This window comes from Aplidium turbinatum, chromosome 12, assembly GCF_918807975.1.
Source record: "Aplidium turbinatum chromosome 12, kaAplTurb1.1, whole genome shotgun sequence".
Taxonomy (NCBI): domain Eukaryota; kingdom Metazoa; phylum Chordata; class Ascidiacea; order Aplousobranchia; family Polyclinidae; genus Aplidium; species Aplidium turbinatum.
In genome coordinates this window covers 8,177,554-8,249,642 of record NC_137483.1, presented here as the reverse complement: position 1 = coordinate 8,249,642, position 72,089 = coordinate 8,177,554, and the positions used below count along the sequence as shown (strand labels likewise).

General features: G+C 37.2%; 3 protein-coding genes across 3 annotated transcripts; 2 read left to right on the top strand and 1 right to left on the bottom strand.

Moving 5' to 3' along the window:
* Positions 1 to 395: 395 nt before the first annotated feature.
* Positions 396 to 14,312, top strand: LOC145780553 (uncharacterized). Its single transcript, XM_082592179.1, has 6 exons — positions 396 to 450; positions 8,003 to 8,038; positions 8,417 to 9,084; positions 9,443 to 9,618; positions 10,267 to 10,447; positions 13,593 to 14,312. The coding sequence occupies exons 1-6, from the start codon at positions 396 to 398 to the stop codon at positions 13,917 to 13,919; spliced, it is 1,443 nt and encodes a 480-aa protein (XP_082448305.1). The 3' UTR covers positions 13,920 to 14,312.
* Positions 14,313 to 16,004: 1,692 nt separating this feature from the next.
* LOC145781153 (uncharacterized) lies at positions 16,005 to 31,298 on the bottom strand. Its single transcript, XM_082592920.1, has 15 exons — positions 31,052 to 31,298; positions 26,207 to 26,358; positions 23,099 to 23,238; positions 22,784 to 22,922; positions 22,262 to 22,415; positions 22,043 to 22,168; positions 21,734 to 21,816; positions 21,339 to 21,414; positions 20,984 to 21,111; positions 20,501 to 20,619; positions 20,079 to 20,156; positions 19,485 to 19,585; positions 18,473 to 18,541; positions 17,288 to 17,435; positions 16,005 to 16,765 (listed from the first exon to the last, which is right to left on the bottom strand). The coding sequence occupies exons 1-15, from the start codon at positions 31,247 to 31,249 to the stop codon at positions 16,689 to 16,691; spliced, it is 1,788 nt and encodes a 595-aa protein (XP_082449046.1). The 5' UTR covers positions 31,250 to 31,298; the 3' UTR covers positions 16,005 to 16,688.
* Positions 31,299 to 37,229: 5,931 nt separating this feature from the next.
* LOC145781279 (uncharacterized) lies at positions 37,230 to 44,557 on the top strand. The gene is made up of 6 exons (XM_082593055.1): positions 37,230 to 37,355; positions 37,559 to 38,333; positions 38,937 to 39,005; positions 41,116 to 41,204; positions 41,372 to 41,495; positions 41,981 to 44,557. The coding sequence occupies exons 2-6, from the start codon at positions 38,307 to 38,309 to the stop codon at positions 42,113 to 42,115; spliced, it is 444 nt and encodes a 147-aa protein (XP_082449181.1). The 5' UTR covers positions 37,230 to 37,355; positions 37,559 to 38,306; the 3' UTR covers positions 42,116 to 44,557.
* Positions 44,558 to 72,089: the final 27,532 nt, after the last annotated feature.

Below are 72,089 nucleotides of genomic sequence, written 5' to 3'. Positions count from 1 at the left end.
TAAAACTAGAAGAATATGACCGTCTATTGCAATTTGGACAGTTTTGAAAATATTTTTTTGGCCGTCGAGCAACAAAAGAAAAGTTACAATAAAAGCAAACAACGCTGCGAGAACCTGTAAGTGGCGCACGTTCATTATCTGATATCATTGGCTGCGGTTGTGACATTGGAGCCAAACTGATGATACGTTTACAATTAACACGTGGGCAAACAATTCGTTGAGATGTGACTTTGCAAATTAGCAAACAGTTGCATGGACAACGAACATATTTTTTCATTGGTGGTGCTGGTCTAATGGGAGTCGCTTCCCCGCAAGCATGACATTTCACCACATGTAAGTGCAACTTTCCTTCAACTTGTAATGACATTTGGCAAACTCTACAATTGATCATAGGAATGTCTGATGAAAGGCTGACAGAACTTCCAGAATACGTTGGTGTACTTGGGGACGGTGTATAAGGTGGAGGTTCCTCATAATTGGAACCATCACCAAAGTATGAAGACTCTGTTGCATTCACCAAAAATGTTGCAGGTTCTTCAGACACCAGTAATGGTTGATTTTCCATGATTCAAATTTCAACAATGTGCATATGATGTCAAGTGATATTTACTGCAACTAAGTAATATGTGAAAATTGCATATACACAGCATATTTTAAACTAAAGATAACTTAACAACATTTCCTAAAACAATAATGGTAACTGCTAAGTATATGTTTGAGCTAGGCCTAAGTGGTTTCTAGACTACAACAACTATGTATTGTAAAGAATAATAAAGAAAATCCATCTGTTGAAAAACAAAATCTGAGGATAATAAAATTACACAGTTTTCATGCTGTTGTTGCTTCAACAAACTTGAAAATATATACTAGTAAGGCTACTGTATTCGGAATGGCCCGTTTTGGTGAGTCCGATCCCTATTCAGTAATTTTTTCAATTGTTTTTTTTAAATTATCGGGTACCGTAGCCTAATTATCATTGCTGTTTTAGGGTTAGGGGTTAGAGGTTAGGAACTCACCGAATAGTAGCAGACCCTACTGTATTATGTTCAATTATTCACAAAGCATCTCACTGGGTCTAAGAAATTGATTTTCAGCAAAACCTAATAACCTTTCACCAGCAAAGAAAACTTCTGCAATAATGATGCAGTTCAGTTCAATTGTTTTTTATTTCTGACCATCACAGTGAAAACAATACACGTCAACATAGCAAAGGTCTACAACAGGGGTGAGGAACCTTTTTGCGGTCGCGGGCCACTTTGTCAATTACACACGAGTTATCGAGCCACACAACTTTTTAATCGTAACCTACTATGAAATCTTTTAGAAGCGACTCAAGATATTATTTATGAAAAGTAACAAACGACAGATGAAAGTAATAAAACCCACACAGTTGAAATTATCTTACGCAGAATCGAAATGTACAACAGTAAAAAATAAAAACAAATCAACTTAAGCAAAAAGAATAGAGCAACAGTACTTGCACTGATAATGAAGACAGTTTAATTTTCGAAGCATTTGCCTTTGTATGAGTATGATTTTTTCTTTTTTTTGGCTCTATCCTTTTTGCTCAAGTTGACTAAATGTTTCGACCATTAGGCTCCGAAACAACAAATCAGTTAATGAAATTTCTTTTTAAACAACTCACAAAAGCCCAAGCGAAATATACAGCTGAAGCTATCTAATGCAGCATTAAAGCATAAAATATTAAAAAATAACATTGAAGCATTGGATTTTATTGCTTAGGCTAACAGATCAGTCAAGGCTAGGTCAAGGCTAACAGATTTTCATCTGTTAGCCTTGACCTGTAACGACTTTTTGTAAAGTGAATTTTAGAAAAGAACTGTTCGCATAGGTATGTGCTGCCGAAAACAGATGACCACTTGAGAGCATGAGCTCTCAAGTTTGGAAACTCTTCCTTTGATAAACAATTAAACATACTCGATAAAATTCAAGCAATGGCTTCTTCACATACATCGCTTTTATCATGTCATCACTCTGTAGTTTTATGAGTTCAAGTCGAAGCTCATAGGGTGCAGAAGCAAGTGTAACATTAAAGGGGATAGAAAAGACATCAAGCTCCAGTTCTTTGCTTTTGATATCCTGAAATCTAACATTACAACTTTCCAAAAGACTTGAACATTCCAAAGCGTATTGAGTAAGCTACATGAAGTTGAATTGTGTTTTTTCAATGTGGGAAAATGCGTGCAATTGTTATCTTTCAACAGATTTCCTCAAAGGCTCATAAAACAACTTTGACATGTTCTTTTTCTTTAATGCATGAGCAATTGTCAAATTGTTTTGCGGCCGCAGGTTCGTCACCTCTGGTCTAGAAAAAGGTAGAAGTAACAAAACGTACTTGAGACCTAAATAAGTAATTAGGTTACAATACTGGCACGGTTGCAACTCTTCAGAAAAACTTAAGATAAAAAAAGGAAATCAAAATTTACAAATAATAAAAACAATAACATATATTCAGGCTATATCTTTATCAGCCTATAGCCCTATATACATATATAATATATATAGCTTTAGGTTGATATTTTCAAAATTTGTATAAATAGACACTTGCTATGAAGATCGACCATGGTGCGTTAACAAGAGTGCTGATCAGGGAAACACTTCTTGATGCGATTAGCTAGAGCTCGACCGACATATCAGTCAGCCAATATTTATCGGCCGATATCAGGAGTAGCCGATATATTGTATCGGCTATTTTTCGCCGATAAATATCAGCCAGCAAAAGCACACTCAAAACCAGTCATACATGCCTTTAGAACAGGGGTTCTTAAACTTTTTTTTACTCATTTATATGAGTAAAAATATCCGCCAAGTAGGCTAAGCTAACCCTTGAATAAACTCTTCACTGTTAAACTGCTTTGAGAGTTCAATATTTTTGTCTCTTAGAAAAAAAAGAAAAAGCGCTTCAAAACTTGTCCCCTTGACAGCCAGCAAACTTCTGTATTATAGAGGAGAACTTTATGTTCCGCTCCCATTTCTTGACATAGGCTAACCTGTTGAATATTCGATGGTTCAAAGCACAAGCTCTGATAAAAAAAACGATTTTCACACTACCAGACAAAATTTGTTGGGAGAGGTTTCGATGCTAATGCATGGCGATGTAAAAAGCAATGAATAACGATGACATGAGGAAAATCATCAGCGTTGTTTGAACTTAATCTCTTTTCTTTTGAAAAATTTATTCCATTTTTGGAATTACACACTAAAATTTCCATTGGCCCTTCATGGACCCCCTAAAACTAGTCTGCGGACCCCTTGGGAGTCCACGGACCCCAGTTTAAGATGTAACACGTAGCCTATATATAATTAGGCTATATCAATATACATGCTTATGTTGGTAGTTATTATGGCATATAACTATATATACAAAAACAAATGGGGTTCCTGTTCCAATAGGGCTATTGTTCGTCCACCAAGGTGCACAGCTGACATGTTCCTATGATTTTCAGCATTGCTTGGATCTATTTCTCCTAATTTTCTGTGCATGATGTAATCTTCTCTGATGAAGAGACTCAAAATATTTCTATATTTTGTAGAAACCATAAAACACAACTTGTGCAGACGAAAATGCTCACAATGTAATTCCAGGTTGACACTACAGACGAAATCGGTTAATAGTATACTGCTTAAACGTATCAATCGTTTATTTGAATCAAAACCTGAAATCCCAAACCAAATCCAATCTAATGTTAAGTAAAAACATCGGTTAAACGTATACCGCTTAAAAGAATAAGTCGGATAAAAGCATCAGGATTTGCTTCACGTTTGCCTACTTCATTCATTTAATCGTATAATTGTACCCGTAAGCAAACAGAGAATGTCTCTTTTTGTCGGCAATTTTCAAAGGCGAAATGAAGCAAAGGTGTGACAGACACAAGCGATCAAAACAAAGACAAGTGTCCGTAATCCCAGGCCATAATCTTATGTGCTAGACATCGCACTGCAAACAACCAATTTTCGCACAGCTGGGTTTCATTAAAACAGAAGAGCAGACAAAAGGAATAATCACACTTCCTAATAAAAAAGTTTAAATGCTTTTGATGTCATCCGTCGGCGACTGGCCTTCCAAGGAATGGACGCCGACGAATTATTTCGGCTTGAGAGGGAAACATGTCCAAAAGTTTAAACCAGAAAACTTTGGAGAATTTTTTAAAATTGCTGAATGAAAGTAGCCTACTGTTGTGAAATGCAGTGCGTAATTTCATTTGTGCAGTTTCGTTCAGTTGAAGAACACTGCAAATTAATTATTTTACCAGACAGCGCAAAAAACTTGAAAAAAAAACCCTTTGTGATTTCAAAACAAACAATAAGTGTGAGCTGTGTTTTTCTACAATACCCCTATTTTTGTAGGCCACATTCCGTTCTCAAAACTGCACAGCTGGTAGGCTAAAAATAGCACGCTTGAATCAAAAATTTCAACGGCCAAAGTTCGCGTTGTGACGTCACAGAGATCGGTGAGATGAAAACAAGTCCGATTGCAGCAGTTTGCAGAAAAATGCTTTGATCGTACAAGCTCTTCCCAGTCAGCAAAGCGGGTCTTTTTTACATTGATTCAACGTCTGCAGACAATAAATCAATGTAAAAAGAACCAGTTTTGCTGGCTGGAACATATCGCATAGTGTTATGTAACAGAAAACTAGTAAACTCTTTAAAGTTTAACCAGAATTGTAAACAGTTGTAAGAAGTATCAGTTTGTAATGTGCGTTGCAGCCTAGTCAGCATAGACGTCTTCTCAACAATTACGCCATTCACCACGAACCTTTTTTTTAGCAAATTGGTTAAACGAATCAATCGCATAATCGTATCAAAACGTCTGGCAAATAGGTGATGCGATTAACCAATTTCATCTGTATTTACCTTTTTAAGAACATATTGCAAAAAAGCATATGCTTTGTTCCACGATTAACAAGTGCATCATAAATCCGGTTTGCACCATCAACCTTGTCCGTCTTACATTGAGACTGAAAGTACAAAACCAGCGCTTCCCACTGCTCTAATAATGCTGCTGATGACCTGTTCTCGAGAAAGCCATCATGTTTGTGCTAGTTTTGGAATTTTATGTTGAGCTGTATTAGCAACTCTTTAAATCAAAGAAAAGTTACAAACCAAAAAACCTAGATTTACCCAAATTTGAAAAAAAAACTTAAAACCCAGATGTGGTCAAAAACCCCCAGATCTAGGTGGAAAAATCTAGCGCTGTCATCCTTGGCTGCAGGGTTGTCAGATTAGTTGTAGCCTTCCCTTCCAGATTGCATGCCAGTTTGATTCTAAATTATTCTAAATTTATTCTAGACATTTCATTTCAAGTCTAAAACAAAATACCATTAAATACGCAGTGTATATTGTAAATATGATATAACTTACAATTAAGTAGTGGTGAGAATCTTCATGTTGAAATAAAAATATCCCTAAGATAAGATGATGCCAGCACATTTTTTATCAAGTTTTGTAGCCTTTGTTCACCCCAATTTTATGTCTGTGCCTGCGTGCTTGTTGAAAAAGTTTGTCAAATGATTGGCAGTGTAAACGATGTATGCTGACAAATGAACACAGCAAGCGAAAGAGCAACTGTTTTTTCTTTATATCATTAGAATTCTTGAAAAATGTACGTAGGGTTGCTTCCTGCTGAGAAGCCTTGCCCAGTTTTTGCCCGTTTGTGTAAGAGCTACCTTTAATAAGTTAATCGCTGTATATCTGCTAAAAAATTTCATACCATACGTACATACAAATATTAGCCTACCCTAAAAGTGTTTCCAGAAAGCACTACATATAATCTATTATTTGAGTGTAATTTTGCAAAATTTTTCCAGGGGGCATGCCCTCGGACCCCCTAGAATACGCGTGCCTTCGGAACGTTCTTACCCCCACGAGTTTCATTGCTTCCCTTCAATCCCTTGCTCAACCCACCAGGATACGCCACTGCGTAGAGCCATATTCTTCCTACAATAAACTTCACATACGCTTGGATTTTTGAACTTCTTATCTAACCGCTTCGATGCAACAAAATATGAAAATCAATAAATATCGTACCGGTACTTAACAATAACTACGGTACTGCATTCTGTAACAACCTAAAAACATAACAGATTAAAAGTAAACTTAACATACATGGAAATACAACCCAGTGTTAGGTGAGCGGAAAGTCCTGTCAGCTAACTAGGTTGCGTCACACTTCTCACAGACAGGCTTTCGTGCCAGAGAGCGTGCAATTCAGCAACACAGTTTCAATCAAAGAGACGGAACTAGGGCAGAAAGTTACGCGCACGTGTTGCAGCTACTAAATGCAATGAAAAAAAGACAATTACCGAAACAATCTAGACTTGTCTATACAATCCCAATTTGCTTCTAAAAATTATTCCAGATTCCAGACATTTTTTTTCCCTACTAGACAGTTCGTTTTGATTCCAGATCTGGAATCAATTATTCCAATCTGACAACCCTGCTTGGCTGTCACATTCACATCACATAAGGAGTTGTTGTGCCTGCCGCACAACAACTCCTTAAGAACGCAGAAGAACTTGGTTTAAGTGCGGCACACTGGACGAACCACATGTGGAACACGGAGTGGCAAAATCACACCTCCACGCTCCGTGACTTCATACCCGACGCCGATCCCCGTCCACCAGGGATGTCCCTCGCAAGGCTTGCGTGGGTCAGGCTTAACCGCCTGCGAACTGGCGTCGGCCGCTTTCGTTCGGACATGCACAAGTGGGGCCTGGCTCCTTCATCAGAATGCGAGTGTGGTGCCACGGAACAGACCGCAGACCATGTCATCCACCACTGCCTAATCCACCGGCCTCCACACGGTGCGCATGGTCTGAGAATCCTGGACGACGAGACTGCTGAGTGGCTGAAGATTTCCTGCCCTCCAATCTAGCCTGGAAACATCGCTCATACGCCATCATCATCATTCACATCAACAGAAATCAGATGACAAAAGTTAGAGTCAGAGTTGCCAGGCATAATCAAACATGTCATTTTTCGATTCAGATTATGACCATCAAAGCAAAAACGATGCATATTACAAATAGCAGTGGTCTGCAAATTGACAAAAGCTACAAAAGGTCAAGCGTGAAGACTAAGAATTTTCAAAGTAAAACGAGATAAATGTAAAAATTTGACGTGTCCACTTCGTTAGCTCAATGGTTAAACGCCGGACTCAAGATCAAGGGGTGTGCACTTGAGCAACGCATTGCAGGATTGCTCTCCATTCAGCGGCACCTAGTAGATGCAATAATTCTCTAGCAACAACAATCGGAAAACTTCACTCTGCCAATGTCGGTAACCGGTCTTGCGTCAAAAGCAAATACAAGTATGCGAAGCTACCAGAAATAAAGATTCAAAACCAACCAACCCAATAATACTTTAGGACATGGTGAAATTTACAAAATACATGAATTTCCTTGCTCAGTAATTTGTTTATGTGTGTTGTATTTAAAATTAAATGCAATAACAGTCAAGAGCAATAATTGAATATTTAGCATAAAATTGCAGGATTTTTTAGAACGTATGGATTGCTGCACAAACTTCTATAAAATTTTCTGAAGTTTTTAAACTATGCAAATGGAAAAACAATATTTTTGATGACACATTGGTCAATAAATGTCAACATTGCCACCAATCTGATACTAAAGCTAAAACATAACCATCACCACCTAATGAACAGTTTATTTGGCAACTTCGAAATACTGTATATTAAAACAATCGAAAAAGCCCGTCACGAAACGTCGATATTTGGTTGCACACTGCATAGTTCTCTTTATCCCAGATGAAAATGAAATCGAAAATAAACAAAGAAAACTGCTTTTTTTTTTTTTTTTTTGAGTAAATTTTATCAATCAATATACTTTACAAATTTTCTTATGGTTCATTGCACATCATGTGATACCGTCATCAAAACACGGGACACCCCATATGATTAATTACGTCACAACAACAACAAGCATGTGATAAAAATGGAAGGCTGTACTTTACCACCAATGAGAATTTTCAACTTATTTAAACAGCCATTGCATTGAAGGTAGGCTACTTGCTTCAAAGTGAATGTATGCAGAAAGATGTATATATCTTTTTGGTGTTTTTTTTACTTGTGCTGGTAGGTCTATATCGACTATTGTAGCCTAGTATCTTTTTCGTCCCGGACGCGTTGATGACGAAAAATAAACTGAATGAATGTTTGTTGCTATAAATTGTGGCAATACATTTTCATTACAGTTTCCAGCTAGTTCACTAAACTTGTGGAAATTCAGTAACTTGACCTATTTTTAGCTTAAAACTTCATAGCTAAATATTAAATTTGTTTTTAATTAATTTTTCTTGTTTCTATCATTGAGATTTTTTAGCCAGTAAAATATGTTCAAAAGTAATACAAAGAGTAAGTCTGTTGTGTTTGTAAAAGGTCAATCAACTGATATTTCTGAACGCGCTGAAATTCAAAATGAACAAAGTGAATCAAGCATTTCAGATTATCAAATAAGCAACAGCGATGATACTCATTCTACAACCGAACAAGCTTTTTGTCCAATTGATTCAGACTCATTAGGGTTATATTTTGATGGAGATGGAAGAGTTATTCATGAAGCTAAACTGCGAGAGGCATTGTATCGTGGTGGATGCACTTCAAGTGTTAGGCACAAAATATGGACTTTCATATTTGGTTTATATCCAATGATGTCAACTCAACGTGAAAGAAATGAACTTGATCTTCAAAACTACTTTAAATACCATTCTTTAAAGAATAGATGCTTCGAATTTTTGAAAACATCAGATTGTGGATTTCACAACAAAGAGAGTGAAAATTTGACTATATGTTCTGATAACTTGATAGACTCTACAATCAGCCAATCTTTTGTTGATACCCATAAAAGCATGGCAGAAATTTATGCTGGAAAACAAAACTTTGATCTTACCTCAGTTAACAGTTGGTATAGCGTAATTGATAAAGACATTCCAAGAACTGATATCGATCATCAATATTTTGAAGAAAACAAGCAAGCAAAGTTAAATGCAATGAGGAATATTTTGGTTACATTTGGATTTTTTCATCCAAAGACTGGATATGTGCAGGTAGCCTACAGTATTATTATTATCAGTAACATATTCTGAATGACTTAATGTTTTCCATGCATTAGATACGGTACCCTGGGGTCTGCTACTATTCGGTGAGTCCGATTCGGTGAGTCTGATTTGGTGAGTTCCTAACCCCTAACCTCTAACCCTAAAACGGCAATGATAATTAGGCTATGGTACTCGATAATTTAAAAAAAAAAATTAAAAAAATCCCCCGTTAAGAGATCAAATTCACCAAAACGGGCCTTTCCGGGTACCTATATACTTTAATTTACAATTTATCTTGTTTTTCTCGGTATCTGCTTTTCAGGTTCATTCTTTTATTGCTTCTTTTCATGTTTACCTTTCTTTTCAGGGAATGAATGATATCTTGGCTCGATTCATGGTAGTTCTTGAGTCAGAAATTGAAGCTTACTGGTGTTTTTCGAATTACATGGAGAGTATGGAAAGTAATTTTGATGAAAATGGAATGGTAGAAAAAATAGAACATGTTCGCAGTTTACTGCAAGAATTAGAGCCAAATTTATTCAGGTAGTTTTTGTATGATTACCGTATGTATTGTAATTATTATAATTAATGCAGAAATGATAAGACACTTAAAGTACCGTATTGTCACTTAACGTATACGTAGTATTTCTTAATTGTAATGTGTTTCACGTTATGAAATGAAGTCATAGTTTCTGTATTTCAACATTATACATGGTTCCTATTAGTATGATATAAAAAAATAGAGCAATATTCTACATTATTTACTACACTATTAAATTAATGTACCGTATTTTACGGACCATAAGGCGCACCGGACTACAAGGCGCACTGTCAATAAATTGCTTTGATTAGTTTTTTGTTCATACATAAGGCGCACCGGACTATAAGGCGCACCGGACCATATATAATAGTATATCGGTACTGGTTTTGAGTGTAGGCAATAAAGCACTACCGCACTTGATCCATACATAAGGCGCATCGGACCATAAGGCGCACGATCAATTTATGAGGAAAAAAAAGAATTTAAAGTGCGCCTTATGGTCCGTAAAATACGGTAATCATGTAAAACTTTATATATATTGTATTAGTTGTCCAATAGTATGTACGTACACTGTACAATTTTATAACTTGTCACTTTTTGTTCACTTTCAAATGTGACCTCTTTAATGTTCAAACATTTTCTTTATTCAGCCACTTTTATGAGTGTTCTGTTTCTGACCTCATGTTTGTGCATCGATGGCTTTTGGTGTCTTTCAAACGAGAATTTGACTATGAAGAATCCATACAGTATTTTGAAATGTTACAATCTGGATACCTCAAATTTGATTCTCATGCTGCATTGGCAACACAGAACGAACAGCATCAATTTGAGGTGAAATGAGAATGTTTATAGTGTTCATGTACAGAGGCGTACGCAGGGGGGGGGGCATTGGGCCATGGCCCCCCCACCCCTTAAAATGTTTTAGTAGTTAACGACGTAGATTAAGGCATTTAATATGTTTTGCATTGCTCTGTCAAAGCAATTACTGTAACAATGTTGTTTTGTAGACTAAGCCAATACGAAATACATGGCCCAATCCACCTACACCACCCCAGGTATGCCAATGTGGCATAGTGTTCTGTAAGCCTATTATAGTGATTAGTGAGAGAGGATTGGATAAAGTCTATAACTAAAACTATACTGGGATATCATGAAGTAGTCTGAGATATCAATGACCAGTGGCGTAGCCAAGGGGGGGAGTGGGGGGTTACAACCTCACTTTGGCACGCGTGTGGCGTCACGATATTGAGAATGATGCTTTCAGTCTCTTTATGCTTGGGAATGATGCTTTCAGTCTAAAAAAACTTGCCTAATTTTAAACGAAACTGCATTACAAGAGCGAGTTTTGCCAATACCAAACATTTAAACATCTCAGTCAGAAATTAACAAGAAAATAGAGATGTACCGATATATCGGTATCGGCATCGGTATCGGTGATATCGGCCATTTTTTGAGTATCGGTATCGGCATCGGTATCGGCAAAATTTGGCCGATACTGTGGCCGATACTAAACATGTAAAAAAAGGCGTTTGCTGCGGATTTTTGCAGAAGCAAAGATATTACATAGATTTTTTAAAGTAGTAACTAACACCACATTGATATAGAAAAATAACAACCTGTTCAAATTTTTGATACCTCACACTCCCATGACTTCATGTGCGTACCTCTTGGCATTGTTTGCTTACAGTGATTCTTTCACTCAAACAAAACGTTTTGTTTCAGCAGTTTTGCGTTGTTCGATTCTTAAGTTGTGAAGGAGACTCAATTTCTCCAATATTTATCATGCTTTTCTTTGTGTTTCTTTTTATTTCTCAGCAGAGGATAAAACCAGGCCAAGACTACCCAGGTAGCAAAAATGTATACTTTTGCATCGTTTTTACGTTGCTAAACGTTTAAAAAACCATGTAACTTGGTTGTTTTTAGTAAGCTGGTTTTATCAGTTTGTGATTTAATATCCACACATTTCGTTGTAATAAACTCACCAAGCTTAAACAATGTCATGGCAGAGTAAGTAGGCTTAAAATGATAGCAATGGGACTACCAATCCTCACTAAACTAATCAATAAATGGTCTTGTTGCGCCTAAGATGACAACCTCATTGTGAAGAAAGGAGCGTTCTTCCCGGCTATCAGCACAAGGCTGAGCACTCACTAGTACAGCGAGCTGTTGCGATTCGCTAACCATAACGGTGTAGCTTCCACGCTAGCCATTTAGACCATTAAATCAACTATATGTTTCTCGGCAGCCGTTTTGTAGCAAGAATTGACATCGACAAGAATTGAAATGGCTAGTGTACGCCCGGACAGCAGAATAACTAAGTGTTATGATTTAATTTAGGGTGCTTTAAACAGAACATTTTTGCACGTAAAGCATTAAATTACCACTTTGGGCCCATAATTTGCTTGCAAAGCACTCGCTTACCTTTCTGGGCCCTTTTGCTAGATTATGGGCCCCCAAGACTAAAGAATAACAACTTTAATGCTTGAAATCAGTCGTTTAGAATGGTTTTAGCCAAACATTTTTGCGCGTAAACTATAAAACCAAAATTTCGGGCCCTCCCAACAAACACAGGCTTGGGCCGTCAAGGGTACGCCGTACCCTCCGTACCCCCTCTCATAAGCCTTGGTCATTTTAGGCGCAACAAGACCATTTTGATTAGTTTAGTGAGGATTCGTAGTTTCATTGCTTTCATTTTGAGCATACTTATTCTGCCATGACATTGTTTAAGCTTGGTGAGTTTATTACAACGAAAGGTGGAAATTTAATCAGAAACTGATAGAACCAGCTTACTAAAAACAACCAAGTTACACGGGTTTTTTAAATGTTTAGCAACGTAAAAACGATGCAAAAGTATACATTTTTGCTACCTGGGTAGTCTTGGCCTGGTAAAAGCTTTTCAACCGAACGACAAGCGCCATTAGGTTGCACATTACTTGTCGAATAGTTTTTGTACGACTACACAAATTACTTGGTTTACATTTTACATCTTATTATCAATTATGATAGCCTATTTGGAGAGTTTGCGCAAACATTTTATTAATTTTTCAGAAACCCCAATTATGATGTAATGTTTCTTCCCTTATACCCCAGTCCTCAATTATGGTGGCCTTTCATTACTAAAACCTACTATTATGACACAACAATGCAGTTGAGATAGGATTCTTGAATCTTTAATAAGTTATGCCAATTGAAAGCTTTTTTCAATAGTTTTATGCAAATAAGGTAAAACTTAGCATTTGATATGATTCCTTGCAAATACCAAAATTGCTTTGTAACATCAAAGTATCGGCCAAAATATCGGTATCAGTATCGGTATCGGCCTAAAAAAGTGATATCGGTATCGGTATCGGCCAAAATATTGGTATCGGTACATCTCTACAAGAAAACATAGAGACTTAGCTTTATTTCCGAAATATGCCCAAGAAAACATGATCTTATCCTTTTGCTATGCCACCTGACAGCACCATTTTACGGGAATATTCATACCCACATTTTTCTTGAAAATGCTCTCAGAATGCACCAAATTCAAAGTAATTTTTCAAATTTTTCTGGGGGAGGCCCTCCAGACCTACCGCCGCTGGGTGGCGTCTTAAGAAAAAACGCCGTCGGGCTTCGCCCGCCGGTCGTCAAAACCCCCCTTTAAAAATTTCTGGCTACGCTACTCTCAATGGCCCCCCCCCTCCTTGAAAAAAATCCTGCGTACGCCACTGTTCATGTATAACCTTTTTTGTTTCAAATTAGCTTGTTTAGAGGTAGCTCCACTGTACACTCAACGCCAATGTGATTAAATTACAATTATAGCTTTCATGGTGCTCTATATCCAATCTAATCCGCAATAGGCTACTCAGAGTATATATTATGCTATTAATGAACCATTATGCAGTAGGATTGCAAGAAATATATTTGTCATGTAGTTTAACTTTAGAATATCTGTGTTTGCATATTCTCAGCTTATCGGTAAGTTTTTATATTTCAGATTATGAAAAACAAAGGAGCAACCGTATCCATTCCAGATTTTTCAAAGGTCAAGTATACCCTGGACATTTTCGTTTGTGTGTCCGTGATTATGTTGAAGCGTCAGGAGTTTCTTGCCTGCAGAGATGTTGCTGATGTGTTTGAAGTGGCATGTAACTTACGTGGAACCATCAATTTAAGGGAAGTTCATGATAAAGCCAACAGTTTGTTTATGAATTATTGTCGCAAATACGTCAAGGATGAATATTCTAAAGGGGAAAAACGAACTGCTTTTCAGTCGATAGTAAAATCCTTCCAGTCAATATCACTCAAATGGTCTCTCTTCTAATCCTGAATATAGACATCGTTCAATTCGCAGCACTGGGATTTTATTGAGAAAGATGCAATGTTATTGAATGCATTCGTGAGGTTATTGAACACAGAATAGTAGTTATTTTGCTGCTAATGACTTTTAGTGGAGTGCTTGGTTTTCCCTTTAATTGTTATCTTGCATCGCGTTCTGTCTTGGAGTTATTAGTTCTTCAGCGCTACAGACAAGAATATAATGCTACGATCCCTTTTTCGAACAAGCTACCGTACTAAATTGCAGTGCAATATTACATCTTCATTAGCTATGATTTGCACATGAAGAATAGATGCTTATTTTATCAGTTTGTACGTAACTTTATCTTTACTAATTTTATTTTCATACTGTATTGATTAAACTTTTTACCTTACGTTATTGCACTTCGAAAAATGTTTTTTTTTTTAATTGTGCCAGTTAAGGTTTAGCCTTGAATAGGCTGTATTGTTATAAAATGGATACTATTTGAATGTTCTCACTGCGTTTTATTACAAGATCATTGATTCCTTTTCATTATAAAAACTTTAAGTGGAGGCATTTTTAAGATATGCTCTTTTACAGTAGGTTACATGGGTTAGATAATTATTGAATATAGTCTAAGCCTTGCATTTTATTCGTGGATGCAGTAGACGTCTCATCTTTGCGAAAGCAGAAACGAAATATAGCTTTCAACTTACCAGTAGGTTACCGTACGCGTATCTGCAGCAGATAAGGTTTATAAACCAATCAGAAGGCAAGGTTTAAATCAGCTGATTTCAGTCATTAGGTTTCAGTTTATATTTTCTGCTGGCAAATAAAAATAGTTCGCACAGCAAGGTCACCAAAGCTGCCTCTCTTAACATATAAGCAAAACACAAGTTGATGTAGCCTATTAGGTAAATTAAGTAGCCTAAACGTTTCGCCGTCGGCAGCGTGGCCTAGCGGTTTGAGGGTTACGGATAATCATTTCGAAGACGTGGGTTCGATTTCCACCCCCTTTTCCGTAATGATCAAACACAGTTCAAAACACAATTCTCTGGCTGAATGCTAGAAGGATCACGATGACTCCAGTCAGCTGGCTTATAAGGAAAGTTGTTTCATGTTAAAGTGTCTACCGGTTACCTACAGATTACAAAAACGCATACCGTAGAGTGTTTCATGTTGATTCGAGACATGCATTCTACAAACTTCAAAAAAAAAATGAAACAATTTATGTTGATTTAAGACACGGTCACGAAATGCAAACAGAAACTTGTAGAAAAGTACGGACCACCCTGTAAAAATATGAGTCTTGGTAAAAAAAATATGTAAGAATAAAAGAAACTGTTCAGAGCTTACATGAGAGTTTGTGTGCTTTCTCTGTTTTTTGTGGCCGTGCTAACTACTGATATATAGCCTACTACATAATTTTTCATTCAGGCACGTTTTAAACCTTTCAAGGTTTTGCCACCTTTTTCCCGTTCGTTAACGTGCTGGTAGGTCTATATCGGTTATTGTAGTTAGTAATAGCTTTTTCGTCCCGGACGCGTTAATGACGAAAAATAAAATGATTGAGTAAGTCATTATTTTTGATGTAACTGACGTTTTTCTGCTTGCCCACCCTACTTGTTTTTCGTCATCGGGGTTGTTACGTCCCGTAGAGAGCCTATGTCGAATCAGTTTGTTAAAGCTAAAAATTCCGATTTTGAGGTTTATCTTTCGACTAATCTACACTTTCAAATCCAACTGCCAATATAGGATATAAACCGCGTCTAAAAAGGTAGCCCCACTATTGATACTTACCGGTAGCCTACTGGACCTTTAAAGCAAGAAAACATGTCTTAAGACATGCTCCTTAGAATCTCCTACCTTTTCTTCTTTGGAAATGAAATTCCATACCGTCTATTCTCTTAAAATTCTTGTTTTGACAAAACAATATCGCCCACACAATTCCTTTTTTAGTTCTGCTACTGTGCCTGCCTGCCAATCTACTTACGACTGCAGACCTTAAATCAACGTTAAAAACGATTTGTTGTCTGGGTCCCTTGTCGGGTTACAGAGCTAACTTTCCATCATTGACAAGGTATTTCGAGCAGAAAACAGAAGTATAGAAAAAAAACATGTTGCTTTTAACAACAGGTGATGAAATATTAAAATTAAGCTACAGTGAATGCACAATCAAAAGGGCAAAGAAAACGTGTATGGGATTGCAAAGTGTACGGTGCAGCATAGATCTATAATGAAAATATTGCAGCAACTGAAAAAACAAATTGAAAAGTTTTCGATGATCAAAAATGACTAAAATACGGTGATTGCATACGTATGTAACATAACTAAAAGCGTCAGCAAAAGCGTGAAGTGAGTAGCCTACATTTCCGTGGCAAATACACAAAGTTATAACAAAAAAAACATAAAAACCAAACTAAGCAATAAAACCAATGGAAGATTACTAAAGCAGAAGCAAATTGCACGGAAAAAATTAACTATCATAGCGAAAATCTTGCCTTCTTATGTCCAATATATAAATCCTGAACAAAACTGGTATATTCGCTGTGCAATCACAACGTATTTTCAGTGACATTAGATGAATACGTTTGGTGACATTGGATGATAGGCTAAGCTTTCGGTAGGCTAGGCTTTGTGCATCAGGTGAGGAAATTACAAAAAATGAACCATTAGCCTATCTGTGAAACACAGCAGCGACCAGGCCAATCTATAGAGTGAAATATTGGCTACAATGGTTGCAGACGATTCGTATAATCTCATAGCAGAAAATGTTGGTCCACGAGTTAGATTTCACTGGATGACACAAGCTTTGGATGTGGAAACGCCACGACCTTCTAACATATCTGATCTGAATATTGCAGCAGTACCTGTAATATAATGACACAAAACATTTAACGATTGCATTGTGTGCTGTGGCTGTGCGACGATGAAGCATTGCAGCTAAATCTTTTCTACTTAGAATATAATTCCTGAGCGAGCATTCTTGATGTACACGTTTTGTCGTTTTTACATGCTTCTAAACCTTTACCCAGCCTTTACCATGCTATTGCAAGCAGGTTATTATCCTTGTTTGAAAGGTCAGAAATAATATTTAACTGCACTGATAAATACCCGTTCGCTTGCAGATACAGTCAAGATGGTTTTGCCAGAAAGATAGAGCTAGTGGACAGATATTAGCTGACAACGCAAGCGGTAAGCCTAAAGGTACCGGTAGGCTAAATTTCAGTCGTAGCTGGTTTTCGAAGTGCTAATTTTGTAACAAGAACTTCTGATTTTATGACAAGAGCTACAGCTTTTCGTCATTAAACTTCACACTTTGTGCAAAACACCCACGATATACGTCCAGGACTCCATACATTGCAACGTGCTGGTTTAATGACGTCACTCACCCTGCTTTTTGATTATCATTTCCGCAATCTTGAGGTATTCGTAGAAATCGATGTTGTTCGACTGGTCTCTGTCGACCTCCATCATGGCTTCTCTCATCTCTCTCACCGTGACCTTTAACCCGCAAACATCCTGAATCACTTCATAGAGCTGAAACGAAGAATTTAAAGATGCTTTGTTTGTAAAATTTTGGCAAACTTACAATCCATGCTTGGACTTGACGTTGCCTCACTTGTACAAAAGGTTCATTTTTCAAAGAATTTTAATTATTTTTGTCAACTTTTTTCGAAGCCCTTTTCATGCAACGTTAGTTCAATGTCGAATCACAGGAAAAATACCATGCTTTGTCCAATTGACAAAAAAATTGCATATTGTGACGTAAAGTAAACGCCTTCAGTACGGTAGTAAACGCCTTCAGTAGAAGTCCAGCAAATATGTGTAGAAACATAATTGACCATTAATAATGCCTGGTTTGGGTTCAGAAAGAAAGATATTACTGGAAATAAATCGCAATATGATCAATTTACTGTATCTCATATTGTCATATACCAGTCCATGCATTTGCTTGTGTAACTATTTAATTAAAATCTCTTTGATGTTGGCGACAGTGTTTGATTAACGGACCCAGTGATTCCTGATCTTGTGTAGTCAGATCCCTGTTGTAAGTCTGACCAACCTCCTGTTGTAAGTCGGACGAACCCTCTGTTTTAAGTCTGACGAACTCCCTTTTATAAGTCTGAAGAACCCCTGTTGTAAGTCGGACAAACCCCTGTTGTAAGTCTAACGGGTCTCTGTCGAAATATGATCAAGTTTGCAAACCCCTAAACTTTTAAGAGTGACCCGAGTAATTTTCTTTGCAAAATTCCTCTTTGAAATAGAAATTTTCTTTTTATAATTAATCAACCCCATCAATGACCCTTAGGGCTTTTTTAACCCAGCCTCAGACAACTGAACTAAAGCGTAAATATTGTGGTTGTCATGGTGCTCATGTGATCAGTGATCACGTTAGAAACAGACCAGAAGTGAAAAATTAACAGCAAAATTACGAGGGAAACGAGGCTTACCGCATCAAAGTGGTAGTGGTGCAACAAAGCATTGTCACGGGCAGATTTGACAAAGTACTGGTAACAATGCACCAGTGCAAACAACCATGGATCCTATTCAAAGTAGACAATGGGATTACCCACCTCTGGCAAGTCAAGACTCAAGTCCTTGTTCTTGTCATATTTGCGAAAGTTGTCCCATTGTTCTGAAATCTAAACATGTCATTATGTAAGAGCGATGATGACATTACAAGGTTAGAGTACTGATTTGACAAATAAAACATACGAATCATCACTGGCTTTGAAACCTTTATTGCTTGAAAGTGGTTTGCTTTTCTGAGATTATTCAACATAAAGTAACGTTGCACTCTATATCATGGTCAGTGAAACAATTCGCCATAAAAAGCAACAAGTTCCGCTCTGCAGTACTCTAGCGCAAAAAAATTATGGTGTTTTGTAGGAACTACAGTATAACTAGACAATAAACATTAAACATTGTATGATGATAATCTTTCAACACATTTGCTCGATCTATTTCGTTTCGAATCAGTTTTCCTTAGACCTCACAAACCACCATAAATAAATTGAAAGTTTGTTTCAAACCTAAGTCATTTTTAACAGTTTTCAATTCTAGAATACAAATCAAGGATTCTGTTCGTCGTGGGCGGAGCTTGATCTATTGAATCTTGAAAAAAATCTTTATTTTAGAGATACTGACAACGTAAGTGTGCGGTCATTACCACAATCAAACCAGGCCCACTAGACAGAAGTTTACAAAAGTAAACAGAGAACCAGAGCAGAAACAATGCGTTGAGAGTGGAGTAAACATGTCGCTTTCTCAAGCATATTGACATAGTGATGCTTGAACACATAGTAATGGTAATAAAAGAGGATGACCTTCATTCGCAAACAACAGGTAACAACTTCAATCAAACTAACGCAGATGGACTGATTTTGATTTAAACCTTGACAGCAAATTCTGTCATTAAAATAAAGATTTTGCTGTCTAGTAAAAAATATCAACGTTAAAGAAAATAATCGTCACTGAAGAGCTGCGCTCGGTTGTTTGTGCAACAACAACTAATAAGTTCGGTTACGTTGATTTACCGTCGTCTGACGTTAGAATGGCATGAGTGAACAGTTTATGCCTGCTTACCTGGTCGGCGGTGAGGTATGGAAAATGGCGCATGATTAGCAATAGGTTGGCTCTACCAGTGGCCGGATTCACCAGCTGTGGGTGGGGAGTCTTGTTTGTATCTGGATGTGCCATGAGATCAAAATTAACCTTTCATGCAATAAACTACTTTCCGCATTCGACGGTTTCTCAACGTTAAAAACACTAACACATAATATTGAAAGACGAAGCGGAGGGGTACCTGCCGACATTTGTCGCGTTAGCCCATGATGCAAGAGGATGATCCAGAAAGGATACAAATTAATTTATAATTAAAAAATCAGCACACACGCAGTGAAAATTGCTTCGCAAGATCTTATTGTTTTAAGAAAATGTCTAAAAGACATTACATTATTGAAGGCATATATCAAAGCAGAAGATTTGCTCCAGTCTAGTTTTTACGACGCAAACTGCGGTATAGAATGCTCAAATTGCTTTCTTGTCGCAAGTACGACAACAACCAAACAACGAGACGACAAGATGGCCATGCTGCGACTCATACCGGTCGCGATCCAAGGATTTCACCTCTGTTACAACATATGCAATTGCTTGACTAGCCTTGTACAAACGCATCACCTGGTCTAGTTTGAACGATGGATGAGGATGTGTTCGTCTTTCGGAAATCAGCTCTAGCACTTGCAGGCCGGATGGCGTCTGCAAGAAAGAAATAATCCTGTTTGCCTCTACCAACCACACTACGTTCAGTAGCTCACAAATATGGTCAGTCGCGTATGCTATGACGCCAAAGGTTCAGACGAGCCAAAGATTGGAAAATCGACCGCAGTCAATTCTGTACCCCAAGCGTGAATGCCAAAGTCACATTTTACAACTCGATTATTTAACTATTTAACGTGATTCTGATCAATTACTCGATTTTGTAGCAATCATCAATTCATGAAGAGCCCTGTTGTTTTGCTTACTTCTGAGACAGTAGTTTCTGAAGTTAAACAAAAACTCAAGAAAAAGCATATTTGGAATGAAGCTCAGTGGCGACTAACCTGTCACAGGCGGCAATGCGCTTTGCATGCTGTGCGAACGGGGAAGGGACCTTGGAAGCGGCAAGTGTGTAGTGGAAACACTTGAAGCTAGTTTTGCAGGCGCAGCATGTGTGTTGTCACTGTAATGTAAAAAGACACTGCGGCTAACTAGAGCTCTAATGTTGCAAAAAGCATTCTCGTTGTGAAATATAGGTTAATGGATGAAAAATAATGCTAAAGACTAAGGTACGAGCGAACATCAAATACTTTAAAAGAGCAAAAAGTTGATTAATTGACTGAACACACAGGCAGCTGACCGTGGTGCAAATGTTTGTGGCGGATATCTGATTTAACCGAACTGGCACTGAGCAATCTTACTGCATAACTACTAACTAGCAATGATCGTCTTGAAATTATTAACAAAGTCCATAAGGACGAGCGGTCAAGCTAAAACCCAAGAAAGCAATGTGACTTGAATGACAAAGCATTTAAAATGTCAGTTACCTCTTGGATTTATTTTCTAACGACGAAACATGCTCAATGTTCGTCTTAGAGTACTGTGGAGGTAGACTTCCTTCTATCTCGGTCAGCTTTCCTTTAACGCAAGCTTCATGAAGAACCCGCAGCATCGCCTGGAGTAAAAAAAAGTATTGATCTAATGCTCAAGTATATACCTTATTTGGAAATATAATAAAACCCTATCAAACTAAATAGACGGGTTCGATATTGTATATCAGGGCTAGCGCAACACATCGTGAGTACATTAAAAAATCAGAAACTGATGCATTAGAAAACTTTTGAATCAGTTCATAGGGGTTTGAACATTAAAATTTTTGCCGGCAGGGCAGCACAAAATCACCTGAAACTTAACGTTGTGCTGGTCTGGGCTGAATCCCTTGCCCGGATTGTCATGCTCCAACTTGTCGAGTATGTACCTGTCGAAGGAAAAGAAGAAGGAAAGTTGGAAATAAGAAAGCATCCGCAGAACTCATGTTGTTTTGGTAAACCACAAAAGTAACGGAGTCAAGAATTTATCTGGCTTTACTCACCGGCACGTTTGATCGATAGTGATATGATTCTCAAGGCGCGAGTCAGTCAATTTTTGTAACGTTATGCTACTTTAGTTAGAATTATATAACTAACTCCTTACTGATATACACTGGTTGTCCAATGTCCAGTCAACCTGTTGTGGTGGAAAAGTTGAAAATGCCTACAGCCCTACATAGACAAAACAGAACACCAACAAAAACTGACTTGAAGTCGTGTTGCAGTCCTTGCAGGCAACCGGACATACGGCGTTGCTGGTCGGTTAGCTCCTTACGAATGCTGTGGACTTTCTACAAAGAAAAAGTTCATTTCAGTTGAAACTCAACGTCGAAAATGATCGAGCCCTAGATCACTTTAAATTCAAGATCTTCCAATGCGAAACAAATTAAGTGAACATATGTCTGAAAAGTGAATAAATAACTTAGGCTTTCAAAAGGTAAAAGGTTGAACAACAAAAATGATAAGGGGTAAACAAATCTATTATCTTCTGCGGAAAAGCTACTCCATTGGACAAACCTGTTCTCGAAGGAATAATTGCTGCTGTAAATGATCAAGTTTCTCATGCAAGTAATTGTTTGGTGATGTGCTGCTGGTGGGAAGTTTGTTTTTCAGTTTCAACTTCTTCACTTCGGCTTCCAGTTTCTGAATAAAGTTTACGAAGTCAAATATTCACAATCCAATCAATCCGACTGTAGCAGTCACATTCTATGGTACAGCAGACGACAGTTTTCTTACACTTATTTTAGACGTTAGATTTTCACAGTTTTTTTTATGCTCAGCGCGTTCCGATTCCAAGCGTGTGGTGACCGCATCAACTTCAAGAATGTGTTTGTTCGCAACTTCATCCAGGTCCTGTTGCCAGGTCATCACTGATGAGAGTCTTTCTAATCTGATGAAAACATCATCATGTTTGGTGTACGTCTTCTTAACATAAACAAAACAAGACCGAACTTGATTGCAGGATTTCACAGACAAAACCACATATCAAAAAAAATCATTACAGTATTAAAGTTTTAAAAAGGTTGCCTGAGCAGTTTCATAACTATCGGTGCATTCTTTTGAATGGTTTAGTCCAATTTACAAACACAAACAGTCAGCAAGAAATTACCAGCGGCAACTACTTTTGAGTTTAGAAATCACATTACAAACTTCTTAAATGGTCAGCGATATGGCATCAAGATGCAGTGAGATACACCTCAGATGGACATGCACATCTGAGAATGTCAGTATGGTTGAAATGTTAAATATGCAACTGACTTTAACATTTTACTCTGTGCAGTGCTCAGTTCTTCCTTCAGCTTGTCATGACTGGAGGCCCACAGTTCTTTTTCTCTTCTAAAATCGTTTAGTTTCTTATGAGATAATTTAATCTCCTCTTCCTTTTTCTCGAGATCACCTTGGAATGACGGAGATTCAAATTCAAGTATACAGTTAGACGGATACATAAATGATGCAATACAGAGAAATGTAAATCAAAACATTATCTTTCAAACACTCAAACAGCGATGATTGCAGTAAATCACAATGTTGCAGACACACTCAAGATTTTCTAGAAACTTTGAATGCACTTACCTTTCGCTGCTACGAGCTGATGATACAAGCTGGTTTCTTTAGCTGACCTTCTTTTCAAAGACTGCAGCAAAGTATCCTTGCACATGTCAAATGCAACAAGTAAACTCTTCAAAAATCTGTCAGCTTCCACACGACTATACCTGCAAAGATTGATGCATTTTTGGGATAGCTGTAATACACAGTGTGTAATACAGTAAGCTGCGCCCTTTTGGGGTAAACTTTTAATTTCAATTGGGGGGATATCTAAATATCTGTGTATGCCTGAAAAATGAAGGCATGCAAAAAAAAATTTTTTTCATTAATGTTTAGACCCTGCTGTCGGTCCGGGAACATTTGCAAGTTACCAGAAATTTGAAATCCTCATAAAATCTTAATCTTTTGTGCTAGGTAGGGCATGTTGGTATTCATTTCTATTGTTTTTGGATAATTAATCCATTTATTAAGTTTACAGACAAATTTAGACATGTTTTAAAATTTTAATTTTTGCAACGGTGACATATTTTCTTGCATTTTATGTAAATTTGTGTAGTTTCTGAAGGTTATGATCGTAGCAAGTTGGATTTACTGGTTCACATTCTGAAGCAATATAAATAGACTCATTAGTTAAACATTTTAACAGAAACAATGGCTAAGGAAGTCCAGATGAAAAAATAGTATTATAATTCTTATATTTATGTAACAAATTACATCACAGACATGTAAGTATATATGTTGTTTCTCCACCCATTAACTTGATTTTGATTTTATCTTCCAGGAAACTACGAAATATACCTACCTGACTTATTCTATTGAATGTATTGTATATATTAGCTGAGTGTAAAAACGGCATAACGATCTTCATTCTTCAATAAAGGATGATTCTTTAGAAATAGGAAAGTGTGAGTCACTGAAAACATCCGAAATTACGCTTCGCTTGAATGTACTGAGATATTTCTCTATCTCCGCACATTTCAATTTATGAATTCCACAACATCTAGTCAACTGCACAATTAACTCTACGAAGCTGGGTTTTTTTTCGGTCATTGACCGAGTTTTTTGCAAAATGTCCGAAAAAAATATAGTCAATTCGGTCAAAATGTCCGAAAAAATATATAGTCCATTCGGTCAAAATGTCCGAAAAAAACGTTTCTCAGCGAAACTTAATGTTGTAGCTAGTCAGGAAGTGCAAATTTTGGTTTGTATCAGGTACTTGAAAGGAAATATTTTCATCAGAAAAAATGATCAAAATTAATAAAAAATGACCGAATTTTTTCAAGTCATTTCGGACACATGACCGAAAAGTCTCAGCGAAAAAAAAAAACGAGCTACGAAGACATCATCAACATATATTCATCTGCATCTATAGCAGCCACAAAGTGCAAGAAGACCATCATAGACCAAATAAAAGAGCTTGAAACCAAAAGACAGACTGTGAACAAAAACAAGATTAACCAGTAGATTTTTAGGTTCAATAAATTTTTTTAGGAAGTCTTAACTTTAAACTTTGTATTCTACAGGAAAATGTGTTGCTGAAGGTGTCGTGGATCATCTAACCTCAATAAAAGTTAACATATTCTAACATATGTGTAATTTGAGATGGTACAAACTCTAATACTGGCTGGAAAGATGGTTCAATGGCCCATATCGAAAGAAGTATAGGAAGACCTTGTCAGCGTGTAGTTCGCTTACTTCACCACTGCGAGTTACCACTTCGCAAACTTTTTGAACACATTGATGGATCAACTTCAGGGTCAAACAGTTTTATTGGCCCAATCGGAAAAATGGAAATGGAGCCAACACTATTTGAACCTAAGAATCTGCTGGTTATTCTTGTTTTTGTTCAGTCTTTCTTTTGGTTTCAAGCTCTTTTATTTGGTCTATGATGGTCTTCTTGCACTTTGTGGCTGCTATAGATGCAGATGAATATATATTGATGATGTCTGCGTAGAGTTGATTGTGCAGTTGACTAGATGTTTTGGAATTCATAAATTGAAATGTGCGGAGATAGAGAAAATATCTGAGAAAATTCAAACAAAGTGGAAGTTCGGATGTTTTCAGTGACTCATACTTTTCTATTTCTAAAGGATCATCCTTTATTGAAGATTGTTATGCCATTCTTACACTCAGCTAATACAATACATTCAATAGAATAACTCAGGTAGGTATATTTCGTAGTATCCTGGCAAGTAAAGTCGGAATCAAGTTAATGGGTGGAGAAACAACATACATACTTACATGCCTGTAATGTAATTTGTTACATAAATATAAGAATTATAATACTATTTTTTCATCTGGACTTCCTTAGCCATTGTTTCTGTTAAAATGTTTAACTAATGAGTCTATTTATATTGCTTCAGAATGTGAACCAGTAAATCCAACTTGCTACTATCATAACCTTCAGAAACCACAAAAATTTACATAATATGCAAGAAAATATGTTACCATTGCAAAAATTAAAATTTTAAAACATGTCTAAATTAGTCTGTAAACTTAATAAATGGATTAATTATCCAAAAACAATAGAAATGAATACCAACATGCCCTACCTAGCACAAAAGATTAAGATTTTATGAGGATTTCAAAATTCCGGAAACCTGCAAATGTTCCGGGGCCGACAGCAGGGTCTAAACATTGACGAAAAAAAAATTTTTTTTGCATGCTTTCATTTTTCAGGCATACACAGATATTTAGATATCCCCCCAATTGAAATTAAAAATTTACCCCAAAAGGGCGCAGCTTAAATACAGTGCTGTAATACACATTAATCGTGTGTATACACACATTTAATGAAGTTGGACAAAATACATTTTCCGTTAAAAAAAACACTTTTAAACAGAAGATACAAGCAAGAAGTACATTATCTTCTTATGTTGTGCAAATTTTAAAAAATCTAATCAATTTTTTTCTTACAATTTGCTTAAAATGGCAAATTTTTCTAAAATATTGAGACAACCATAAATCAAATTGTCACAAAAAAAAAACTATTATAAACTAAATTTGAAAACTTAGCACTGCAAATAATAAAATAGATTAGTTATGAATGCATATAAAAGCACAAAAATTCAAAAACAACAAACAGAGCATTACTGTAAAACACTGTACTTGTCAAAAGCAAAAAAAAAACCTCACTTTATAGCAAAGCCATGCTGACTTGTGGTTCGAATATTAGGTTTTGCTGAATGAAGGTGGGCACTGATTGATCTGTGTAAATTGCTTCCGTCTGAAAATGATGAGCTCCACCACAGGTATCTATCATGGATTCCTTTAAACTGCTTTTCATCCTGCAAGAATTAAGCATAGCAACACATACTGCTACGGTAATCCACTTTCAGAGTTAATTTTTCTTAACTCCAAATCTACAAGAAAAGAAACTACTGCATGAAGAAAATTAACAACTATGATACCATTACATTTTTTTATTACAATGTAAGATGTTTTGCTAATAACGCAGCAACAGTTTACCTACCTTATTTTTCTAATTAAAAACCGCTTTGATACCATTACTAACGTATAATACTTCTTATAACTTACAACAGATGAGTTTTTTATTTGGCCAACTCACTAATCTTTGCAAATTTTAAAAGTGGCCACATAAATGCCAAGGTCTTACAAGTTAAGTGCTGTTTCAGGTGAAAAGTTTTTCCTGATTGTAATGTAAGACAGTGAGTGTCACTGATCATGCAAGTTTTTACTTTGTTTACTTGAAAAAGCCAAATCCTAGTTAGTCATGAGATAAGAAGCAACAGTTGGTGGTCTTTTGAAGACAGTACTGGCTGAAGATTTTAATTTCTTTTCTTTGTGGATGGCGGTTAATACGTTTGTGAACAACAACACGAGGCGAATATATCTTTGCTTTGGTCGCCTCATTTATGAATGAAGAGGGATTAGAGTGGGCCTGAAAACTATCAAAGCATTTTTGGATTTCAAGAGAAGTTTATTGACATTCAGCGCAACAGTGTATTGATGAACTGTTTTAAGAAAGAAACCCTTGGTCAATTCTGGACAAAAGTCAAGAATGAAAAGACTGTTGTTGGCACGCACGCAGTAAAAGCTCACTTGCCATTTGTTACTACCTGCTTGTGTGAAAGCAAGTTTTCTGCGCTCACTCACACCAAAACAAAGGAGAAAAATTGTCTTCAGCCTGAAGATGACATGAGATTGACACTGAGCAAGATAGCTCCTAATTTTGACAAGTTGTTGAAACAATACAAAGTCAAGGCTCACATTAATTAAATTCGACATTTTGTTGTTATGTTTAATTGTGGTATATATGAGTGTGACTCATTTTTTCATGCTTACAAAACATTGTGCAAAACGTAGTTTTGGAAATAGGGTCGCCAAATCTTCACTATTAATTTAACCTTAATTTTGGGTCGCCACAAATAAAGGTTGAGAAGCACTGGCCTAAGGTAAAGATCAATACGTTTTCTGTTACAGTATTTATATTATGTTCACAAACAATAACCGTGATTAATAAGAATTCAAAACATTCCATTTAGTAGGGGAGACCGGGGCAAGTTGAGCAGGTTTTTTTTTAAATCTAAATTTTTTTTATTTTACTAACTTTTTCGAAGACTCAAGTATTGCATTTCAAAAACATGTTAATAAGCCAAGTTTTAAGACAAAAACTGGTTGGTTTTATTTATTATTTTGCACTGTATTCAAGTTTAAGTAACGATTGCACTACTTGCCCCGGATTATTTTCTGGGGCAAGTTGTGCAACACCATGGTGGGAAAGCTGTGTAGCACCATGGGGTAAGTTGAGCAACATTAGTGCCAGGGGCAAGTTGAGCAACATTAGTGCCAGGGGCAAGTTGAGCAACATATTACGACCATATTACAGTTGCACAACTTGCCCCGTTATCAATTGCACAACTTGCCCCATTTACACTTTTTTTTAAAGAACAAAAAATTTCAAGAAAACTAACAAATGTACAAAAAAATTTTACCTGCGAAAATACAACTACATCACATGTCTACTGACCCCTGCTGCTAAAGTTTGACTAGTTCTATTGTGCATCCAAAAAATCAAAATTTCGTTTGCATCCGAATTTAGATCCGAAGACCTAAACACCTTATATCGTTGATCAAGCCTAACCTACCCAAAAAACTGATAACTGCAATTCACGTGTTTCAAAGGCATTATAGGTAAAATATAATAATGGCGTTAAAGATTCATTACGCTCTTTATTTCCTTTCAAACGGGGACTTGCACAACTTGCCCCGGTCTCCCCTATTACAGTAAGTGCTCTCAGTTAAGGAACACAAATGGAGCTTTGAATTTAGAAGACTTTGCGTCAGGCGATTGTAAGGGATGTAAAATTAATAGGCTGTGGCTATATTTACACTATAGTGTAATAGTAGTCTCAATAGTGTTGCCAGATAAGGAATTCTGCCCTAATTTGAGACAAGTTTAAAGCTGTTGAAATGAAAAACTTGTATTTTGGAAAAAAAATTTTAGTCCCGGGCAAAGATCACAACCCTAATCTTATTCCTAACTCCAACCCTTACCTTAACCCTTCCTAACTTTAATCCTAACTCTGGCAACACCTGATTGTAACCATGGCATTAAGTGTGGAAAAATAGCCGCTTCCAAATTAATAACTTTTCGAAAAATGCAAATTAAAATAGTGTGAAGTAGAAGTTTTTTCTGATTATTCTTTGCACATTCTAATGGGAGCAATCTTTTAGGCGCTGGTCTAATAGGCGCGCACACTGTGGCGTCTGGATATTTAGGTGCGGAGCACTGTGGCGCCCGGTCATTTAGGTGCTATTCCTAGTAAAGTATGTAGATTGTATCAGCATGGCAGCTTGCCAGAAAATTATATCATGGCTTCCGTGAGTGAAGCTGCTTAAACCAGCAATGCTTTTCACACAAAATGTTTCTCGATTAAAAAGACTGTAGGCTAAATTAGGTAAACTGTTTGCTTAAAATTTTCAAAATTTTTTCCATAATCATTCTGCTGTTCCTCCTAAAGCATTGCGCGCAGAAACGAAGTAAAATTTTTCTCATGTGCAGAATTGTTTTGGCATTCGATTAAACTACATATATTTTCAAATTATTGTATCATGCTTGGGTAGTAAAGATTATAATAAAGTACACTTTTCTGCCAATTTTTAATTTTTTTATAAATTAGAAAAAACACCGTATGGAAAGTTGCTAGTTGTACATTGAATGTTTTAAATTTTATTGCAAAGCTTTGCATCTTCGGATAGCTGAAGATGTATGCTTTTATTTGATGTCAAGATTGTGCGTCTACGTCGATCACATGAGATGTTTTTATGGCGTAAATACAACAGATTTGTGTGAAAAATGTCTGGTTATTTAGATTAAACGTCTTGACCTCGGTGGTTGCGAAAGAGTTAAGTCAAATAATAACTACACTAAACATCAGTAAAAAAAATCATACCTTAGCCTATATTGAAGCGGGTGGTTAAAATTTTGGTGTGCAGTGCCTGACTTTGCAAGTAGCCTAGGCTACAGCAAAGAACCCACAGCAAGCTCTTTTGTTTGAGAAGGTAGGCTACACGAGGTGGAAGGATGAAGATTTTTATTAAACAATTAATAAATACGGAAAATGCGCAATCAAACACTGCAATGTATACATGAAGCCATCAGCAGCAATTTTTTCACGATTACGTGAAGTTGAAGTAGTCGAAGCTGCCATATCAATCTTTGCTTTATGATGTGGCAAACTTACCAAACTTTTTGGTGCAAATGAAGTGCTCAGATCCAACATCGGCATATATGCAGGGCAATTAGACCAGTAGATCACCTGATCTCCACAGGACACGTACTTCTGGAGTAGAAGTTGCCGGTTTAAAGGCGCAGCTTTGTGCAATCTGTTACCTTTAATAATTACTTCTACTTGAGACGGATAGATCGTGTGGAGTTGAGGTGCGTGAAAACGCTCTACTACTCTTGATATTAGCACATTTCTACAGGACATTTGCAATGCATCCTGAACACAAGTTGCAGCCAGATGGAACTTTACTTAATCTGTTATCTTTCACAATTACTTCTGTTCGGGATGGATTGGCCATGTGACGAGAACGCGTAAGACGCTCTACTACTGTTCACATGAATAAATTTCTGCAGGGCATATAGGCTACACCTTGGCTACAAGTTGCAAGCATAATGGTGAGACTTCGCTCGTTATTAAACCTAGTCGGGGTTTTGACGGAAAACTAAGTTACTCTTCACTCAAGCCTACCGCCAGTTGAATACAGGCTACGGTACATTTTTTACTGATGTTTAATGTACCGGTAGTTATTATTTGACCTAACTAAAAGTGAACTCATACATGTTCGGAAACTTGAATAATTTATTGATAAAGCTTTCGCCGACGCAAACCTGGACTAACAAGAAATAAATGCTGAACACGCGCATTAAAAAAAACAACATATTTTTCTGTTCAATTTAACATTTTATGTGAAAATCATTGCCGGTTTAAGCAGCTTCACTCACGAAAGTCATAACATATTTTTCTGTTCAATATAACATTTTGTGTGAAAATCATTGCCGGTTTAAGCAGCTTCACTCACTGAAGCCATGACATATTTTTCTGTTCAATATAACAATTTGTGTGAAAATCATTCCCGGTTTAAGCAGCTTCACCCATATATTTTTTCTGTTGAATATAACATTTTGTGTGAAAAAGCATTGCTGGTTTAAGCAACTTCACTCACTGAAGCCATGACCAACAACGCACACGCATTAACAAAACAATATATTTTCCTGTTCAATATAATATTTTGTGTGAAAAGCATTGCCCTACGCCCCTACCTGCTAAGCTGATACAATCTACATACTTTACTAGGAATAGCACCTAAATGAACGGGCGCCACAGTGCTCTGCACCTAAATATCCAGACGCCACAGTGTGCACGGCTGCACGCCTATTAGACCAGCGCCTAACTGTTAGCGCCTAAAAGACGTGGACCCATTCTAACTGTTGTGTAATCTTAAACTTACCAAAGCATAAAATTGTTGTGTCATATTTATGTATGATTCAGGGGGACTTCCATTTTTCATCTCCACTACTGTTGCCACAGCATCCAAGAGACACACAACAGCAGATCTTATGTCATACACATGGTCAACAGTGAACTCGGTTTGTGGAGGTTCCATCTGTACCAAGCTTGTCACACTTTGCAACTTTCTTCTATTCATCTTTTTAAAGCCTTCCTACTAAGCCCAGTTAAACCAAGAAACTATGTACTTATATATTTAGTCTGATAGTGAACATTATATATTAAGCTTAAGTCATTTATTTTTTAATGCATAGATTATTAGACTATAAACAAATGCAAATTAAGTTATATTACCGTACGGTATATATTATAGTTAAGAACACAAAAAATTAGTTTGGTGCAGAACATTCATAGGCTGTCCAATCGATTTGGAGTCATGGTGGAACGCAAACAATTTTTCACAAGTTTTAGTGTGCTAAAACTACATTCTCCACTAATCATTGGAAACAATTAGGTAATTTATACTACAATAGGGTAAGTTAAAATATTCACATTTATAGTAGTAAAAATGAATCCCCTCAAAGGTGAAAACACGAAAAAACTAAGCTACCGCACTCATTTTTCCTTTACAATGTTATGCTAGGGGGTAAAGTTGCCCAACTTCCTCCCTCTCGGAGCCCATGTTACCAGGAATAACCTATCAAAGCTTTGTCAGTCCGAAGATTTCAAACCAACTAACCACAACAACACCACAGTAACCTAAATTGTTGTGCTATTATCATACTACCTAGTTTGTTGTAAAAAAATTCCTGTTATGCTTTATATAGACTGCAAGTTTCTATTTCTATTTATAATTTATTCTATTTATTATGCAAGATTCTGTTTGAATAAGACCTTCTGATGATCCGTTAGGTGAAACAATTTGTAAAGGCTTCAGATAGTAATAACTATATTTGATTTAATTCGCTCTGCTTTGCCTTTTTGCTTGGCATTGAGCACTTTTTGTAGTATTAATAGTTTTGATTGTTTTTAGACTGCAAGTTTTATATTTTTAGTAAAATTATTTAAAACATTTCAATAAACATACAATGTGCCAAAAAAACACGACATAAACAACATATTCACATTTGAAATTTGGAGTAAAAACCACCGCAAGTATAACAGTCACACTCCACACAATTGCGCCATTGACGACTTTGATGTGAGTGAAACTGGTAAACTACCGGCACCGCACTGCATGATTTAGTGCGCACGAATGATTTTAGCAAAATAGACATTTCGTTCAGCCAACCAATGAAGCGAGTTAGAATACAGTATATTCTATTTGAATAAGGACCTTCTGATGATCCCTGTTTAGGGTGAAACAGGCTGTAGAGGTTTTAGAGAGTAGTAGGCTAACTATATTTGAGATAGCCTAGTAAGATTAGTAACTTATACTTATTCTGTAGCCTATATCCTAACTATAGGCTACTGGTTGGTTGGTTTTAATCTTTATCCTCGAACTGACAAGCCTTGATTGGTTATTCCTGGTAGTTTCGCATACTTGTAGAGGCTTTTGACGCAGGGCCGGTTACCGAGATTGGCAAAGTGAAGTTTTCTGATTGTTGAAGTGTTCTTGTCGGGAAATTATTCCATTCACTAGGTGCCGGTGAATGGACAGCAGTCCTGAAATGCGTTGCTCAAGCACACACCGACAGAGTCGAACCAGCACTGCGTGATCTTGAGCCGGGCGCGCAACTACTAACGGGGCGCGAAATTTTTTTTTCCCACGATATTTCTGTCTCATTGATCCTAGTCACTCTAAAAGTAAGATTTTCCGAAAGTGTTTTGAGAGATTGGTTGATTCAGATTGCGAAATAACTATTTGCCAATGAAATTCTGCAATGATAATAAAATGTAAGCTTTCCCTAACCCTACTTTTCAATAGGGGTTGTGACAAATTTGTGGCAGTGGCACCTGCCGCGGCACCTGCCACCAGTTTGCGTGGCACCTGCCACAAATTTGCGCGGCACCTGCCACAGTTTGCGTGGCACCTGCCACAATTTGCGCGGCACCTGCCACCAGTTTGCGTGGCACCTGCCACAATTTGCGCGGCACCTGCCACCAGTTTGCGTGGCACCTGCCACAGTTTGCGCGGCACCTGCCACCAGTTTGCGTGGCATCTGCCACAATTTATGCGACACCTGCCACCAATTTGGGCGACACCTGCCACTAGTTCGTGCGACACCTGCCACCCATTTGCCCAACTGCCACCACCACTTTGCGCGACTGCCGGCCACCAGAGATGTACCGGTACATGGATTCAAGGCCTATGAGAGGAGGTATGGCATACCGTACCCTTGAGGGCCCAGGCCTGTGATTGTTGGGGGGCCCGAAATTGTGATTTTTCCGTCTACGCGCAGAAATGTTTGGTTAAGACGATCATAAACGACTAAATTCAAGCATAAAAGTTGCTATTCTTTAGTCCCTGGGGGGGGGGGGGACGTAATGCAGCAAAAGGGTCCGGAAAGGTAATTGAGTGTTTTGTGCACAAATTAGGGGCCCGAAGTGGTGATTTAATGCTTTACGTGCAAAAATGTTCTGTTAAAAGCACCCTAAATTAAATCATAAAAGTTGGTTACATGCTCCTGTCCGGGGGGGGGGGGGGCATAGTGTAGCAAGACTCAGCATAGAATCAAAGTTAGCTAGACAAGTTCACTTTGACAAAGTTATTAAAGTTTTTGCAGGAAAAAAGGCAAGAAAAATCTGTTTTTCTCAATAGCTCAAATGGATTCAGTGATGTACAAAATACGGTGCTCTTGTAGAATCCGGAATTCGCCTTTCTGGTCAATATGACGTCACAAAACGGACGCAACTATTATTGGGAGGGTGAAAAAAAGGAAAGTAAAAAGCGGCGGAATGGAGGTGATAAGGCGGAATGGATATGGCTTTTTTGACAATTTACTATGTTTTCACAATAAAAACATTATACCAACGTCGAGAGTTCGATACAAGGCCCTAGGATGGCATAAAACTTATCAATTTGCATAAATTCAACTAAAAATTTATCTAATTAAAGTTTAACATCAAAAATATGAAACCTTTGCCACTATGTGCTGTAGCTTTCTCATACTGCTCGGATTTTAATAATTTTACCATTGTTGGAAAGCACGATCATACATCTACCTGAATCAATTGGCTACAAATCCAAAACAAGTACTATTTTTATCTTGTGATGACATAAACTTCACCAACTTGTACTAATTCTCATAAGCCACCGTTTGTTTGTTGTAATCATAAGCCACCCCCTGTTTGCTGTAATCGATAAATAGTCCTTCCACTAAAAGTGCTGTAGCTTTCTCATTTGTGGTCGGATTTTAACAATTTTGCCATCGTTGGAAAGTACAATTATATATCTACCCGAATCAATTAAACACAAACACAAAGTAAGTACCGTACTAGCTTTATCTTGTGATAAGTTAAACTTCACCAACTTGTACCGATTCTCAGCAATTTAATTTTTACAATAAACTTGTAGGGACCCGCGATGTAATTTCCATTGTTTTTAACTTTCTACAAAATATAATCCTCCCATAACATTTACGTTTCTAAAAAACTCACTTGTTGTGCACAAATATAATTTTGATAAATCATTTTCTACTTAAATAACCTTCCACTCGCAGCTTTCCCAAGTGATTCTGTTCAATGGCAATTCGTCGCTTTCAATCTTCTCCGCTTTAACAAACGGTTCACCTCTGCGACGGAATCTCACCAGGAGTTCACCCCAGTTCGTAAACATGTTGTTGGAATTTGCCAATTTTAAATTATGTAATTGCTTGTTTTTCTTTTATTTTGGAAGTGCTTTATTTACATCCGCACAAACAAGTTTCACACACAACATAAAATAAGCATTACGATAATTCTTACGTTTTAAATTCAAAAATCTATTCATTCTGAAAAGGCTAGTTAAAAAGTTTGGCGTTCTAAATTCTGCAATTCGAACTAACAAAATAAAATAAATTCTTTGAGACTCATTGCGTTATCTCTGTGCCATCGAAGCTTTGTTACGCCAGCAGCGTATCTGCTGTCATCAGGAGTTATAAACTTTAAATTAAACAAATAAAAACCTTTGACCCCTGCAAAATCATTAAATATTTGAAAACTAAAAGAATAGGCCTATGTCTTGCTTTATTCACCTGAAAAGTTTTATTTTATTATTTATAAATTTTCTCCTTGGTTGATCCAAAAAACGGTCTTATTCCGGTAAGTCACTAACTTTTATGCTTTAAAGTTTAGCAAACGTAACATCATAGACGTCATACATCTTGATGAGTGTCAGACAAAAAGCTTTCAGACAATGAAGTTACTTCATTTCCGATATATTCAAGTTTCGCATAACGAATCACTGGAATCAGCTACCGTAAAATGGGGATACTTTGAAATCCGGGTAAACTTTGAAAAGTTCCCCAAAAATGGTTGACAGGGTAATAGGTTTGTTAATAACTCCCTAATAAAGCAAAATTTCTTGTTAAAAATCAATTTTTCGTAGTCCTTGGTAAAATTACTTTCGATTAAGTCTGCAATTTTGGTTGGAGACTAAATTTACTTCACGCTCCAGTAGTCCAGTATGATTTTACCAAAACAGCATGATGACGTGATGTGTTCCAACTTCTATGTGGTTCTCAGCCGTTTGATGGTATTTCAGCTCAGTTTTTTAACCAGATCTTGGAAATATCATCAAGATCTAAAAGGATTTTTTTGTATTATTGTCATTTTTTCAAAAGTCTTTTTTTCTGAAGAGCACGGTATCGTACTCTCAAGAATGAAGATACTAGGTTGTGCAATAGCAGCAAGTGTAGGCTGAGTTTTGTTGCAGTTTTATCCATTTTTTACCGAATCTATTACTTTTATAAGGAAGAAACCTTCGATTTTGCAGCGTTTTGCCTATTTAGCATTTTTTTTAGGTCATTTGGCATTTTTTGACCAGTTGTTTGGCATTTTTTCCATAAGTGGACCTGGCAACCCTGATCTGCAGCAGTTACTGGTAACTCAATATTCGTGGCAGTCTCAATATCCGTGGCAGGTAACTCAATATCCGTGGCAGTTTACTCAATATATCCATAACAGGCAGCTTATACATGCGGAAGTTAACAAAGGCAACATATATCAATGCCAGGATTGATACCTTGGTACATTGCTCCGTCAAGTTCACGTCTGTAGCAATTAACTAACTATTCGTGGCAGTTAACTAACTATCCGTGGCAGTTTACTCAATATATCAATCAGGCAACTTATATATGCGGTAGTTAACTAAGGCAACACCCATCTATGTCAGGATTGATACCTTGATACATTGCTCCGTCAAGTTCACATCTGCAGCAGTCAACTAACTATCCGTGGCAGTTAATTAGCTATCTGTGGCAGGTAGCTAACTATCCGTGGCAGTTTACTCAATATACCCATAACTAGGGATAGTAGATTACCGGGATTGTTAACTACATCCGCTTTTTTGTTCATCCGCAACATTAGAAGGGTAATTTTTTATTTTATTTACAAAATAATGTATTTTTTATGGGTTATATAAAAAGAGTGAAGTTGGTTTTGAAGTAATTTAAAGTTTTTAGTTGAAAGCAAGCCAGCAGCAAAGCGTGAAAAAAATGTCAAATTGGCAATTTACCCTTCTAATGTTGGCGGAACAACGGAGTTGCTCGTCCCGGTAATCTACTGTCACTACCCATAACAGGCAACTTATGTATGCGGAAGTTAACTAAGGCAACATATAGGGTAGCCTATCCATATCAGGATTGATACAATGATACATTGCTCCATCAAGTTCACGTCTGTAGCAATTAACTAACTATCCGTGGCAGTTAACTATCTATCCGTGGCAGTTTACTCAATAAATCAATAACAGGAAACTTATATATGCGGCAGCTAACTAAGGCAACATGTATATATCTATGTCAGGATTGATACCTTGATACATTGCTCCGTCAAGTTCACATCTGCAGTAGTCAACTAACTATCCGTGGCAGTTAATTAACTAGTACGGTACTGTACCGGTATCCGTGGCAGGTAGCTAACTATCCATGGCGGTTTACTCAATATACCGTTTTTGGTATGTTGGATTTTTCTACGTTATAGATAAAATAAAGTCAAATGAACTATTCCATATTAATCGGTCACTTCTTTCTTTCAGTTTTTGACAGTAATTCTCTTCCCCATAGAATATTAGCAGTAACTGTATAATATATAAAATATTAAATAATACTATTTTGACAAAATTCTGACATTGAAAACTTCCGTGAAGCACGAAGATAAGAAATGTGAGTTTGTTATTGATTTTGCATATAATGTTAGTTTACCCTATTGTTAGCATAAATATAGCTTTTGGAGTAGGCTGGTAATATATTTCTGGCAAAAATATCTGTTTTACATTCATAAGTCATAATTAAATGTTTATGGGTTTACTTTGCACAGTATATATATTTTATTACACAGTTACTAACAAAAATATTATTTATCTTAGACTGACAATGCCTAGAAAGCATAAAAGATCACTTGGTTCAAGGAGCTACAAGGACTATGATGAAGAGAACTTACAGAAGGCAGTAGACTCTGGTCTGTCTCTAAGAAAAGCTGCAGAGGAGTGTGGAATCCCAATGCGACCTATCAAACATAAGCGACAAGCGTGATAAATGTCATTCACAGATGTTGGAAGACCAACAGCATTTTCAGATGCTGAAGACTCGAAGAGCATGCCTTAGTCCACATCATTCAAACATGTGGTTATTGGGGCCAGCCCCTTGATATATTGGACGTCAGAATGATTGGTCACAGAATACTAACACAACAAGAAAAGACTGTTGCTGCCTTTCGTAACAATATTCCAGGTTCTGACTGGGGTTACTCCTTCCTAAAACGAAGTGAAGCTGAAATTACCCAACGCCACTGCCAAAATATAAAGCGTGGTCAAGCAGAAGTAAGTGCTGAAACTGTGAGTGTGTACTTTAACAATCTAGAAGAAAGTCTTCTGAATGTGGATGTGGAACCACAGGCAATAATAAACTATGACGAAACAAACTCATCAGATGTCCCAGGCAAGAAGCGATGCATAGTCAAATGTGGAATCAAATACCCTGAAAGAATTATGAATCATTCAAAAGGATCAACATCTGTTATGTTTGCTGGCACTGCATCGGGAAAAATGTTGCCAATGTACACTGTGTACAAAGCAGAGCACCTTTGGGATACATGGATGGAAGGAGGCCCAACGCATGCACGATATAACAGATCAAAGTCAGGTTGGTTCGACCATGCTTGTTGTAACGATTGGCTTCAGACTATAATTTAGCCATATATCACTATCAGAAACATCGATGGTCCAAAAGTATTGATTGGTGATAACCTGAGACCTGAGTTCCCATCTCATCTCATTTCGCAAACCGCAATTACCATTAATTGAAATGGCAATTAGGTCTAGGTACACTAAAAATTACAATTATTTAAATTAGGATTATTTCAAATGATCACTTATTCAAGCTATATATATAATTAAATAACATAAGCACGAAGTTCGCAATTCTGAATGGATTGCTCTAATTACATTTAGTGATGGAAAAGCGAATGGGCTGCTTGAAATGCTCAACATAGCGGACGACAGCACAACTCAGAAAGCTTTGTGGCATTTCAAAATATTGTATTTTACTGTAAATGGTTAGGCGTAAACTTTCGTCTGATAATTTCATTTGTAGACTGTTGTTTTATAAATAAACTTTCCAAGGAATCAGGTTTTTTCTGGAAGCTCCTACGTTCTTTTCTATGTCAATTCATGTTCATTTCATGTTCATTTCATGTTTTTAAGTTTGAAGTAGATTAGCCTGTCTGATGCATTCACTTTGTTTCAGGTAAATTTTAGCAGGATAGAAGTATTCATGGGAGCTTACAACAAAAGTGGAACCCATTGGAATCTACTGGTATGTATACTTGTGTAGGCTACTCTGTTCTTACGGGTCTGCTACTATTCGGTGAGTTCCTAACTTCTAACCCCTAACCCAGGGGTTCTTAACCTTTTTTGTCTCGTTTACCCCTGGCCAAATGAAAAAAGTAAAATTTACCCCCACCGTTTTGGTGGCCTCTTGTGATGTCATCGTGTCCAGTCAACCAAGGGAAGAAATTCAAGACATCCTTTTTTGTCTGGATTTACCTTGGCAATAATCAAAAACAAGCTGTTTATTTGCCGAAGACACGATTGTTCTTGATGGGTTCCTGTGAAAAATAATGTCTACTCAAATGACTTTTGTGCTTGCTTTCCACGAACAATTTTGGAGATTCTTGGAACAGTCGTTGAAAGATCTACTCGCATGTCGTCTTTGGGAACTAAGCGAGATCGATGTTTTGTTTTAATAGTCAACCATGTAGAGAACCCTGCTTCACACAGATAAGTAGTTGGAAAAGGTATAATAACTTCAAATGCACGCTTAGTCAGCGTAGGAAACTCTTCGACTAATCCATACCAAAACTTGGAAAAGTCACCATTGCACAATAAGAATTTGGAACAAAGCGTTGTTGAACATTGAAGATCAATCAATTCATCTTTGCAAAGATCATCGCCAGCAATACTTTCTAACTTGGCTTCGAAGGGATGAGTTATCCAAAGAGCAGTATTGTTAAAACTTTCACCTTCGAAGTAACCGTCAAAGTTTTTTTTTTCAAGGCGGCAAGGTGCTGGCATATTTTGACTTCGAGATCAGAAATCTCGTTACGACTTCTACTGACATTCCAATCATCAAATGTTGGAAAATTTGCGTAAACTCCTTTTTGAACTCTTCTACTCCACAGATCTAATTTTGTCTGGAAGCCCTGAAGTTTATCATGTAGCCTAGCCTACATCTATAATGGTAACACTTTTTCCTTGCATTTGCATAATGAGCTAGTTCAAACTTGAAAAAGTGTCTGTCAAGTAAGCCAATGCACCAATAAGTTTGTTGTCGCTAAAGTGCTTACTCAATGGGGATTTGCGTTCTCTAAGAAACATCTCGATTTCACCATGTAGTTTGAAAACTCGAGACAAAACAAGACCCCTATAGAGAGCCACCGAACTTTGGTGTGATAAAGGAGAACAGAGTGTTCTGATCTCATCTGATTGCAAACCACTTTGAAAAGACGATGATTAAGAGCACGTGCCCTGATAAAATTCACACATTCAACCACATGTTTCAATACTGCTTTCAAATATTCTAGAAGGGTTTTACTTGCCAGTGCATGTCGATGAAGGCACAGTGAGTAGAAATGATGTTCGGTGCGCGTTTTTTCACCAGAGTTGTAAAACCAGACTTAGCACCGAGCATAGAAGGGGCACCTTCTATGCAAAGTAAACCCACATGATTCCAGGATATATTATTTTGTTGAAAGTACTTATCCAATTTTTCCAGTATCCATTTTTTCCAAAAATGTAGCACACATACGCTGCTGAAATGAAACTGGTAGGCCTACCGGTAGTCTACTTGCATGGAGATAAAAGAAAAATAAGAAAACTTACATTAAGCATAAATTTGAATTGAAATCGAGTGCAACACTATCAGTTTTTTAATAACTGAAAAAATGAAGTTTGCTTTAATTTATGATTCAGTAAATTTACCCCCTCGGTAGGTGAAATTTACCCCCTGGGGGTAAATTTACCCCCGGTTAAGAACCCCTGCCCTAACCTTAAGCCCTAAACCTTAACCCTAAAACGGCAATGATAATTAGGCTACGGTACCCGATAATTTAAAAAAAAAAAATGAAAAAATCCCCCGTTAAGGGATCGGACTCACCGAATCGGACTCACCGAAACGGGCCATTCCGGTTCTTACCGTATGACTTTGCTTTGCGGTGGTATAATGTAACTTTGCCCATGCGCATACCCAATGTTTCAGATAGCCTATATATGTTATTTTGTACTGCAATAGAAAAACTTCGCTATGTTATCATCACATTTGCAGATTGCAACTTGACCAGGTAAACTTAACTTGTAGGCCTAAAAAGGCTGTTCCTCTCACTTCATCGTGTGTGTCCACTGTCCAATGCAACTAATTTTGTTCGCAGTATGTTCACATACCTTCTTCCACGGTTTATCTGGTTGAACCATATGGGACGACAAAAGAAGGAAGTTCTAAAGCATGTGACAGTTTAAAGTGAGAGTAGGCTATGATTTAAAAAAAGTTTAGTTTCGCATAACTCACATTGTTTTGCATTGCAATGTGTATATGTTCATGTGTAATGTTTTTGCGGATTATGGTACATGTTTAAGCAAAGCCTGGTTGCCATTTCTGTGTTTTAGGCTACACAGTGTTTGCTTTAGAATATTCTGTACCACACGAGTGAGCAAAACGGACATGGCGTTGAGAGAGGTGTGCTGGGTACCAGGGGAATTGTTTCATCTGAAACAATACGACGCCAACAATTGTGGCATTTTTGTGATCAAGGTAAGAATCCAGCTTGCTTAAACAACACAATCATACTTCTAAATTCTTATATGTTCGACAGCCCATAAGGTGATGCTACAAAACAAAAATATGTCAAAAATTCATTTCTTGAAACAACATTTTCTTTTGAGATGCAAGAGTAATTGGTTTGTTATAGTCTAGGAAACATCCGTGGCGACTGACGATGGTACACTATTGGCAACTATTTCGCGTGTTTATCACATACGTAGTCTTTACTGTAGCCTACATTACTGTAGTATATAAACCTATTGGTTAAATGTAGCCCATTCCATCCAGATGGTATTGTGCTTGATATTGTTTTGCACTACAGATTGCCTAACTTTCATTGCAGACTTGCAGTGAAAATAGGCCTACTACCCTACATTAGAACAGTTAGTTCTGGAAAGAGGCGCGCTTTATATCACAACGCGCCTCAGCCCTGGCATGCAGCCTTCATTTTCATCGATTTTTATTGCCCATCACAGATTAACCAACACCCAAACAGACCCATGGCGAAGATGAAGCAACTTCTACAGATTTTCTGCAAATCCGGTTCTTTTCAAAACTTTAGTGCCCTCATCATTGTTGATGTGTTGAAGCCTAATGGACTATCAAAGTGAAATTCATCAAACATGGAGTCAAAGACTGAATTGTTGTTCACTCCACGTCCAACGGTTCTAGGCGTTCGAAATAATCTTCCTTTGTTTGTTTGTTATCTTTATCCTGCATTGCGGGAAAGCGGACTTGAGCGCTATGCATCGGTGTACGCCTTCCGACGCGGACGTACACCTGACCCACGCTGCAGCCGACGACAATGTCTGTTTCCGGTTGTCTACTTTACTTATGACTTAAATTTGGTACTACCCATTACTCGAAATTGATCTCTGGGTAGAGGCAATTATTTCTAATTCCTTATTTCCTCAGATAACGGCAACAGCGAAACGGCAATAAATTTCCTAGTAGCCGAATATATTGATTTTGTGTGTGTTTTCATGGATTGACATTTTTGTTTGAAATGTTTTGATTTAACGTTTTGTTTTAATTTTTTTCTTAAATTCATGGTCTATGCGGAAATCTTGCATTACGGTATGCAAAGACAACTTTGGTCCTCAAAAGATTGCAAATAGGATTATTCTATTCCCTACGATCGTTTGATGAAGGTCCCCAATTTTTATGTAATTTTTACAGGTCCCCGGTGTGAAAAGGTTGGGAACCGCTGCTTTATAATTTTGGAGTCGATGTCGTGTTTAATAAGATATTGTATTTCTTTTAGCGTACCGTGGTAGCCTGATGTGAACCTTCTGGCTTAACATGAAATAAAATACAAATAAACCAACAGCCTACATACGGTACTACATAGGCTAAAGAAGTTAAGTATTTATTTTCGGACTAACACATTATCTTGGTAGTGACGAAATTTATAATTAGCAATATGATTTTCAATCCAGTACATCATGAGCTAAGCCTGAAGGTGAAGGCTAACAAAATTTTTTAAGGGCATAACAGTCTGATGTATGTAGGGCCGTTGAGAGGATAGTTGTCCAGTTATTTAGTCAAATTGTAAATTAGGCCTACTACGTTTTCATAAATATATTTGTATTGACAAAATTTTGTTTGCACCACCAAAATGGTTAATGCAAAACTGTTTGAACGTTTTATTTTGAATCATCTATTGCCTTTCTTGAATACCAGTGATAATCAATTTGGGTTTAAGTCTGGTCATAGTACTGACATGAGTGTTTTCTTATTAAAACAAGCAGTGTCCTCTTATATCAGTCATGACACTCCTGTATATTCTGTCTTTTTGGATGCTTCAAAAGCCTTCGACAAAGTCAATCATCATTTATTGTTTGAAACGCTTATCACACGTAACGTGCCTATGTATTTTGTTCGCTAATGGGAATACTGTTAGTAAACTTTAGGCTAGTAAACAAACCATGCAAGTGATGTGGGGAGGTCACTTGTCCCAATCATTTACTGTGTCCAACGGAGTCAGACAAGGTGGGGTGTTAAGCCCCTATCTTTTTGCCGTATATATTGATTAGCTTTCTTATGAGCTCAATAAAACAAAAGTTGGTTGCTATGTTGGCAACTCTTGTCTAGATCATAGCCTGTTATGTTTGCTGATGACATTTGCTGCATCTCGCCTAGTTTGTGTGGCTTACAAAATTTGTTAGATGTTTGCCACAAGTATGCTGTTGAACATGAAATTACTTTCAATTCTAAAAAGTAATTTGGTATGTTATTCTCCCCAAAAATTTTATCTTTCACGTGCTTATTTGCTACATCTAGGTAAATCTGAAATTGTGTTCACAGACTCTGTAAAATACCTCGGTGTATTTATTGAGAGTTCTCTTTCAGATGAAAATGATATTTCAAGGCAAGTACGCTCTCAGTACTGTGCTGCAAATAATGCAAAATCTCATTTTTCTAAATGCTCACCCGCTGTAAAAAACATTGTAACTTATTTAGATCTTATTGTATGTCGTTTTACTCATCCCAGTTGTGGAACAAGTTTAGATCTTCTATAATATAATATATTCTATATTCTTCTATAATAAGTATGAAACGATTGCTTGTTGCTTACAATGACTCTTTCAGAATATTGCACAATTTGCCTCGTTATGTCAGTGCCCGTGAACATTAAAGTAATGAATAATGTAGCAACGTTTGATGCTTTCATTGAGGAAAAACATGTTTTCGTTTATTAACCGTTGCATACACTCCTCGAATCGCTTTATATCAGACATGATGTCATCTGATTGTTTTATCGTTCTGAATACTTTCAATTCTTCCAACGCTCATTGTATGTAAATTATAACAGTAGATATGTAAATTAAATAGATATGTAAAGAATAGATATGTAATAGATATGTAAATATGTAAACAGTAAATTATAACAGTAGATATGTGAACACACTGCCTATTTAGTGAGCTTTTAAACCGGCGGCATCCAAAGTGGCTCTCTGTGACCTTTGTGCATTTGCAGTTTGTGTATTATTTCGTTGTTTTGTTTTGGATATGGACACAGCTTTGTCTGACGCAAATAAATAATAAATGAAATAAATATTCTTCTATGATAAATTGTTTTATTCTTCTATGTTTAGCCTAATTCTACGGCTATGATGAAAGGGATTAAACGTGTTTGAAGTTCGCAGTAAGCTAGTAGGCCTATACTATAGCTGCGTTAACTCGATCTAGGTTAAACTTTGTTTCAAATAGGCCGATGCCTTTACATAAGATAGGGACAGTGGAAGATCGGGACGACTTGCTTTACTAGTTTTTCTTGCAATATGGACAACTGGAGGGTCACTGCGAAATTTAAAAATTGGCAAAAATAACTTGATTTTACATAAATTCATTTTTATCAAATGAAATGCTATATTTTGCGTGAGATTTTGGGTGGTAGAACATCGGCAGAACCTTACTACAGCAGTGTGAGGCTAACTATTGTGACCACTGTAGCGTGAAATCTATCGCTGCATTATTATGACTAGAATAATATTCAACAAACATAAACTTGGGCGACACATGTCACGAATTTGGGTGACACCTGTAACAAAATCGGTGACACCTGCCACCAAAATCGGTGACATCTGCCACAAAATCAAGGACACCTGCCACCAAAATCGGTGGCACCTGCCACCAAAATCGGTGGCACCTGCCACAAAAGCAGTGGCACCTGCCATCAAAATCGGTGGCACCTGCCACAAAATCGGTGGCACCTGCCACAAAAACCGTGGCACCTGCCACCAAAATCGGTGGCACCTGCCACAAAATCGGTGGCACCTGCCACAAAAACCGTGGCACCTGCCACCAAAATCGGTGGCACCTGCCACTAAAATCGGTGGCACCTGCCACAAAAACAGTGGCAGGTGCCGCGGCAGTGGCACCTGCCACCAATTTGTCACAACCTCGACTCCTACTTTTTTTGAAAAGCTCTTGTGCACCGCAAAAATTAATTTAAAGAAAAAGAGGATCACAAAATTAACTGGCTAGAAGAGGATCACAAAATTAACTGGTCAGAAACAAAAATTTTGAAAAATGAAAGTAATTATTATCAACGCACCACCGCAGGAAGTTGCTTCATCAACATCACATCCAAACATTGCAATGTACTCAACCGGAACGACGGAAACCTTTCACCAAAACCTTATAAATCATTATTGTCTCGACATGCAGGCTTCAAGCCTACTTAAACACAGTTAAAAAAGTTATTGCAATCTAATTTTGTCTCGAATTTCTAGTGGTCTTCAGTGCTTCGAATTTATGTTTATTGTTGGAAGTTTTTACGTAATTTAACGTCGAAAGTAACCACACATCATTAGCCAATCTTTAAAACATTGTGTTTCATTTCTCTTGCCTTCAGTCGCACTTTTTTCTGTTGGTCGTCACTGCTTCGAATTTTTATGTTTATTGTTGGAAGTTTTTACGTAATTTAACGTGGAAAGTAACCGCTCACACATCATTGGCCAATTTTTTAAATATTGCGTGTTTTATTTTTTCTTACCTTCAATCGCACTGCAGTATGTAACCTGGTGAAATTTTATTTTGTATGTTTTTCGCTCTGAGAATGCGCATTGTCATGGTGCGCGAAACCTCAGTGAAGCAATAAACCATCTTGTTTGTTGTTAATTTTACTTTCAATTTCATCAGATGAACGTAGCAACTAGAGCTAGAAACGATAATTGTCCTGATGAACACCCAAACTTTTCAGTATTCAGTTTAATCAGAAAAGAGCATGGAAATAACGTACTCAGAAAGGCTCGCTCTTACGTCAACTGTTTCAAAACGATAGAAAAAGAATATGGTCATCTTAAATTTAATCATACGTGCAAGGTAATGCAAGTTCTCCCAAATAGTTTAAAGTTTTCGCCACCAGTCAAATCTCCGAAAGGTGTCAGTTTAGCTCGCAAGTTTGGTTGGCAATTTTTGAAACTCCGCATAGAAGAAAACTATGGCAAAACAAAGGAAAAGAAGCAGATGTCGGAAAGTTTGAAAAACGAATTAGGTGCAATTTTAAATGCAGAATCAATGAATAAACTAGACCAACATGCAGAAAAAAGGAAGATTTCGACAGCCCAAAAAACAAAACAGAAACACGAAGAAAAGATCTCTAAATTAGCCCCAAGAAAAACTCACAGTAATCTCTCGTCACATTCGTTAACGCAGCACCTAACCACTGTTTTGTAAAAGTTATAAACTTTGGCGTAGTTGCTCAAAAAATTCCTACCGTAGATTTTATATGCAGCGCCGAACGTGGTCTAGTCAGATTAGAAAAAGAAGTCAACATGAAAGTCGCCGATGCTCGTTCAGAAATTTCTCACATTCTGAAACATGCCAAGATCCCGAAAAAGAACCTATCTAACGAAGAAGAAAAGTCATTAACAAGTTTCCAAAACAACAAGGACATTACAATTTTGAAAGCTGACAAAAACTGTACGGTTATACTGGACACCAGTGATTATGAACAAAAAATTAACGCTTTATTGTCCGATTCCAAAACTTACTCAATTTGTAAAAAGAACCCTCTTCCGGCAACCGAACTTAATCTCAATAAATTCATTTGGAAATTAAAAACTGAAAATAAAATTGATTTTTTGACTTATAAACAGTTAAGAAGTTCAGACGGCATTGCTCCATAATTTTACAGTTTACCTAAAATACACAAACCGGAAGTTCCTCTTCGACCAATTGTTTCGTTTGTCGGTTCGCCTACTTATTATTTGGCAAAACACTTGGCCAATATTTTCAATCCTTTGGTTGGGTGCACCGATTTCTCGGTTAAAAATTTAAAACAGTTCTGTGATATTATTGCCGATTATAAAATAAATCCCAATGAAGTTCAAATTTCCTTTGATGTAGGCCTAATCAGTTTGTTTACCTCCGTACCTGTCGACATGGCTCGTAGTATCGCTTTAGATAAACTCTCCCAAGATTGCACTCTTTCAGACAGAACTGATTGGACAAATCCGGATATTGAACGTGCTCTACAGATTTGCCTTAATGCATCGCTTTTTACCTACAAAACGACAATTTACAGGCAAGTTTTTGGAACACCAATGGGGTCGCCACTTTCGCCGGTTTTGGTCAATTTAGTCATGGAACACATCGAAGAATTAGCTCTCAACACTTTTTCATCACCACCCAAAATTTGGCTTGGATATGTAGATGACACTTATGTTATACTACAAAACCACGCAGTAGATCAATTTCATCAACACTTAAACGCCATATCAGACTCCATCCAATTCACTAAAGACAGGGGCGTTGACAGGGGGGTCTAGGTGGTACTTTTGGAACCGGGCCCGGAATATTTAAGGGCCCGGATTTAAAAGATTTCCCGCGACTTCAAACATTATCAAGATCTTAATATAATCAGATCCAAAGAAATTGCCATCAAAGGTTAAAACAGCCACTTCAGCCGTCACATGGTAAAGTACCAGGCCCCCTTCCGGGTATAGTGATTTCCCTAACCACGAATTTTTTTTCAAAAACACGAAATATTTATCTTCACCCATTCTTTAATTCTGAATATATATATTTTTTGGTGGCAATCACTTCTAGCTACTTGCATCTACATTACTTAGCCGTAGGAGATGGGGGAAGGGGGGGCAGTCGCTCCCCCGCTGAAAAAAAAATGTCGCAAATTTGGGCACAAAATGTCCAGTTATTTGGGCAAATCAATCTTACCACAATGTTTCGACGCCTCACCAGTTTAGAAACTTTACATAATTGTTGTAATTTATGAGATACATTAATATTTTCCAATGAATGTAAATGTATTATCACCGACTTTGAAAACTGTTGCATGTGGTATTGCAATCTGGGCAGTACGATAAGTTTCGATTCGACAACTGCAAAATAGAACTGTAAAAAAGCACAGTTGGGAAACAGAGGTAAGCTTATTACTGATATTCACTAACATGTAGGCTGCATTTCTTCATGGGTAAGATTTAAAAGCCTACTGGGTACTGGTAACTTTATGAGGTTTTTTGTTTTTTCTCAATATCCTACTAATGTAGTTGATTATAAAAATCATTTGGGCAAAAATGTCTAGTTATTTGGACAAATCAATTCTTACCATAAGTTTTCAACATTCTACCAGTTTAACAGTGATGTACGCGCATACAAAAAATATTGACGCCGTCAGCGCAAACGCAAACGTTCGAAAAACTATACGCCGCATGCGTCAACGCAACTTGTAAAAAAAGTTGGCGGCGTCAGCGTTAGCGCATATTCTAGCGCAGTGGTTCTTAAACTGGGGGGCGTGTGAGGCTCACAAGGGGGGCGCGAGAAATTAAAAAATCTCTGCAGGAATTATGACTAAACATGTCTTCACAATTACGCTGGACAGTCGATTTTTAAAGATGAAACTTTGTGTTACAGTATATTTTGTAGAGCGTGTTGTTGTCACATCTCGATTCTTAGTGATGTTTTAAACGTTGCTAAATGTTTGCGCGACACCTTAACTCTCGTAACACAACGGTTTTCTGAAACAGCAACCTCGAGCTTTAGTTGTAATGATAATGGCAACGACTGACCAACAAGTGACAGAGGCTAGAAGTACTAGTACAGCAGTATCCTTAACTGTAGGCTACAATGGTAGCCTACCATGCGTAAACTATTTTTTTAATTTTAGCTTTGATTTAATTAGGTTTATTTTTAATTAATCAGTTCTATTGACATAACAGAGTGGGGAAAAAGAGAAAGTATGACGGAAATTATCTGAAGTTTGACTTTATAGATGCCATAGTAAATGACCAATTTGTACCACAATGCGTGATATGTTTTTAAAATCTGAGCAACGACGATTTGAGACCAACTCGTTTGCAACGTCATCTTGAAAATAAAACACACCTTGACCACCAAGGTAAACCTTTAGCTTATTTCCAATGCAAGAAATACTCTTTTAAAAAATGAAAACTGCAAGTAGCGAATGCTTTCGCCATTCGTCGTCGGCAGAAGTTGTAGAAGCGTCTTTCGAAATTTGGCATCGTCGAGTTGGACTACCTCGTGGACATTTTCAAAGCCCTTAATAATTTAAATCTGCTCCTTCAGGGCAAGAATACTGATCGCATCAAAAACTATGATGCCATCCATGCTTTCATAGCAAAACTGGGGCTGTGCCATCGTCGAGTTCAAAAAGGAAACGCAGCTTCATTTTCCAACCTTGATAGCCTACTCAAGAAAAACCAAATTGAACTGAAGGGCGAGCTTAAGTTCGAAGTGGATTGTCACTGTTAACTTTTGAAATAAGAATTTGAACGCTATTTTCCAGACTTGGGTGACACCGAACTTCCAGAATGGCAGATGACAAGGAATCCCTTTCTTCTAAATGAGGAAATTATTTCCGACAAGTTACAAGAGAAATTCTTGAGGCTAAAATGAAATTCTACTGAAAGTGACAACCTTGAAGCAATGCCACTGACTGAGTTCTGGGCGAAATATGTGCACATTTACAAGAGTGTGGGTGCTGTGGCTGTATACACACTTCTTCCATTTTCATCCACTTACTTAAGCGAAAATGGTTTTTCTACTCTCGTAAACATAAAAACAAAATCTAGAAACAAACTTGAATGTGAAGCCGATCTGAGATGAGCATTATCTGCTACTAATCCCCAAATTAAACATTTGGTATCCAAAAAAAGTTACATCCTTCGCATCATTGCAACTTACCTGGAAATGAATTGCAGTTCCAAATAATGTTTTTTTAATGTTGAAACAAGGTGGGGCGCGAATTTTGTTAGAATTGTAAAAGGGGGGCGTGTCTCAAAAAGTTTAAGAACCACTGTTCTAGCGCAAACTCATTTTGTTTGCTAGGTGCCAAATATTCACATGGTATAAACCACTCGAAACAACACACTTTTCAAGCCATTTCGCGATTTCTCGTTACAAGAAATTATCTTTTTGGCCTGAAGGCACATCTGGCATTGAAAATATAAGTTTTTGCCTTTCGAAGAAGAGAGCTTAAAATACTTTTTCATGTAGGGCCATGGATTTGTATTATCATGCTCCATTTCACTTGGAGATGAGTATTACCGTAAGTTATTCCCTGAATACAATAGTGTAGTGTAAGAAACTGTAGCATATGCCCATCAAGAAAATTCTAGTATTATACTAACTGTCGCTCCTAGTAATATACTAACTGTCGCTCCCTAAAAATCCATTATAAAAAACACTATTTTTAAAATGATTCCGTTTGAATAAGACTAATGTTGCTTGTAATGCCATAATTCTCTCAGTAAGCTCTATTCTTTTTTCTGATAAGATTTTTAAAAAGTGGGTTAATGGAAGACAAAACTGCCGGACACAAGCAAGTTTAGATTCTGAACTGCACAACTCTTTGTTATTAGCATTCAGGGATAGTTAGCATTACTAGTGTTATTAGCAGTAGGCTACTCAAAAGCCTCTCACAATTGGCCCCTGGATGCATGTTTTGCTAAACTGCTCATCAAGTTACAAAACATATATAATTACATACTTACGCAACAGACTGTTAAATTGTCAAGTAAAAATTACCTTAGCTTGATAGCCTACTGTATGTAGGCCTACACATTACTACGCTACATAGCCTACAACAAGAATAACCGGCAAAGCAATGTACTACATATAACATACAGAGTACAACATCATGCAAGCAATCACGGTCGGAGACCAAATATTTGAGTTTGTTTAGATACATAGGCTGCACTGCTCAATGAGTGCTCATTGCCTGAGAAGTTTCTGATTTGCCCCAAAATGCAAGACTTAACTGATATAAATTAAAGTGCTCACAATTGCTTACAAACGCCTTCAACACTGCTTGACTAAAAAAACTTCACACTACGAAGCCAAGTCATTGTTTACATTTTTTACATGGAGCGACATTACCAACCTACCTACTTGCTTGCTTACATTACATTCCTGTTCTGATCCGTAATTTACTAAGTAATTTCGCAGTAGGGCTAAGTTGTTTTAACTAATTCTTTCTTTTTTTCTGCAAGACTTCAGTCTCCACGTGGGACTCTAGCGTCAAAGGCAGTAGTGCGATATACAAACAAACTCCAGCTGACTGAACAATAGATGACACTGTGACCAAACACTAGAACAATGGGCAATTGCAAGACGGCAACATTTCGCAGTTTGGCAAAAAAAATTGCAAACAACAACTAAGACATTAAAAAGTATGCGTTGACGCTATGCGCTAAAAAGCCGCGAAAACTTTACGGCGCATCCTCAAGCGCAAACTATCCAAAAAATGTGGCCGCAAGCGTTAGCGCAAACAAAAAGTATACGCCGCAAGTATGCGGCGTAGAATTTGCGGCGCATATGTACATCTCTGCAGTTTAATAACTTTATAGTGTTGTATTTTGTATAAAAAACATTTTGCTTTGAATGTAAAACAGAGTATCAACAATTTTGAAAACTTTTACATTTGGTATTAAAATTTGGGCAGAATGTTAAGTTTCGATTCAGTATTTGCAGAAAATAATGCTTCGACAAGCTGCGATAAGCTTATTACAGATGTTCATTAGAATATCACACTAGCCTACATTCCTTCATTGGTAGAAGTCAATTTTACCATGAGTTATGCTGTGCTCGCAAAACTTGACTTAAATACTACAAAAGTAGCTTATCATTTTTAGATATGGTCAAACAAAATAAGCATTTGTTATAAACTTTAATCAACAGTTGTGAGGCCACATATACACCACTTTGATCCCGGCCACTAACTATAGTTATGCACAAAATGAAAAAGTATATTAAATGAAAACAACTTGTGAATTTTCCTGGATTTAATTTCATGTTTTTGTGAGCTATGGTTTAACTGTTTTCTATATTGAATGTTTAGTATAAACTGCTGTTTGTCTTTGCCAGTCCCAGGGTTGATATGCTCAGCTATTTACTATCTATGACACAGTATTAGAGCAACAACAATAAAATATAAAGACACATGTTATATATATATGTTGTTTTGTCATCCAATTCATGCAGTTAATATATCAGGCAATGTAAACAGTGCTATTTTTGTGTCTTGTTTTGGTAATGTGGTCTGTATTTTGTGGCAACGATTGAGTTTGAAGTTATTATCCGGGAGACTGGGAGTCATTTTTCTTCAGTACTTGTGATTTGAGTAGGCCTAGCTGCTTCATTGTAAAGTAAGATTATCTTTGTAATGATCTTCTGAAAAAGCATTGACTATGATTATAATGATTTCATTGTAATATAATATCAATATTTTTGGTATCAAAAGTAGTTTTGTTCAAAGGTGGAAGTATGATGCACATAGCATGGTAAACTGTCAAATTATTTTCAGGCTGTAGGATTTGAAGCAGCATGGATTAAGTATGTAATGTTACTGGTTTGATAAGTAAACGGATTGTCATTTTAGTTTTTTCTCAATGCAAATTTACAAATATTGAGTCTTTGGACTATCTTTGAATTGAAAAGATTGAGCTACTTTTGGTCAGGCCTTTTATTGAAGTTGGGCTGGAGATTTTCATATAATCTGGTGACATGAATATTCAGCAATTATTGTTATCCAGTTATTGGTGAAGTCTCAGTTCAAATTTTTTTGAATACAGTCAGGCTTAATATATCATACTGTATATTTTTTTGTGATACACAAGAATGTTTTAATTTGATGGTTTATTTAATTGGGACACAGACAGGTCTATGAACGTAAATTAAAGTAACTTCAGCCTTGTTTTGCTGTTGTATATACGTGTTTTTTTGCTTGTGTTTCGTACATGGCCAAGTTGATGACTCTCAGAGATTGTGAGTAATTTTGTATTTTTGAACATATATACACAAAGACAAAATTTGGGCAAATGATGTTCGCCCCCCCAAAATATTTTACTCTCCTACGGCTACTCTACTTTACATAGAATTAACTTCAGCCGAAAACTCCAACAATTTTAAACATATCGACGAAGATCGTGATTGAGAGCAAGGTTTTTGCAGTTTATGAAAAAATCCCTAATGCGTAATTGCACAGTTGGGAAAATTTGTGGATACGGTACAACAAATCTTTGAGAATATATAAATGATAATTTTCTACTTTGAACGGCATGTGTCATCTTCATTTTAACAGCACATCAATAAAAGTTTGTACACAACCTTTATATTCATAACATTGTCGATGAAGGGGGCCCGAAAATAAGTTGGTACCGGGCCCGAGAAATCCTGTCAACGGCCCTGACTAAAGAAGTTGAAAACAACCAAAGCATAGCATTTCTTGATGTGAAGGTCACCAGACATACCAACGGTACATTAGCCACAGAGATTTACAAAAAACCAACACACACCAACAGGTAGGCTACGATACATGCAATACACATCACACCACCCTCTTCAACACAAATTATCTATTCCCAAAACACTTTACAACCGCGCCAACAACTTGGTCACCTCTGCAAAGAACAAGATAAACGAAAACAAACAAATTTATAACACTTTAAAACAATGGATTTCCCAAGAAAATGGCAGAACGGCACACTCATTTCTCGACCAAACGTCAGGTCAAACAAAGCAACAACACCACCATTCCATACATAACTTACAGGGAGTTTCTGAGTCGATAAGACGAGCATTGAATCGCGCCGGAGTTAAAGTCGCTATGAAACCATTTCGAACCATCGGCAATATTTTATCACTACCAAAAGACCCCACCCTTTTTCATAATAAATGTGGTGTTGTTTATGAAATTCCGTGTAATGATTGTGACGCAGTTTATATTGGCCAAACTGAACGTAGTATAAATTCCCGGGTCAAAGAACATCGCAGAGCGGTCAAAAATATGAAACATGAAAAGTCAGCCCTTTGTTCACACATGCTAGAAGAGGATCACAAAATTAACTGCTCAAAAACAAAAATTTTTGAAGAATGAAAGTAATTATCATTGCACTACCAGTAATATAAGAATACCCACTGGTACATGTAAAAAACTTGATCATTCTTACTTATGCAGAAATTGTCTGCAAAACTCTTTACCCTTTTTAAACTGTGATGATACTAATTTCTCAGAACTGTTCATACACACAGCCCCTCAACCCCTCAGCAATGAACCTTCAGTACTTAACAAGCTTTTTTCATCTAAAAATGCAAATGAAATTGCCAGTAATGATGAATCAGATCTATATTTTGAAGTCAATGATGTGTATATCAGTTCAACTGAAGCAAGCTCATTATTAGCAAATATGCAAATAAATGAATCCCTGATAACTATGCATCTAAACATTAGATCTCTATCCAACCCAAACAATTTCTCTAAACTTCAAGCACTTTTAACCTCCATGAAAATTAAACCACATATTATATCCATCAATGAAACATGGCTAAAAATAAATCAGATTGGTGAATTTACCTCCCTAGCAGGGTATGTTTTTCTTGCAAACAGCAGATGCAAACAGAAGGGCAGAGGAGTAGCACTGTACATTAAAGATAATCTTATGTTCTCTGTAAGAAATGACTTAACTATTATGAAAGAAAAAAAGTTTGAATCTCTTTTTGTTGATTTATTCGTGAACAAAAAAAAGTTAACTTGTGGTACTATTTATAGATCCCCTCAATCACTTTGTGCTGTAAACTCTGATTTTCTACAGACACTCCTTCTAACTATAAAAACAATATCAAAATCAAATGCACAATGTTTTATTATGGGCGATTTTAATTACAATCTATTAGACCATAGCAACTGTCACACTAGTAACTATGTTGATGCAATGTTTGAATACAGCTTCCATCCATTGATAACTAAACCAACTAGAATTACTTCATCCAGTTCCACAGCTATTGATCACATATGGACAAATGTCTATAATGCCAAAACAAATGCTGGTATAATAGTTGACTGCATTGCTGACCATCTGCCTGTAATACAATGCTCTCAATTAGGTTTAATTCAAGAATTTTCCCACCTCAAAGAGAAAAGGTGCTTTAGTAACACAAACATCTGTAATTTTGTTAAAAGACTATCAGAGTTTAACACTAAAAATATAATGGAAGAAACTAACACTGATGCAGCTTACAATAGGTTTTTTAACAATTACTCCGAATTATTTAAAAATAATTTTCCTGTCAAATCAGTAAAACACACGAAAACCCAATGTTGGTATGATGCTGAACTCTGTGAACTTCATAGAAAAAAACAACTTGCATATAAAAAGTACATTAGAAAATCATCTGAAATAAATAAATCCCGGTACAATGCTCTGAAAAACTTTTATGTTAGATCACTGAAACTCAAAAAGAAAAATCATTTCAAAATTGCTCTGTTAAAACACAAAAATGATCTTAAAAGCACCTGGAGTGTTTTAAATCAGCTATTAGGGAGAAGCAAGTGCAACAAATGGTCCCGTCTGGCTGCTGGAGATAAAATCTTAACTCACAACAAAGATAAAGCTGACTACTTTAATGAATATTTTTCTTCAATTGCCTCAAAGCTAGTTGATAAAATCCCAAACAAAACTTCACAATTTTCAGAATACCTTTCCAATCCTATTAGTAAATCAATTTTTTTACAGCCCACCACCACTCTTGAAATTAAGCAAATTCTCTCTTCCTTTCAATCCAAACTAAGTTGTGGCATTGATGAAATACCAACAAAAATTATAAAAGCTTCCCCAGACAATATACTTACTGCACTTGCACATATATTTAACCTATCCTTAACCAATGGCAAATTCATATCATCATTCAAAACATCTAAAGTAATACCTGTATTTAAAAAAGGGAAAGCAGAAGACTGCAGTAATTATCGACCTATCAGTTTATTACCATCAATTTCAAAAGTACTTGAGAAAATAATGTACAATAGAATATACAATTTTCTAGAAGGCAATAACTTCTTCTATGGTCAGCAGTTTGGTTTCAGACAAAATCACTCAACAAGTCATGCAGCATTACATCTTGTTGATAAAATTTCAAATGCAATTGAAAGAAAAGAAACAACACTAGGTATATTTTTGGACCTGTCCAAAGCATTTGATACTATCGATCACCACATTCTGCTAAACAAACTGTACTATTTTGGTATTAGGGGTATAGCCCATGACTGGTTCAGAAGTTACTTACAAAACAGATTTCAAGTTGTAGAAGTATCTCACTCAATGTCTGCTAAAAGAGAAATATGTTATGGAGTACCACAAGGATCGATCCTTGGACCACTATTATTTTTAATCTATGTTAATGATTTTTCGAGATGTTTAGTACACTCTGAATCTATAATGTTTGCTGACGATACCAATTTATTCTTTTGCAGTAAAAATTATGATAAACTTTTCGAAATGGCGAATGAGGAAATGACAGGAGTAACAAATTGGTTAGCAGCAAATAAGTTATCACTAAATGTAAAAAAAAAAAAAAATACATGTTATTCAATAATACAAATAAACTTTCAAACCTCTCTTACACACTATCTATATGCAATCAACCCATTGAACGTGTCAACACTATTAGTTTTCTGGGCATTTTGCTGAGCGAAGACTTGTCATGGAAACCCCACATGCTATCTTTACTGCAAAAACTTCGCAAAAACTTTGGAGTTATCTGCAAGGTTAAGCCCTACCTAAACACCAACAATTTGATTTGCCTTTACCATTCCTTAATTGAAAGCAATCTCTGAAATTGCATAAGTGTATGGAAGCATGGTCATGTAACTGTTTTAAAAAAGCTTCAAAAGATTTGCGACAAATTTATAAAAATGATTGCAAAACATGAATCAAATCACTCTGAATCCCATAATTTCTTCACAATTGACGAACTATACACAATAGAAACTGCAAAATTTATGTTCAAACTCAAACACAATCACTTACCCCAATGCTTTAATTCTCTATTTCAACTTAATAACAATTTGCACTCAATATCAACCAGAAGCAACAATCACTTTTTCCTCCCCTACTTCTCCAAAAGCTTGACTCAACAATCCATTCAGTTTAGTGGAGTTAAAGTGTGGAACCATCTCCCGAAAACCATCACTGAAATTGAAACCTTTTCAATATTTTGCAGTAACCTGAAAAAGCACTTGCGTTTTGAAAATTAACCTCTAACAACCTATGCTGTAACTCTTTAATTATCTGACTGTATTATTGATTGTTGCACCATATCCTGGTATAGCATGCCTTTCCAAATGCCACTTTTGTAAATTTATCCTACATATCATATATTACTATATTATACATTAACATATCTTACTATACGTAGGCTATATCTTATATATTACACCCGACCGGATAAGGATGATGATTACTATCTTTACTCTTTCATGAATAAGCTACTATACCGTATTGCATAATTTAATATTTGCCAGATAAGAATATATCACTAAGTTACTACCAGCTTGCATCTAACTACTCCCCTGATTATTATAAGCTATTATGTTCGTTCAGAGGATCGCTTGACTTTTCGTAAGATTATTATTTAGGTTGGTTTGGAAAAGATGCATGAAACAACTCAGACACTACATCCTTCATCGGCGCTACCAAAGAGTCTCCACCTCTCATTAGCGATACCAAAAACACTCCATCCCTCACTGACGCTATCAAAGATGATTCAACTCTTATTAGAAATACCAAAAACACGCTGCTATATCATCATGCTTGTTATGCTCTTACATGCGCAGGAAATTAATTTAAAAAACAAAGCTTTTTTAACTATTTTATCTTGATAATGAGCTGCCATATTATGTATTTGTTCTACAATATATAGGCTACTTAATATCGTTGCTGCGAACACTTTATTTCTGTATGAAATCTGTAAATAGTCCTTGTTTTGATAGTCCGTTATGTAATTTCAATATGTGTGTGTAACTGTGTATATTAGTTTGTTTTTGTGATGTTGGGTTCAGTCGTGTTCTCATTGCTTTAAGAATTGGCGCTCCAGTTGTTCCAGGAACGAGGAGGCGACTGATTCTTAACTAATTCATCAACTTATTTTAAAGTATCAGGTTTGGTGGCCGTGCTTAACTATATTTATTGATGCATATACCGCAATATTAGATCCTTTCACGCACGTCTTAAACCATTAAGGTTTTGCCACCTTTTCCTTTTGTTAGTTTTGTTACTGTATTTCTTTTTCTCAATATCATTTCTTTTGCATTCTGACAAAGAAAAATAAATTGAATTGAATTGAATTGAACGCACCACCGCAGAAAGTTGCTTCATCAACATCACATCCAAACATTGCAATGTACTCAACCGGAACGACGGAAACCTTTCACCAAAACCTTATAAATCATTATTGTCTCGACATGCAGGCTTCAAGCCTACTTAAACACAGTTAGAAAAGTTATTGCAATCTAATTTTGTCTCGAATTTCTAGTGGTCTTCAGTGCTTCGAATTTATGTTTATTGTTGGAAGTTTTTACGTAATTTAACGTCGAAAGTAACCACACATCATTAGCCAATCTTTAAAACATTGTGTTCCATTTCTCTTGCCTTCAGTCGCACCTTTTTTCTGTTGGTCGTCACTGCTTCGAATTTTTATGTTTATTGTTGGAAGTTTTTACGTAATTTAACGTGGAAAGTAACCGCTCACACATCATTGGCCAATTTTTAAAATATTGCGTGTTTTATTTTTCCTTACCTTCAATCGCACTGCAGTATATAACCTGGTAAAATTTTATTTTGTATGTTATTCGCTCTGAGAATGCGCATTGTCAATTTGTCATGGTGCGCGAAACCTCAGTGAAGCAATAAACCATCTTGTTTGTTGTTAATTTTACTTTCAATTTCATCAGATGAACGTAGCAACTAGTGCTAGAAAAGACAATGGTACGGTAGTGTTACAAGTTAAAAGAATTGAAAGTAGCCTAATCAGAACGATAAAAACAATCAGATGACATGGCAGCCATCAAGACTAGATAACAGCATACATACATACAATTATTATAATGAAGACGGTAATTTGATATACGATGGCAATCGGACATCATCAGGGAGGCAACAATAAAGTTAGACGATACTTCGCATCTTCCAACAAAAGAAAAAACATATTTCCGACATATAAAACATAATATATTTATACAGAATTAAACAGAATTTGTTTTATTGCAGTTACTGGGCTACTTTTTGTCGAAATAAAAACAACCACATCACAAGTTTGCAACACACATGCTTGCATTTTAAATTTGACTACAGCGCAAGTAGAACCACTCAATAGGCCTACCATATTTTTTGGTTAGGTTACTACAGTTTTATTAAATTATTATTATTAGCTTACTAACTTTCGTCTATATTTTTAGTACGGTAAACCTTTCAACACTATAAAATTTTAATTAACTGCAATTTATAGTAATGTAGCGATGGCATGGTTGAGTGGTGAAAACGTTTGCGCGACTTTGGTTCGACACCGTGTTGACTGAGTGTTGACTTCCACTCCCCACTTGGTCAACTTCGTGTTTTATGTTTGCTTTAAAATACTTTGTACTTCTTACAAGTTACAAGCATCATGTAGGATACAGTTGACATGTTTAAAATAAACCATTTTGTGTTTTTCGTTCTTCGACAATTTTAAATTAACGACAGAGTTGGAAACAGTGGATTTTTTTACAAAATCAAAACGCCAGTTATCAGTGACGTATTTTGAAAGAAAATGTCGGAAGGATAAAAACAATTGTTCGGTGGCAAACGTCATTGAACATGAACTACAATGGTATGAAACGTTGCAAAAGTATTAAAACATATTTTTTGGGGGAAGGGGCAAGATTCAATTTGGGGGGCGATTGCCCTCCAAGCCGCTTTCGTGGCTCCGCCCTGCCAAATGTACTTACACAACAAGATTAATGATATTTAGAAACTATTCTAGATGAGTGTCTGAAAGTTTGCAGAACCATAAGAAATTACGACCATTGCAATTAAATCTGCTTGGACGCATTAGTAGACTGCTGGTTCATGTTTATCAGGCAACGTTCAATGTTGTGACGCAAAATCGCCACATCCCAGTCTGCACTTTCATCAGTTGATATTTTTTTGTATATAGCGAATGCTTTTTGATATTGATCAAAAGCATTAATATGCTGATTCACGTTCATGTAGCAGTTTCCAATGTTTTCTAAAATAATTGCCACGTTTTTGTCCGCACTTTCATCAGTTGATATTTTTTGGTATATAGCCAGGGCTTTTTGATATTGATCCAAAGCCTCAGCATCCTGGTTCATATGTATTAAGCAGGTTGCAATGCAATTAAGCGAAATTGCTACATTTTTGTCTGAACTTTCATCAAATGACATTTTTTCGTACACACCAAGAGCTTTTTGATGTTGTTTTAATGCATTAGCATACTGGTTCAGGTTCATCAAACAGATTCCAATTTCGTTAAGAGAAATAGCCACATTTCTGTCTGCATTTTCATCAGTTGATAATGTTCTAAAAACACCAAGTGCTTTTTGATGGTGTTCCAAAGCATCACCATATTGATTCAAGCTCATGAAACAGTTTCCAATGACATGAAGTAACTTTGCTACTTCTTTTTCTTCAGGTGATATTTTTTTGTAAATAGCAAGAGCTTTCTGATGTTGATGCAACGCACTGGCATACTGATTCAGGTTTATGAAGCAGTTCCCAATTTTGTGAAGCAACACTGCTACATTCTCATCAGCGTTTTGATCAGTTGATATTTTTTTGTAAATAGCAAGAGCTTTTTCAAACTTGTTCAAAGCATCGCTGTGCTGATTGATGTTCATTAAACAGTTTCCAGCATTGTAGAAAATAATAGCAACATTTTTGTCTGTGTTTTCATCATATGATACTCCTCTGTAAATAGCAAGTGCTTTTTCAAGTTGATAAAGAGCAGCTTGATAGTTATCAGCATTCACCAGAATGAGAGCGAGATAAAATCTTGCTGTTACAACTACGGTTTCATTGGTACCGGTACTTGAACTGTAATCAGTAATGCGAGAAGATATGTGCAAAGCTTTAACAAAACACTCTTTTGCGCTATCGTATTTCTTGAGGTTGAACAATATGATCCCTGCATGATTGAACTGCTTTCCCATTTCGACATTGGTTATGTTTTGTTTGATTGATGGATCGCTTTCATTAAAGTCACTGAAATCGGTTCTTGCAAGAGATATTTCATTTTCTAAATACCTCAGTTCTTGATCGAAATTTTTGAACGTAGTTGACATACGTTGTGGATTGTGGGCAAATTGTTTAATTAAAGTCTTTACATAACTTTTTTTTTGCATAAAATAAAGGATGCTGATATTGGTCAATGCAGAGCTTGCGTAACAATTAGAATTTTCGATTTTTAGAGTATTCATTATTGTTTTTTGTAAACAAGATGCAATTTGAAAATAACTGATAACAGTGTTTTCTCCGACGGCTTCAGAAATCTCATGAGCGCTCTCCCATGTCTTACCATTGTTTGTCCAATCATCCTGTCTTTTACTATTTTTGTACATGCGCAATCGTATTTCATATGCAACAGCAACGGCAAATTTCAACTTGCTCATGGTGTTTTTGCTGATTACACCTTTTGTCATTAAACCTTCAACAATATTAAGAGAAGAACTTGCATCAATTCCATGAAGCTTTCCTAGAGCTGAAATAAATAAGGTTGTGCTTCTATAGATCACTCTTTTGAAATTAAATGATTCATGTTGCTGTATTTGTGCTAAGTTGGATTTTGTTCCATAATTGGTCAAATCTTCATAGACTTCTTTTTTTATGTCATTTACCATCTCGCTTTGGTCTTGAAATTTAGTTGTCGATTTAATTCCATTTTGAAACTGCTTAAATATTTGTTCACAGCCAGAAACAAAGCACGTTTTGGTCAGTATGTCACTCAAATGATAACCATTTTTGAAATTTTCTTTTGAGGAAAGGTATGTAAGCATCTCGCTGATTGGTTGAATGAGTTCAGTTGTGAATGGCTTAGCTGAAGTTGGTTGCATTCTTCCCAATGGGAATTTTGATGCATGTGGCATCATTCCATCAAAGGAAATTCCACGTGGCGTGACAAAATCCTTAAACCAACTTTCCTGTGTGTTTTGATTCGTCAAACTTGGTATACTAACACTCGGAACTATTGTTTCTCCAAGATTAATGACAATTACATGAAATATGACGGAGAACCAGCGAAAGTAATCTTTGCTTTGGTTGTAATTTGGACCATCTTGGCAACCCTCTTCCAAAACAATGACATGTTCGAAGTCGGAGTAGGGCGTGATTTCCTTGCGTGCAAGGGACCCCATTCCGACAAGTGAATATTGACAAGGTGGTTTTCCCATGACATCTTCACAGAAACTACATATGCCAGACATAATTTCAATGTACTTGTTTGAAATGTGTTCTTGCACCATTTGCATTGAAACAACTTTCAGTTGTTCATGTTTATATAAATCATGTTTATCCGAAAATTCTTCAGGCATTTTTTCAATTCCTTGTAACAATGCTTCAACATCCAGACGAAGTTCTTCAATTTCTTCCTTGACTTCTCTAGCATAGTTCATGAGATCAGCTTTATCATTTATTGCGTTTGCTATTACAAGAATATGATTACAAAGCCTGTTCAAATCAGACTTAATGCTCTCAAGATTATCCGGATTTCTTACAATGGCTGCATTCAATAATGCTGCACTCTGAAGCAAGGAGGTTTTGTCAGGTGATCTTTCTTTATAGACTAATCCCAGTTTGTGAAATATTTCTGCTGATTGATGTGCTTTTTTCTCTGCTCCATTTGCAAAGCATAAAGTTTTTAACTTGCCAACAAGTGCTTCTTCTTCTTTACATTTGTTTGTGTATTCCATTTGCAGTTCACGTACAAGCATACATTAACACTCTAAACATTTAATAGGCTACAACTTTTATTGGTAACCCAAAGCCTACAACAAATGATTTATGTTTAAAGTATAATAAAGTTTAGCAGCACTAGTTTAATAATAATCATGCTTTTATTTGCGCCCATTGCGATAACATACAGTACACTGCGATCACAGATGCGATACAACAGACGACAGGAAGCAGCGAAGTGACATATAGTTTTCGAGTCAGCTGCTCCCCTTATTTTGGCTTGCCTTTAAGTGTCTTTCGCCGAGACACAGCCGCATGCTCTGGAGCGGTGTCGAACCCACGTCCTTTCGAACGTCGCGCAGACGTTCTCACCACTCGGCTACTTAAGTCTTTGTTAAATCTGCTGGAAGTAAAAACTTTTACTTTTGTCTTTTAAGTTTGAAAAATATCGAGTTTGGCAGCTGACTGCAGCAAGAGTTAATAGTGGGAAAACATGTTTCGACCTAGCAGTTGGAGTCAGGAGGTTTTATGCGTACATCTCACATCCTTTAATGGTGTGCTGTGTGCTCCCCAGGTTAAGAACCCCTGCGGTAAGCGGTTCCATGCGTGAACACTAATCACATGAGGTATTTTCAGATATTTCTTAAAATTTGAACCATAGAGAAATAAAACAGAGTAACCTTAACGAGTTTAACATAGCCTACTATATTACACAAAAAAAAATATAACATAATTAAAATAAACTCAAACGTTTTCGACACGTACGTGTATCCTCATCAGGAATCAAATCAGCAATATACATAAAAAGAAAAAACGTAAGATAAATTTGACTTTGCACTATAACTTAACAACACTCTGGACTGAAAAGTACAAACTGAGCAAATGATACAAGAATGATTAGAAATGAATTATGCGGTGGGAAACATATCACATGAGGTGTAAACTATAGGCACTGAGTGACTGAACAAACAATTAGAATACACACACAATGAATAAAAGCTTCCCATATGAACCAGACAAAAATTTGGTGAAAAGTGATGCAGTTCAAAGTTTTTTTTTAATAAAAAGCATAAACCTAATTGCAAATTTTGTGACTTTTTGGTAGCCTACTGTAATTACTTTTGGTCTTGGATGTAACCTTGCGGTTCTACTCAAACTACGACAACGATCGATAGGCCTAATAGCAACAATCACTAACTTATTACAATCCTTAACTCATCGATGGAATCGTTACAAGCAACAGCTAGCAATACCAACTACCTTTAACCAGATTGCTTATAGAAAAATTCGCGTTTTTTTTTACATGATCATTGATCAAAAACTTCATTTTTTTAAGTTTAGAAAAGTGATCTTCATATTCAAGATCACGATCTTAAACTTCAAGATTACGTTGTTTTGGTGCTTTGATCTTGATCTTTAAGATCACATATTCTTGGTTATCTTGATCTTCGACAATCAACATCACCAAAACTAGTGATCTTTCTTACCCATGTCTGATACGATCATAACAACAGTGCGCAATTCACTTATCAGTGATGCTAATTCTAATTAATTCCGCTTCTGCACTTCAAACAAACCCTCCTGAAAGAGGATATTTGGTAGCCTTCAACTAACCTAAACAGTTGACCTGCTTTTATATTCTCAACAACTCTGCCCTCGCAAGTTTCGTGAAGTTTCATAGCAGACCTACGTCATACCTACGTCACAATCACTGACATACGTTAATTGCACTAAAAAATATATAAATAAAATAACCGAAAATCTTATACACGACTTACCGATAAAATTACAAGCGGCAATAGATTTAGGTTCACAAAATTACGCGTAAAACCTGCATGACCAAACTCATGTAGGCTACTTTTAGACTACTAGAATTACAGAAGCACATGACCAAACTTAACTGTTCTGCTAAGTTGGTGTTACACTGAACTTATCCATGTGTACTTTTTCATGCTGTTAGTGCTGAGACCAATGGCGCACATACCGGAAGATTAAGATTGGACCATGGCCTCCAAGCTTTTCAAAACTTTTCTTAAACGATTAAATTTCAAACTAACAATTTGATTTGACTGGTATAACAACAGTCTTAAGATTGGACCATGGCCTCCAAGCTTTTCAAAACTTTTCTTAAACGATTAAATTTCAAACTAACAATGTGATTTGACTGACTGGAAGCTCCTTAATCTTAAAAACCATAATAAAAACTAAAATTAGTGCCCAATACCCAACTGATCTATGCGAAGCTTGTGGTTTTTGAATGTACAGTTGATGTTTAAATATGTAGTACTTCTTAATATACGAGTTAAATTCATTGTTGGTGCGTCACAAGACCAAAAACAAAACAAAAATAATTGCGTGGGTTGTGAGGGAAAAAGTTTGAAAACTACTGATATAACCTAATGATTAAAGAAAATACAAAATACTATTTCAACACAATAATGCAAAATTCTAGCTACTTAAAGCAAATTACTTACATAAGCAGGCCTATAGAAAGCCAGTTGCTACGCTAAAAGTGAATACACAACCACTGTGAAAAAGCTTGAGCTTACGTCATATCCGTTTGTTGCCTGCTCATTTTTTCCATTTGTTTCCGAACTGTCTACATGTCATTAGGGGTATGCAACCTGCGGCCAACGGGCCAAACGCGACCCCTAAAAAGCAAAAAGGTTTGGCCGCAACACGCTTTGGTTACTGGCCCGCGTTAAAAATACTTCGAAATAAAACATATTTATTCCAATAAAGTTGTCGAATTTTTTAAGTACACCACCGTATTTTTGTTGTTGTTCTTTAGCCTCTCAAAATGCATTGGCTAAGCAAGGGCTCATGCTCAAACGATTTTGTGATCTGAAGGTAGAATTTACAATTTTTTTGAAAATGAAAGGGCGGCCAGTTCATGAAATGGAAAACGAAAACTGGTAGTGTGATTTAGTTTTTTTAGGTTGATGTGGCTACACACCTGAAATGACGTCAATGCAAATCTACAGCTAAACGTCTTCCTCGATAGCTCAGTTGGATAGCGCGTGACTTCTGAAACGAAGAAGCTTCAAGATCAAGCGGCGCTGGTTCGACTCTCGGGGTGTGCGCTTGAGCAACGCACGTTAAAGATTGCTCTCCATTCAGCGGCATCTAATGGATGGAATAATTTCCTGGTAATAAGACTTCAACAATCGGAAACTTCACTCTGTCAATCTCCGTGATCGGGCCTGCGTCAGTGACTCAAAGCCTCTACAAGCATGGGCGCCGATCGCTCTCTAAAATTGGTGGGGACATTTACTAGGAAAGGTAAAAAGGGGCGACGAGCAAAGCGAGCTAGAAAGATCGGAGTCTGTTATAATGACAAACAAACAAATACAGTTCATCAGTCTTCACCTCCGCCTGCAGCAGATTGCGCATCAACATGCAGTAGCGTAGCCAGGAATTTAGAAAGGGGGGGTCTGGGGGGCCTCCCCCAGAAAATTTTAAAAAATTACTTTGAATTTGGTGCATTTCAACAAAAATGTGGGTATGAATATTCCTGTAAAATGGTGCTGTCCGGTGGCATAGCAAAAGGATAAGATCATGTTTTCTTCGGCATTTTTCGGAAATAAAGCTAAGTCTCTATGTTTTCTTGTTGCTAATTCCTGGCTGAGATGTTTAAATGTTTGGTATTGGCAAAACTCGCTCTTTTAATGCAGTTTTGTTTAAAATTAGGCAATATTTTTTAGACTGAAAGCATCATTCTCAAGCATAAAAAGACTGAAAGCATCATTTTCAATATCGTGACGTCACACGCGTGCCAAAGGGGGGTTGTAACCCCCAAACCCCCCCTTGGCTACGCCACTGTCAACATGGGTTATTTACTTGTTACAAATACAGTTGGTACAAGTCTAATGCGATGTATTAGCTTATATATTTTAATTGTCAGTGTCAGCATTGGACAGCAGACGTCCAAACACTCGGCAACGAGTTTCCGTCGAATTAAAAGCGAAGTCCTTGCAGAGGTCATGGAAGTTGATCGAATTCAAAACTTTGTTGTGCACATGGAAGACCATTGCATGATTTTGCCGTTTCTTTGTCATGGTATATCGTAACCAAGTTTTGACACGTCACAAAGTTGAACATGACTGTTCAGCTGAACACGAGCAGGCTGGAGAAATGAGCAAAAGTCGCACAAAAAGTTCCACTTGCGGAAACATTTGCCAAACAGCGGATGGCATCTTGTTGAATATCATTCGAAAATCTTCCACCGACTTTCCGTTGTAGGCTACTGCTTTCGAAAGAAGCATAGTTCTTCTGCAAGGGACTCTGTGTCAGAGAACTGCGGATAATCGTCTACCACATGTGATCGTAGCTTTCCACTAAAGAGTAATTCTTGTAGAATTTTGTAGTGCTCAAGATCGGTCGACTTGAAATAGTCAGTATGATTTTACTGCCGCGCTGGCAATGACTGCAAAATACTCTGACCGATATTTCGTCTCTGGTGTTTGAAGTTAAGGAGGTTGACTATGGCCATGCTGAAGACGTTTTGGCCTATATACAATTTTTTACCAAACCGGCAAAGACGTTTCAGCAGCTCTTAACCTCAATGTAACAATAACTGCAAACACACCTTTTTAAAAAGATGGACATGTAAAAAGATGGTGGGGACATGTCCCCGCTGTCCTATAGGGTGGTCACAGCGGTAAACCATAATCTCTTCGTGGGAAAATTGTAACATAAAGTTCCCGGATCCGTTCGTCTGTATGTAATGACCGAAAAAGAAACACTCCTTCGAAACGTCTATTCAAAATTGTATTTCTGTAAAAATAGCCTCAAAGCTGTCGAAATTGGATGCAACGCCGTACACCATTAAAACTTGTCACTACAGAACAGATTACTTAGATAAAAGACGGAATTTTTGTCCAGCTAGCAAGCACTAAGCCAACAGTTAAATGTGCGACTAACTCTCAAACAACCATTTCACGAATGACCAGAATAGATAGCAATATCTCAAATGCACGTACGCAGTACTGTGACGCAATAGTGAAACCCATTGTCACGCAATTCAAACCGGTGTTCAAAGGTAGTGATGCAATATTTCATCAGGTCTTACAACCGATGGTGCAATATTTGGACATTTTCTAGCAATTTCCATGACGTAAGATGCCAGCTAGGTTAAGTAGACCATAACGGTTTTTATATGACGTTTGATTTGGTGAACAATTGGCTGGAACATAGCGGCCCCTAGTTATGACAGTCTGACATGGCATAACTAAAAAAGAATTGACGACAATTGTGAGCCAATGAATAAAAACACGCGATACGCAAATTGTTTGAATCACTCACGTTTAAGTTAATACGTAAATACAAAGGGCATGCAAAGAATGAACAACAATACGGAATAATACACGACGATACATGAAATTGGTACCATAGGTACACGCTAAAATGACGCTATATACAATGGTTGCGATAATAACCGACTGTTCTGGGCTCAGACAAGTGTCGGCCACCGCAGACAAAACCAGGCTCAAACCCTAACACTTAGGTGTTCTTTACGGGGGCGAGGCACGAAATATCCCTCAACACGTAGTCTACTTTCACTTCCCCCGTACTCTCATCATAGTTGCAGACGGCAACTTTAGCTCTACGAACCACAGGCTTCCCTTTCCTAATTTGTGGAACTACCTCATGCACCCTCCCAAGTTGATACTTCCCACGTTTACCAATGTCTTTATCAATATCTTCCTTCAACGGAACAGGTATCTCAAATCGACCATCTTTCAACTCAATATTCGGTTCAACAAGTTCTCTAGTCAAAATATCATTGCGAGACAATTCACAGGTTTCATTTTGCAAGGTCAAATCCTGAATGACTTTATTCAGGTCTGCTATTTCCATATCACGAGACTCAATTTTACGCTGAAAGCTAGAGATGACATCCGACTCTGAAGACGTTTGCACTCTGCACACGTTAGCAACGCTTTCATCTAAGGGTGACTTACCACCACAAGCCAACCAACCGAGAGGAGTGAGCAAAGCATGTGGTTCACTACGATTCTCACCAACACGCTCTTCTTTAGTACACATCAAATAAGCGTTGTCGTTTCCAATCAGTACATCTACAGTACTACAATCATTCAAATGAAACATATTCACGTCATGAAAATGACGGAAACCACTTAAATCTTGTTTATGCGGTAAAGTTTTAACATCGTCAGCCCAAGCTGGGTTAACCACCGAAGTTATATCACAAAACAGTTCATTCGTCTCTAACGACTGAATGTTGAGTTTAACAAGGTCAGCACAAGTAGGTTTCTGACCAGCCAGAGTATCCATTTTAAACGACGCTTTGTCATACGGTTTAACGTCAAGTTCGCAGACCAAATCACTCGAAACAAACGTCAACTGCGAACCAGGATCATGCTGACAATACACCAACTTCGATTTGCCAGTCATTGGATTCAAAACACGAGCAGCAGTAACGCGGTTAAAAGCTGCTTTAACATTTCCAATCTTAACATTACGCACAGGAACTCTGGCACGAGCATCATCTTTGCCAATCGAATCCAGAGAATCACGTGACGTTACATAAAAATCATGCAGAAGAAAATAGTGTTTCCTATCGTTGTTAGGGCCACACTTACGACAGTTGTTTGCATGAACGCAATCCCTAACCATATGCTGGCGCAAACAATTCAAGCATTTGCCAGCTTTTACAATGACATCTCTCCGATCTTTAGGTGTCAAGCGCAAAAATTCTTTACAATTAGACAAAAAATGATATTCAACTTGACCACGTGACGAACAATAAATACATGCCGGTAGGTCTTTACGTCTAGCCTCACCACCGCGCGGTGCGCCAACAGCAGTCGAGTACTGCAAACTACCTGAAATCACATTATCATGGGGTTTTACGGACGTCTGCCTAACCGGACATGAAGGCAATTTTCCTTTGCCAAACTTTTTAAAATGCTGCGACTCACCAGAATCGCCCATTAGCATAATGCTAAAATCAGTCGACTTACGCGTTTCCTCCCGTACTACAAATTCAAACAAACTCTGAAAAGTAGGCTCATCAGTACCACCATACTGATCACCTAAAAAGTCAAGATAACGCTGCTTAGCGTCAAACGGGAGTCGCTTAGCCAAATCCAAAACAAAACGTCCTTCCAATTTATCACGCTGACCATAAGCTTGCGCGTAAAGCAAACACTGCGACAATTCATCTTTAAACTCTTTCAGATCACTGGAAGAGGTCGAAGTCAATTTGCTACCATAGCGATACTTTCTAATTTCCGGTTCGGCGAAAAGACCTCCACGAACCCCAAAACGCTGGGACAAGCGAGCTAACGACATTTCTATCCTGTCTTCTTCTGATAAGCCAGGAGTGTCAGAAACCAAATTAGCAATCGTTTGCGCAGCTGTTCTAACACAAGCTGCTTGTAACAAAGTTAAACGAGTTCCTTTAAAGGGCGAAGCTGCCATTAAGGCCGTAACACGATTTTTAAAGAAGATAAATGGCATATTATTACCATCGTAACCAATCAAGGCCGCCTTATCGAAAAACGTCCTACTATTTTGGTATTCAAAAAAGCAATCCTGTTGTTGAGAACTCGATTTAGCGGGAGAAGACAAACTATATCCCTTAAGGGGGTGAGGGGGCTCAGTCACATGCACAGCCTGATCACGAACCTCACACACGTTAAAATCATTAGACGCGACATGCCTCTCACAATCACGCAAATTACGTGTAGCTGGGCGATCAAAAACTAGCGGCGCAGAAAACTGTGAAGGGGGCAAAGCATTACTTCTAATGGCGGCCCCGTGACCTGCACGCTTTGGGGGAAGAGATCGGCTATAATTCGCAGGCCTTGGCTCTACAGCCTTCGGAAGACCCTTAGCTGCGGCCCCGAGACCTCCTGAAACAGCTTGAAAACGTATGGATTGCACTGGTCCACTTACAGATTGAACAGGCGTCTGGAAAAGGTTATGTAAATTAAACTGTGATTGATGTTCACTTCTGGAATGCCTAGAAGATCCCTTCTTAGAGCTACGCCGGGAGCCCGCCTCTGATCGATATTCAGCTAAAGCTACCTCCTTACGTTGTTCAGCCCTCAACTGTGCGTCTTTGAGTGCGAACTCAGCAGCTCTCGCTTCGGCCTCAGCTCTCGCGGCAGCCTCAGCTCGTATGGCCTCAGCTCTGGCGGCGGCCTCAGCAGCTCTCGCGGTGGCCTCAGCAGCTCTCACTTCGGCCTCGGCTTGTATCTGGAGCTCCTCTCGTCTTAGCTGCAGGTTAATTTGTGCAACTATCCGTGACGAGCTCTCAGACATCCTAGTGCTTACATTTGAGGCGCTATCCTCAGGATGTATGTCAGCATCCAACCTATCCGAGAACTCACTTACTTTTTGTTCGAAGTTATTTTTTAACGAGTTAAATTCGGGATCTACCCTATCACGAAGTTCTGCCAAGATTGCAGAGTTAAAAATTTTAGTCAAAGAGCATGGAAATGCCGTAAATCCTCTTCCAAAGTAGAGAACTTAGATCTAAAAATTAACAGTTCCTGCTTATCACTCAAAGAACCTAGGGCTACAGAAAGTTCCCCAATTTGAGTCAAAATATCCCGTCTAAGATGCCGGGCCCCTCGAACTGACTTAGCCTCATCGTTACTGGGTCCCTCCCCAGAATGGCCTGCCCCACCGCAAAGAACATCATCAGGCTTAAACTCAGTCGAGTCTACGGCGGTCGAGTCCCTGTCGCCACCGAGTGCAGACATATTAAATGTTGGGTCTAAATTTAACAATTAAAAAATTAAGTTACACAAACACACAAAATTACAGTAAGTTATAAAAAACCTGCAAAGACCGTAAAATACAAAAAGAATTTAAATGCACGATACCGTAGCTGTACGGGTATATG

Coding starts and splice junctions, on each gene's coding strand:
- LOC145781153 (XM_082592920.1), bottom strand. CDS start 31,249: ATGAATAGAAGAAAGTTGCAAAGTGTGACAAGCTTGGTACAGATGGAA. Junction 21,112..21,338: donor AGCACAACGTTAAGTTTCAG/GTGATTTTGTGC, acceptor TTTTTACTCCAG/GCGATGCTGCGGGTTCTTCA. Junction 20,157..20,500: donor CGCATTGCCGCCTGTGACAG/GTTAGTCGCCAC, acceptor TCTTTCTTGCAG/ACGCCATCCGGCCTGCAAGT.
- LOC145780553 (XM_082592179.1), top strand. CDS start 396: ATGTCTGATGAAAGGCTGACAGAACTTCCAGAATACGTTGGTGTACTT. Junction 451..8,002: donor CGTTGGTGTACTTGGGGACG/GTGTATAAGGTG, acceptor ACCACCAATGAG/AATTTTCAACTTATTTAAAC. Junction 10,448..13,592: donor ACGAACAGCATCAATTTGAG/GTGAAATGAGAA, acceptor TTTATATTTCAG/ATTATGAAAAACAAAGGAGC.
- LOC145781279 (XM_082593055.1), top strand. CDS start 38,307: ATGCACGATATAACAGATCAAAGTCAG. Junction 39,006..41,115: donor GAACCCATTGGAATCTACTG/GTATGTATACTT, acceptor TTTTGTTCGCAG/TATGTTCACATACCTTCTTC. Junction 41,205..41,371: donor AAAGCATGTGACAGTTTAAA/GTGAGAGTAGGC, acceptor TGTTTGCTTTAG/AATATTCTGTACCACACGAG.